We start from the raw sequence: 72,089 nt of genomic DNA on the forward strand, positions 1-72,089 counted from the left end.
CTATGTACACATGTTTATTATGCCTGATTTCAAAACTTGCATATTTACCAGAGACATATGCACATCACTTTTCTTTGATCCTTAGGCAGTATAATCAAAGGGGAGAGGGCCCCCCCCCCCCCCCAAAAAAAAAAATTTCCCGGAGAATATTCTCATGCTGTTAATTATTAATGAAAAGGCCTTTTGCCGCATACACACCCCTTCCATTGTTGTGATAGGAACATCAAATTTCCCGTATTACAGTATCTATACCTTCGGAGACTTTTTTGGTTTGTTAATTATACCCCCCCCCCATCTCCCTTGCAGAGTTGTCGTTCGTTTCTCTCTCAGACGTCTCTGCGATGGGCTCACGTCAAGATTTTTGACATAAGGTAAAAAACATAATATTCCATGGGTTATTTCAAATTAAACAAATAGTTCTAGATATACTTAATAAATATCTACCTTAAACTAGAAACATTTGTGCAGAGATTTAATTATAATGAATTTAAACAAACGCACTATTTCTCGTGCTTATCACTGTGATATACACGAGCCAACGACAGAGGTGAATGTATGAGCCGATGGTAGAGAGTAACCCCCCCCCCCCCCAATCTCCATTTGGAAAACGACGCCACACACTTGAACTGGTCTAACTGCGCTAATTGATATGATGAGCAATGGAATAAAAATAAAATATGTCATAACATTATTACAATATATTTTACCAAATGAAAGAAGCATTTTTACTTTTAAATAACTCGTACATGTATATGTGCATTGAGTGCCCCCTCTCTCTCTCCCTCTGAAAAAAATATAAATGTAACTATGTACTAACTACCTATCAGTATACTAAGACTAATTAATACATCAATGTATAAGTCGAATATAAGCATTTTCAAATAGCTCAGTCAAAAAAAGAAAAAAAATATATACTAGTATATATATCTGTAGCCTTGCATCATATATAGACGTCGCTTTTAATCGCTCTATCTGATAATGCGTTCATCATAACGTTTGGATTATGTTATACAGAACATTTACACAGAAACCTGAATAAATACATGTACTAAATGATAAAAATGTTATTTATTAGAATTTCCGCTTTAAAATTCGTATGATTTTATTTTTTTTTTTCATACCAGGAAATTCAGTTTTATTTCATTCTATCTACACGTGTATTTCTACAAAAATGCAGTCAACAAAATTTAAATTACTTTCGTGTTTACAATACCGCGACTTTGACGTCGTTTTCTGAGCATTGTGACGTCAAAAGATAAGGGCCCTTTTCTCATGACGGCAGTCAAATATTTATTTTTAAACACACCTGGAATCTCCTTTGCAGTGATTCCAATGAAGTTTTGAACCTCTATCTGGAGGAGATGATTTTGTAATGTTACTTTCTGTTTAACACACAGCAAAGGTTCAGGAAGATTGTTTGATGATCCTCTGTACTCTTCACTGTTGATGTCTAATGGTATATAACTATTGCTGGTATCATTCCTTATGCTCCACTGAGCTTGAATTGGTTCTGGAACTGATTTTATCAAGGCCGTGAAAATGTATTTGTCACTCCCTCGTAATTTTGGTCCTTGTATTTCAATTTATCCAAAATCTTACACGTGATAAGAAGAAAACACTTGCTGTGGCCTTCAACTCGACATTTAGATATATCGACGACGTATTGTCAATTAACAATGGCTATTTTCATTCTTATGTTGATACGATATATCCTGGTGAACTTGAGATAAAAGATACCACAGAGTCTGACACATCTGTTTCATATTTGAATATTTTACTTGAAAAAGACGTTAATGGTAATCTAACAACCAAGCTTTATGATAAACGTGATGATTTTAACTTTTCAATCGTTAAGTTCCCTTACTTATGCAGGAATAAAGTGCAGGGAACTAATTTTGTTACAGCATCAATGCTGATTTGAATGCTTTCTTTGCTTGCTGATTTGAATGCTTCCTTTGCTTGCCGATTTATTGCTAGCAATCCTTATCCTGATGCTGTTTTATAATTAGGTCAATGCTACCGGAAGTAGCATCTTGCTACCGAAAGTAGATAAATGGATTTCAGCATTTACTTTTAAAGTAATAAAAATGCCTTATATAAATATTTGATCAGAATATCTCGCTATGTATTAATAATTTGAATACTTTAAAACAAATCTTTCTCTGTTTTCAAGTTTTTTACTGACATTCTGATGCTAGTAGGTCAATGCCGATTTTAAGTAGGTCAACGCTAGTTTTATCCTTTGCTTGCTGATGCTGATCCTGGCTATGCTGTTTTTTAAATGCTGATGCTAGCTGGATGCTGATGCTAATTTTACTTATGCTGATGCTGATTTATGTAACAAAATTAGTTCCCTGCACTGTATACCTTCATCACCTGCATACGGGGTTTATATCTCTCAGTTGATTCGATACGCAAGAGCATGCTCTACGTATGTACAATTTTTAAAACGAGGTAAATTATTGACAAAGAAGTTGAAGAAACAAGAATATTAGCAGTCTCGTTTAAGGTCATCATTTCGTACGTTCTATGGTCAATACAATGACCTTGTCAGCAAATACAATTTATCACTGAGTCAAATGCTGACTGACGTTTTTCATATTAATTGTTAGGCCATTATATACACACTGAATTGTCGACGGATTTTTCCGTTATTTCCCGATCATGACAAGGAGCGCACGGCGGGTGTGACCGGTAGGCAGGAGATGCTCACTCCTCCATGGCACCTGATCCCACCTCTGATTTTGTGGAGGTCCGTGTTTGCTCTGCTCCAATTTGTATATTGTTTAATGGACTTTTGAGCTTGAATAGTGTTCGATATCTTCATATGGAGAAATCGTGTGCAATTTATTCATGAGATTGCTTCCACGTGATTTATTTCTCATTTAATATTCATCAGTTACTGAATAAACTCGAAAATCCATTTTTTAAAAATTTTTATGTTAAAACCTGCAAGCCTGTTTCGTTTTGTTTTTTCTTCAAGGCTCTGTCATATTTATATGGGTAGAAATTTGTGTGAATAACAGTTGACGACTCCGGACACAGTTTCCCGAGATAGGTGGGTTACACTGATGCCAAAAATTGCCGTTTTCAAATTAAATAGGCGGTCGTAACTCCTCATGGAATGGTAAAACATGTATTTTATTAAAAAAAAAGGCTCTCTCCTGCACCTCTTAATCGGCGGAAGAACTCTGTCACAATACAACAATTTCGAGGATCCGTTTATTGATAAATGAAGCTTTGTTGCCCAAAAGAAAGAAAAATAGTATGATTAGCATCAACAACAAAATTGGTCTAGTAGTAGTTACCGTAAAAGTTTTTATTGGTTTTCTCTAGATACCCTATAGAGAGGTTAAAAGGTCACGAGAAGGCGCAGCTCTCTATATGGTATCTAGAGAAAACCAATAAAAAACTTATACGGTAAGTCACATGTACCATAGCACTCTCAGATTTCCTAGTATGGCAGAGAGATGATGTATAAGTTGCAAATAAATTTCCTAATATGGTTTGTCACCTGACATAATTATAATGGCACGCGCTATACACTGTACATATATATTACATTTTATTGCGCATTTTGCGCATTTGCAATCAAAAAGCGAAAATGGACAAACACAACGGAATGAGCATGGATCTCGATTTTCTTGAACTGTCGCAAAATTTTGAATGGGACAATTCTGTCGATAATCAAGCTCTCTCACAGTTAGGCCAGTTGATAGACGACGAAGTAAACGTGTTTGATGGTATTGGGGATTTATCTCTTACTCAAACGGATTTTAATTTGACCCAGGAGCTGGTTACACCCGAGAATGTTATACAGCAGTTGGACCATTCGGACGATCGATTTGGAAAGTTTTACGATAACGACAATGTACATGTACGTGGAACGTTATTAAAGATTTTAAATAAAATTTAATTGATTAAATTCTATGCAATTCAAGGTCCCGCCTATAGGTTATGAAGCCTCCGCCCATGGGTTATGGTGTAGATAACCCATAGTTAAAACAATAGAAAACATGGCTGCCTATGGTACATGTATCTCCCATTTATCACTATTACCGTGCAGACTATTTAACAAAATGTCTATTTTTTAACCCCACATTAATTTTCATTCATCTATTATTTCCAAGTCTACCTGATCATTAAAACTATGAAAGTACTTACTGTATTATACAATAAAAATTTCTGCTGAATTCTCTCAATCTATTAACCTTCCAAATACATTGTTTACAGTGATTAATTATCAAAGGTGAACGGCAAAGGGGAATAACTTGGCTCAGCAGAATACAAGTTAAGAGAGCACTGGTCAGGACCAGATCACTTGACTAAATGGTCCAGGTGTTTAAAATTCTGGTAAAAATACCTTTGCATATTAAAACTTCTTCTCTGTTTGCCTCGAATATGCCTAGAAGCATAGAAGATTAGCAGCTAGGTTAAGGACGCCCATGAAATATACGCCTTAATATATTCAGGGAAAATGAATACAATTTTAATATTTTTTTTAACAGTATTAGTTTTGATAAATGTGATTTGTGGTGTTTGCACTAGTATATATCGGGTCTCTGCTGAGTTCGGCCAAAGCGACATCGCTTACATCAGCTGTTTGTCACGTGACAGTTTTAAAATTAGAACATATAGGTACTACTACAAAGATCGTAAAAGTTCAACGATATACGGACATTTTTCCGCTATAAAATTTATTCTGTTTTCTTTGAGACAAATTCCTTAACACGAAAAGTGCTGGGAGCAACTTCCTCATGCTCGGGATTTGTTTAGAATTTAGCCGTCTTTCTATAAACTCCAGTCAAAAATGTAATTCGCATTGGAATAATGTTACATTACGGAATAAATCAACAATGCACAACCAGCTCCCAGCACTTTTCAGAATAGTAGGAATAATAGCTACACGTGTTTAAAAATTCAGAATTTATAGTGAAGCGGATATCGTTGAACTTCTGATATTCTCGAGGGGCTGGACCTGTCATTCTAGCAAGTTACTGTACAAATGTGCCCCCTACAGCTTTATATTGAAGTCTACACATTATCAATTTAGTTTGACAATAAAATGTGGATTAATATATTTCAGAATATTTCTCTCTTTTGGTCCGACTACGCGTGTTTCATATTTATTTTTATTTTTACAAGCTACGATAAAAGCTTGATCCACGCCTTAAGTACAGAGAAACTGCGTGTCAAACTAAGAAATGACGTCATTTCAGTAAGTACAGCGAGATCAAGCTGGCTTTCATTCTACATACGCTAAGTCCTATTATGGCAAGATAAGTTGCACATCCATTTATCTTTATAATATTCATGATAAACGAAAGTATTTAGTGTGTTTTAAAAAGAACATATAGTATTTATTCATCGAGATTCATTTGTATTGTTTTAACGTGACGTCATAATAGCTTTACCGAAACTCTGCATAGATATATGGGAGTCCTTAGCCTAGCTGCGTTTTCAAAGAAATGCATTTTCACTATATTATTAAATAAAGCCCCACCCTTACACCAGAACATTTGACCCAGGGGCCATGAACTCACAATTCTGGAAGAAGCATCCATGCTCATCATTACTGTACACTTGTTACTTTGCTTTATAACCAGTAGTAGAAAAAAATATTTTGAAAGAAATTATGCATTTTCACCATATAATCAATAGAGTCCCCCCTCCCCTATTCACCAGAACCCCTGACCCAGGGGCCATGAATTTCACAATTTTGGAAGAGGCATTCTTCCTTATCATAACCTGCATGGTTATGATAAGGAAGAATGCCTCTTCCAAAATTGTTCCTTTGTTTGAATAAGAACAAAGAGCAGAGATTAGATTTAAAAATAATTTATGCATTTTCCTTATAAAATTAATAGAGCCCCACCCTAACACCAGAACCCTCGACCCAGGGGCCATGAAATTCACAATTTTGGAAGAGGCAACCATGCTCAACATAACTCGTCACTATGTACTTAGTTTACTTAACATCCAAGAGCAGAGACGATTTTCAAAGAATTAATGCATTTTCACAATATAGTCGATAGAGCCCTGCCCTAATACCAGAACCCCTGACCCAGGAGCCATAAAATTCACAATTTCGGAAGAGGCATTCTTGCTCATCATAACTATGTACTTAGTTACTTTATTTAATACGCAGGAGCAGAGAAGATTTTCAAAGAATTAATGCATTTTCACTATATAGTCAATAGAGCCCTGCCCTAATACCAGAACCCCTGACCCAGGAGCCATGAAATTCACGATTTTGGAAGAGGTACTCTTGCTCATCATAACTATGTTCTTAGTTACTTTATTGAATATCCAAGAGCAGAGAAGAATATTTTCAAAGAATAAATGCATGTTCACTGTATAATCAACAGTGCCCCGCCCTAACACCCCTTCGCCCATAGATGCTATATACCAAATTTGGTTGAAAGTGGTTAAGCGGTTTCAGAGAAGAAGCTAAAAATGTTCAAATGTTAACACACGACGCACGCCGACGGACGAGAACGGATAGCAATAGGCTGGGTCACTCAGGTGACCTAAAAATGATAAAAACACCAATTCTGTGCTCTTTCCTTCATTAAAAGAATATACCCTCGCTTCGAATTTTCAAATCAAAAAGGCGCTCGCAACTCTCACGTTGGTATCAACAATCTTGTCATTTCCGGTAGAAAATATTAAGAAGAATCAACCCATCAGCGGAAGAACTTTATCCGAAATAGTTAGGATATAAAAATTCGCATATTTTGTATTTTTTCTATATAAACCTATATAAATTTGGTCGCCATTATAGCATATATTTCATCCGCCTGAATGATGCTTTTTGTTTGTTTGTTTTTTTTTGTTTTCCCCATTTTTTTAAAGAACCTGCTATATTTCTTAGCACGGTTTTAAGACAAAATAATAAGAAAGTCATATGTAAAGAGGATAAAATTACGAGAAAAATGCATTTCAATTTAAATGAATAATATTTTTAAAGATTTGATAACGTTTCAACTAGTAATATGTGTTTTTATTTTATTTTCAACTTTTTTAAAGATTTGAAAACGTCTTAACTAGTAATATGTGTTTTTATTTTATTATCAACTTTGACTCTTTATGCAGTGGCACTGTGGGATCAATGTATGAAAAACTACCACTGTATGTAGAAAACTGTGAAAACCCAAGAAACGCATAAAATATTATGTTAATTTATTTACATGAAAAACTCCATCAAATTCAATTACTAGCTCAGCTACAAATTTTGGATCAGAGCAAACACGGACCTCCAAAACATCTGGACCGGGTTGCTCAAAACACTGGTTAACTTTGACCACTTGTTAACTTACCCCATGGTTAAATTCTATATCCACTGGCCAACTAACCACTGGTCAAATATTTGTTGCTCAAAATAAATTTAGCCCTTGGTTAGCTAACCACTGGTTAAGTCATTTAACCAGTGGTTAGTATCCCACAATGCATTACATTTGTCCGTCTGTCACCACAAAAAAAAACATGGCTTCCAACACTGTAAACAAAAAAAGAAGTGAGAATTTTTCAGCTGATGAGACTTTATTTTTAGTAGAGCAAGTGGGGAAACATATCGGGGTTATAAAATCAAAACATACTAACCAAGTAACAAATGTTAAAAAGGCTGCTGCATGGCGCGAGATCACAGAAGCTGTAAACTCAAGGGGTGGGGTTTTGAGAACAGTCGAACAAGTCAAAGTATCGGAAAGCTTGTTCTAAAGCTAAGGGGGAAATCGTCAGCCAGAAAACACATCGCCTGAAGACCGGTGGTGGTCCACCTCCACCCCCAGTTGATGCCATATCACAAAAAATTCTGGACGTGTTCCAAGACTCCCCAAATTTCGTTGGCATTGAAGGAGGGATCGAAGTCGGAGGCCTTGTCTTTGAAGGTACTTTTCCTTTTTCTGAAATAGAATTCAAATAAAACAATAGCAGGTCGACACAATGTTTACATTCTACAATGAGGAAATTCGAAATACCGAAGCCCATCTGCGCACACAGAAACTTCTATAGAATTCATTCTTTTTCATTGAGACAATTTAGTTTAAGTTAAGAGTATATATTTTACCTCGTGTTCTCGGGTTACTAGTGCATTCCTGTCAAACCATTCATTACATATTGAAACATCTCTCGCAGACGGTCCGAGTCAGACGCGGTTCTTCACAAACTGCAAGGTGAAGGCCAAATTAAAGAGAAGCGTTTCGCCCATGTGGTGTTTCGCTCCAGCCAAAATTGTTATAAATGAAACAAGGGCTTGATTCAAAACATTTTTTTAATCAGATAATTTTATAGCGTAGCACGCAATGCCAAGCTTCTTATATTTTTTGGTTAAATACTTTTTTCTCGAAAGAAATTATTTTTTAGAAACTTTGTATATTAAACATATTTCTACAGGGAAAAAATGAATTTTCTTTTGTACAGAGGTGCCATTGCCAGCAACAACTCATGAGGATTTTGACTGTTCAAGTAACTATTATTAATTTTGTAATGCATATTACAATGTATATGTAAATAAATATTGAAATTTATCAAACTTTTATATACTAAAATTAATCTTTTAAATCATTATTTCATTTTTATAATAATAATATTAATCATCATCAAAATAAACTTATTATAATACTCTGGATATCTATTTACATCATATATATATATATATATATATATATATATATATATATATATATATATATATATATATATATATGTTTCTTTTTTATTATTATTATTTTTTAGAACCCCAAACTGCCTTTGGATTAGAAAACACCTGTGTTGGTAATTATTTTCTAAACCAATAACTTTTCACTGAATACAGTTTTACTACTCAATGGTTTATACAATTACATGTAATTTTATATTATAATTCTGTATGACTTTTAAGCAGAAATGATCTTGATAATTATTTAAAAAAAAAAGCATCGTTCATGAATGTTAACAAAAAGAATACAAAATTTATTCCTTTTTTTTATATCAGTTTGATAAATTACATGTATGATGCATGAATAAATAAATTACACATAATATATAATGTTGGTCTATAGATCTACAAGTACATGTATATTAAGAATGAATTTAATAGTAATTTAATAGATCCTGTTGGAGATGAAGCCTTATTAACTGCAGCAAACAACATAGAAAGTATGCATTTTAAGATAATGACCATTAATATGAATTATAATATTAATAAGAATCATGGATTTTGAATGAAAAATATTCTGTACCATATGATAATTAAAATTTTAACATTTACACCTCTGAATCTTTAACAGATGAAGCAACACAGACAATTGTTGAACTCCCTGATAATTTGAAAGGTAAACTTTCATTTAATTAATAAAATACAGAGTAGAAATAATTAATTAGCCAAGTTAGCTAACCCAGATTTATACTTAAACATTAATACATGTGCTAGTCTTTAAATGTTTAAAAATTATGTACTTGTGTATATAGGTTATCCATTTATACATACATGTACTGTATCAAAGAAATTCTTTGCTATATTATTTTGTAAGTTTAAAACACTTAATGTTTACTAGGAACATCTGTCACATATGACCTGATGATAACAGAGTCTGAGGCCAAGATTAAGAAAAAAGACGAGAAGGGTAATTTTAATTTGATTGAATTTTCAATAATAAATAATCCTTGCAATTTTCACAGAGAGAAAGAGAGAGAGAGAGAAGGGGGGATTGCATTCATTATTTAAAATTCTAAGATTAAAAAAATAATTTAAAAAAAGATATTTATACCCTGGAACATTGAAATTATTTTAAAATTTTGTGCAGATAAAGGAAGAAAGAGGAAGAATGAAGAAAGTGTTAGTGTTGCTGCACTGCAAAAATTGGTTCTGAAAGAAGATTTGCGAAGGATTCGAGAAGAAACAGAGCTTATCAAACTACAGAAGGAAAAGGTTGCATTGGAGATTCGGAAACTTAAATTAGAAACGTCAACTATGCAAACTGAAAATGAAATGTAAATTAAAAGTAGTTATTGACAATGAATTGTCTGATATTGTTATTTATGGGCTGGGCAGCTACTTCATCTAAGACATCAGCCTCATCTGTTTGGTCCTGAGTGTCATCACAGCCAGCTTCATTGATTGTCTCTCTCCTGTCCTGAGCAATATTGTGTAAAACAGCACATGCCACAATTATTTTTGCTGCACGTTCAGGTTTACACTAAATTGAAAAAAAATTCAAAATTATACTGAATAATTTTAAGAGTTATCAAAAATTTCTATAAATAAATAATATGACTCAACACTGCATGCTTCTTCTTACAATGAATCGCAAAAATGTACAATAATGAATTACAAATTTAATTTGAAAAGCTTGTATATGATTATGTAAATTATTTTAAAATTACCTTGATTTCTCCATGCAAAGCCAAAAAACGCCTTTTAAGCCATCCAAAACTTCGCTCAACAACTGTTCTAGTTTGTGCATGAGAATTATTATCTCATCTGAGCCCTTGCATTGGAAAGAGAATGTGTAATCACTTAAAATTTACATTAAATACCTTCTAGTATCATTACTCTTATAGCAAATATAGTCATTGTATTATTGATAAATATTTGTACATGAATTAGACACCCCCCCCCCCAACTTTTCTTAATATGTGTTACACCAAAGCTTTTAAAGTAAAAACAATTGAAAGTATAATAACAATCAATGATTACAGAAGTATTTTTAAATGCTAAAAGAAATAGACTTATAATTTAGGTTAGTTTTACATGGGTTCAGACTTTTGGTAGGCTAATTTTTCCTTTTCATGTCTTAGGTTTTCATGATTGAACATCTTCCATATATTCTTACTTAATATTTTAAGATTCATTTATTTGATAAATTTACTATAAAATAATGTTGAGAATTTTCTCTATCGTGTGTTTATTTCTTTTTATTTTATTTATTTATTAATTTTTAAATAAATTATGTACCCTGTGCGGAACTCTCTAGTATGGGAAGGTATTTAAATATCTCATAATTTTGTAAACATGGTCATGATGGGTGGAAACATTTAACAGTGTAAAATGTGTATTAAGAGTTTGAAGAAGTGTTCTTACTCTGATGCTGGACGTAAAAAAAGAGTCACAAGATATCTGCTACAAGCATAGCCATTGTCTCCAAGTAAAACACCGTCAATATCCAAGCCCCGGTGATGTGCTTCAAGGTAGGCCCCGATATCAGATTCTCGGAAGATGAAAGAATGGTGTTTGGAGCCGGGCCATTTTGCAACAATGTTAGTAAATAATCGCAATATTCATCGGATCCCCCACTCAAACATCTTAGTATGAAAACCACTGAATACAGTCGTGTATAAACATTAACTGATTAAGATTGAAACATTCTGTTCCATGCTCACTCTGGTTGGGCAGTAAGTAGTGTTTGCGATTAAGTTTTACATTCAAAGGACTCATTGTTTTCATTAAAGAATACTTGCCTTCTTGATTGCATATAGCCTGGGTGTTGATAGAGGTACCCCTTACGGTTGACATAAGCAGGTTCATGATCAGATGGAGCAATAATTATCACATGTGTGCATTCCACGGCACCAACCACAGCAGGAAATCTAGCAATTGAATAAAATCCTCTCTTAATAATCACCTTCTCATTCTGGGATGGCTACTTAATGAACTGTGAAGATATGTTCACTAGCGCCTGTGATACATCTCTGACACTTCTTGATACACTTGATTTATGAAAGCAAGTGTATCTCCTATGGTTTTCATATTATCCCCTGTAGCGTAATAGCGCATTTCTACTTGACTGATGGCTGAAAGGGAGTATGACCTCATAGTTAGGCGACATAACTCTGGTTCAATCAAGTCTGTTATATACTGAACTGATTCATGTGAAAATCTGTACCTTTGTTTATACTCAGATGCGTCAAAATCATGATAAAAATGTCTGTAAACCCTTTGTTTCTTTTGTTGTCTGCCAAAATTGGCATCAAATAGTAACCGAGCAGCCATGTTTATCTACTGGATAAGAGACTTAACCCACCTCTGTGGACTGGCTAACTTTGGCCAATATTTAACCACTGGATAGCAAACTTAACCAGTGGATAAATTTTGAGCAACAGAATTTAACCAATGGTTAAAAGTTAACCGCTGGATAAGAGATTTAACCAGCGGATAAGTTTAACCAGTGTTTTGAGCAACCCAGTCCAGAGGTGGGATCAGGTGCCACGGAGGAGTGAGCATACAACAAAATCAAATGAAAGTGGGAAATCCTGTAAGAAAAAATATCCTCTGAGTGGAAGTCTTCTCAATTAAATAAGCCGAACGTATGACATCCTGATGGCAGAGGTAAAGAAATTGTGCAGGTGTTATGGGAATTCGATTGTCTTGTTTGTGTCAAACACAGAAATATTTTGGGTCTGCAACGGAAGAGGAACAGATGAACCTGTTAACACCCATTACCCACTCTTAAGATAAAACGACGAGCAAATCCTAAGTACCTGCAGTTCATATATCCATTCACTTAAGGGGCCAACTTGGGTTTTCATTGCGCAATACTTCGCGCATCATCGTTAAATGAAGCGTATTTACTTTCTTTAATCAACTATATTCACTAACAATAAAATTTAATAACAAACTTAAGATGGAACAAGTTTAAAAATCTTATTACAATTTCATATAAATTATTTTTAAAAAGATTTTAACAGAAGAGGTAGATTGACGTCGTAGTAGTGTGTTTGTGACGTTATGTTTAACTTTTCTTTTTTAAGAGGGGTCTTATGAAATATATATATTATAAATATAAGTCCTTGAAATTTTAAACAAAGAAATTTGAGAGAATCTCATAATTTTTTCCGTATTTGTGTCAATTCTTTGAATTTGTCATACTTTATAGTTCTTCATAAAAATAGGAAAATTTCGTGAAAAAATGACTTGTTGAGATATTCCCAATGGAAATAAGACGGTAGAATTTTGTACTTGTTACTTATAATGTACAAAAGTAGTTTTCTCATCACGTATTATTTGAGCAAAAAGATATTTGTATAATTTTCTTTGAAGTGAAAAATTGACACTCACAAATAATCCTGTAGTGAGACGGTCTCTAAAAAATATCCCCTAAACTTGGCATGTTCTCTTAAGGCATGTTCTCTGAAGTCAATGTTAGTTATTTACTACAGAAACAAAGCCATAGAAGTTTTACGACCTATAGAAAGAAACATATCAAAAACAATACAATAGGATAATCAGTAATTTATTAAGAAGATATCAAAATCCAAATGTAAAATAATGTTTTTGCTTCTGTAACAGCATTTATTCAGCGCTTTCACTGCATTTCTACCGAACTACTTTCACAGAAGACGTTTAAAGAAATTTGTAAAAAGCACCATTGTTCATCATAATAAACACTGTTTATCTGCTCAACACTAAGGAGCAGACAGAATTATTTAATAAATTTATGGATTTTTACTATATTATTAAGAGCCCTACACTTACATTAGAACATCTGACCCAGGGGCCATGAAATTCACAACTCCGGAAGAAGCACTCCTGCTCATCATAAATATACACTTACTTTCTTTGCGTTATAACCAGCAGCAGAAAATTTTGAAGAAATTATGCTTTTCACTATATACATGATTACATGCAATCAAGAGAATCCCTGATTCTGGGGCAAACAAATTTGTTAGAGGCATCCTTGATTATCATTAACATGCACTGTGTTTGTTAAATAGAGAAAAAAGTTTTTTAAAAAATAATTCATTTTCATAATGTAATCATTAGAGTCACGCCCTAACACGAGAACCTCCGAGCCTGACGACGAACGAAGACAAAAACAGATAGCTTGAGTGACTCTGGTGACCTTAAAATTTAATACAATCTTTAAAATGTACATGTATTTATAAATTCAAAGTCATAAAAGCGAAACAGTTCCTCCTCTGAAGGAAATCCCACATCAGATGTTGGTCTGGGTAATCTTAGGATATTGATGCATGTACTTGTAGTGGTAATAAAACCTGATTTCGATTGCCCTTCAACAAAATCTACAGACGGTTGTTGTGTGAAGCCAAGCACAGGTTCTTCTGCTGTACCGGTAGTAAACTGCTGTAAGGACACACGTCCTCTTCTGCTGTACCCGTAGTAAACTGCTGTAAGGACACAAGTCCTCTTCTGCCATCATGTTTGAAAATGCAGATTTTGTTAAAACAGGGTAAAAGACCAAATTGCTTACACAAAAAGTATAATTTTTTTTTTGTTTACATCTTTCATTCAGGACTCAAGAAAACAAAATTGACATCAAGATTTACAAATTCTTTCATGTCCCTAGAAGTAGATTGCTTTACGTATTCTCCCATGTCCCAATAAACACGATATTGCACATCAAATTTCATTTTTTTCCCGTGATTGTATGTAGTGCAAACTGTGCCTTAGTGATTCTCATTCTTGAATTCACGTTTATAGGAGAGTTCGTTGACAAAGGTGACTTGAAGTTCACAAAAGTAAATTTCATGACTTTTGTAGACATAAAGGTAATGGGTGAATTAAAAAAAATGACCAAACGCATATTTATCAACCCACACTAAAAATACAGGCAATGAAAATAGATTTCTATGTCTCAGCATATGTCTTTAGATAGTGTCTAAATACCTGCCAAATATCTCGTTGATATCTCGATTAACAAAAAAGTTATGCCCAAAAATGATGCTAAAATTGTCAGGAGTGCAACACCTTTTTGTGACATTTTGAAATTTCAATATTTTTTGGAGATCTGTGAAATAAAAAATAATGCTTCATGTTGAAAATAAAGACTTTCCTGATAATATTCAAAGTATTGAGCTTTAAATGTGGACTGTCATAACTTTTTGTTAAATCAGATTGTGGTCATGGCTGATGTTTAAAAAAATGTTATACCATGTCAGGAGTGCAACAGAAAAAATGTAGTGTTGCCAAAAAAACATCAATTGTAAAATTCTGATAGAAAATTAAAACAAAAAAGAATTTTGGAAGTGTAAAATAATAACTGATATACATTTTAAAACTTAAAAATGTTATATAAATCACAAGCAGCATTAATGAGAATCAAGTACATGTATATGTGCATACCCAAGAATGTCAGGAGTGCAACATTTGATGTTTTGCTCCCAAGCATGAAAAAACTATTACCATTATATGATTTTCTGATTTTTATTTTGGAAAATAAAGACACAAAGAACATTTTTACCAAATAGATTCATCAATTACAGGATCTGTCTGTGCTTCAGATCCATATTTTTATGGTCAGGAGTGCAACACATTTTTTTTTAAAAATTCAAGTTGTGTGACGAAAAGACTTCTATTCATGCTTAGAAGTATTCATTAATTAATAATGATCTTTTTGTATAATTCAATGCTAAATTATTGACAGTTTTATTATTAAAATCCTTCCTTTTTTTCAATTTTATCAATTCAGACGTGTTTTTATCTTTTTTGTGATTTTTTAATGAACGGTTAAAAATAAACACACTAAAACATTGTTATAAAATTCGAGTAATTCCTCCTCAACTTCACTGAAACAACAGAACAAGTTCTTATGTAATTTTCACTTCACAATTCTACTTTAAAGACCCCAATGCTTCTGGTCAGGAGTGCAACAAATATATTAGAATTATAAATCATCCAATAAGACTAAAAATAAACAAAAAATTATGAGTAGAACTTTTCTGGTGGGTTACTGTGTTTGTCTTCTAAAGGAAAATATGCTTTAAAATATATTTTATCTTCTAAATATACATTTAAGCTAGTTTTTTGGCGTAAAATAGGGTATAATTCCAGATAAAATGCTAATTTTAAATATTTTCATCTGTTTTAATTATGAAGTATTGGACTATAAGTATTCCGGATTTTCGTAATGTTTGCTTGTAAGAGTTATCGTTCCTGCGGGACGGTATATAAACTTCCGGTTAGGCTACGAAGCGACGAAAAACATGGGAAAATATTATTGTTGTGTCATAAACTGTCACAATTTTAGTGGCAGGGTTGGTTCATTTGGAAGGCATGTAACTTTACATAAACTTCCGAAAGAAGTATACACAAGACGTGCGTGGATTCGCTTGATCAGTAGAAAAAACTGGAAGCCAAGTAGTTATACTCGTGTGTGCTCCATAAGATACCAACCTACCGGAGATTATGATTGAGTCTATACAACATTCTAATGAGTTGATGATGTTTTACACATGAATGACTGACAGTGACACTTTTTTCGCAGTATTTTATTCGCTAATGGAACAAGGAGCAGACAAGCTGTCAACAGAGGTTTTGGGCACAATGAATAACAATAAGTTAGGTCGTAAAAGAAAACTGAGAAGGGTAGATGAATTTTTGTTAGTGATGATGAGACTTAGATTAGGATTACTGTTGAACGATCTGGAATTCCGTTTTAAACTGTCCTCAAGTGCTGTGTCAAAAATTTTCAATTCCTGGATACTTTTTATGTATGAGTGCATGCAATCTCTTGTTTTTTTTGCAGGAGCTTGAAGTTTTGAAGCTACATGTTCCTAAATGTTTCACAAATTTTTCAGACACACGTGTAGTTTTAGACTGCACTGAGATTTTCATCCAAAGTCCATCTTCTTTAGAAAACAAGTCCCTGACTTTTTCTAATTACAAATCACACGACACATTCAAAGCATTGGTTGGAGTAAGTATGACAGGGGTTGTAGTTTTTATTTCAAAACTCTGGCAAGGATCAGCTTCTGATGTTGAAATTACTAGAAATTGTGGTTTGATACATCTTCTTATGAGAGGAGATGCAGTCATGGTTGACAAAGGTTTTATTCATATAGCTAATGATTTGAAATGTAAAGGTGTAAAACTTTATTGTCCGCCTTTTAAATCAGAACTCCAGTTTAGTAGGAGTGAAATAGAAACTACTCGTAGAATAGCTTCTGCAAGAATTCATGTAGAACGCAAGATGGAACAGATAAAGAATTTTAGAATTTTATAGGGTATTATGCCTTTAGCAATAAATGACTTTGCTGACCAAATATTCTTTGTGTGTACTGCTCTTACCACCTTCTACCACCCCTGGTGTCTGAATAAATTACTGGTACATGTACTTACTCTTTGAACATGATATGTTTTATAAAAAACTGAAATGAATTGTTTTAATTTAATTTTATTTCATAATCTTACTTTAATATGAACAGTATCACATGTGTATATTTTATATATACATGTACCCATTCACCCGGTGTATAATACATGTTTATTCGTACATGTACCAGTATGTTGTACATTTGTATAAAAATATCGTTTTTAATTTTGGATTGATCAACTAAAAGCTGAACACTACTCATGAAAGGCATAGTTTGCTATATTTTTTCACTTACTCATCACTATCCCTACAATTAACCCCTTGCATAAGTCGACATCTTTAAACAGTTTAGATTTCTTCGCTGTGCATGTCTCACCTGTGTGGACACACACTTTGCATTGCCATGTTATTCTGTCAGGATGGAATTATCAAACTTTATGCACTTATTTAAGGCAGGGGAAAAGTAACATCAAATATACAGGTTTTATAACAGTGTGCTTGTATTTATTTATGAGTAGTGTTCAGCTTTAACAATTTTATACATTTAAAGTATGGTGTATCTAAGTAACTAATATTTACAGAAATACAGTGAATAATGTAAAACAGATCTTTAAACAATTTATACAAAGAAGACAAGTGTACTAAAACTGTAAACTCTTTCATCACCAGTTATTGAAGTTACACTCATACTTTGTCATTAAGGATGAAAACATGGTTCACCAATGTCAATATTGTCAAATGACACATGATATTAAAGGAAATAAAACATTAGATATATGCATAGACTATGATTTATCATTTTACACAAAATGATGCAATTCAAAGGCTCATAAAACTTCGTCTTAGTTTTTCAATTTTGGAAAGAGCTCTTCAATATAGAATTTATTTAGCTTTATGAGTAATGATTCCCAAAAAGAGTTGTCAAATTGGATGGGAATGACTATAAAGTCTTTGATCGTATAAATAACAAAATCACATCTCTCCATTTGACATACACCCATTTGACCCTGCACCTGGGTATAATATTTATGACTTTTCTTTAACTGAATTGTATTGGTATTGTCAATATAACAACAAAATGTTTTATCCTTGCACGCTTCTAAAATAGTACACTGTCTCCATTTAAAAGGACACTTTACTTCCAAAAGATATTTGTGTGTTTCAAACTTCACTAAGCCATCAGGGCTTGCACCTAAGTAAGAGCAATGTGTATACAAAACCAGTCCCATATCTTCAACAATGACTTTCTGTTTTTTCTTCAATTTCATGTAAGCTATGTACCTTTTTTTAGCAATGAGTTCTTGCTTAATCCCCCAATGCACAGCACTATTTTCTAAAGGTTTACCATGACCCAAGAGTCTACATGTGATATTTTCCGATTTTGTGGAGTCTTTTTTTGTTTTAATTTCATGAAAATTTGAAGCTGTTATACGAGCTGCTCGAGCTGAAACCCACAAAGGATTGTTATGTTGCCCTTTAGTTCGAACTTCAATTTCATCAACTATTTCTTGACTGCATGTGGATATAAAAGTCAAAAAGTCAGATTGAGACATATTTTCATCTTGAACAGTTTTTTGTAACGCAATATATTTGTCAGAAAGGTGAAAAATATGGTCACTAGTCTCTACTTCTTCAAAATGACCAATATTGAGGTCACTTTGTACATCAATATTGTTATTAGCACATGGGGGAAGAATGTAAAAAATAGCAGCACGTGAGTTATTTCCAAGTTTTGCACACAATGAGTTTCTAAATTTTATGCTATCTACTTTATAATTCACAGTTTTTTTATTCTTTACATTTTCTCCAGATAATTTGATCTTCTTGAAACTCATGTCTTGCACAGGTTTAGTATCTTTCTTTCTTTTGCTGGGTCGATTCCACTCACAAGGCTTTGAAGTGCATGGAACATCATCGTCTGTCACAGGGCGTCCTTCCAGGGCAAACAACAGTCCAGCAACATGGGTACATCCTTCACCAAGGCTGCAAATACATAACATAATCATATACATGGATTCATATCAGCTATGAGAGTTTATAACATTTATTAATTTGATTAAATAATGCTATTCACTGAGATATCAAAAATTAAATTGAAGTGTTCATTGTTAGAATTATTGTTTTATGAATGCATGCATAATTAAATAATGAGGCCAAATAAAAAATATGTGTGGTTCCGGTTACCCAACCGTCCCTATTTTATACCCCGACCCTAAACTTTCTTTTTGGCAATTTTCATATTTTTTTCCAGAATTTTCCCCAATTTCCATCAATGGCTCCGGTTTAAGTTTTAGTTTCAGCAATGACGGCCCCCTTGCACAACATAGTACAAGTGTTTATTAGTGTTAAATCCAAAGCAAGCTAGCATGTAGGTGTCCCCTACCAATATTGACTAGTATATTATCACACCACATCTAAATGTCATTTGCAAAGTAGTGATAAGTATTATTTAGAAAAATTAAGAAAATCATTTTGTTAAAAAAAAAAATCCCTACCTACCTACCCTAATTTTTTTGGAGGTGTAACCGGAACCACACATATTTTTTTGTTTGGCCTGAGAGAAATAATCCATTTATTTCATAATTTTAATTTGGCATATTTATATCATTTAAGAAAGTGATTTTCATTTAGTTAATACTGGTAATTCATACCCTGCTGGGCACGTGCAACTTGCTCTCTGGACGTGAAAAGGGGGTTTCTTTGTCATTAGGATCCACTGCTCATACACACCCTGCTTCATTGAAGGATAGCATTTTGATCGTATATAGCAATACCCACTGTCAGGACTTATCTCATTCATCATAATCTTATGTATGTAGCCCTCTTTGAAAAAATTTAATCCTCTAATATATTGTCTATAGCACTGCATTTTCTTTGCATCGACAGTCCTGTGGCTACTGTGGATCAAATAATTCTCCACATCTTGAATTTTAATGTTGGGAAACATATCCGATTTACCTGCCCAACCTGAATCCAGGTCCTTTATATCTGGTACAGGTAGATCTGAAGTTTGACACGATTGATGTGGGGGTATTTGACTGGGCGTCGTGCACGAACGATCTTTTATAGCCTTCACTACACGTTGGGCGAGTTCCAGCTTGTTGCCACTCACTTTTATGTGATTTACTCGAAGAAATGTTTGTATTTGAGATTTCTGATAATTAAGTACGTCTTCTACCGTGGTATTGAATGATAACGGCAAGTCTGTGCCTTCATTACGAAGTGGTTCCATCGCATCGTTTGGAATATGGCGCTATGCAACTCTTTACCGGATGTTTACATACCGTCCCGCAGGAACGATAACTCGTACAAGCAAACATTACGAAAGGAGGGAATTGCACAATTTCATTACCACTTGATGTTGCCAACACTTTATGAATTTTTGTGTTCTATGGTTTTAATTTTAAACTTTACTGCAGTCAGGAGTGCAACAAAACTGCTTCATAATTATCGATGCTTTTTAACTATCTTTATACTATTTGATGTTCAAAACACTATGTCTATCAACAAATTACAGAAATTTTACAGTCAATTCAGGGAATAGTTTTCATCATTTCACATATATTTTATATACAATTTATATATATTACACTTCGCAAATAATCATGTTTTAAGGTCTTCAGAATATGAAAAACCTGCTGTAAACGATGAAAAATATCAACACGAGAAATTGATTTACAAAGTAAGAATGGGTTATTGTGTATTATAATTTTTTAAACAATGTTAAATATTTAAATAAAATACATGTCAGATGTCAGGAGTGCAACACAATATAACATAGGGTAACTTCAAAATCTAGTATTCTTCGTAAGAGAACTCGTATATAACAATTCTTTTTTTGGCTTAGATTTAAAGAATTGACTTGAACGGACAAAAAGGTGAATTTTGGGGAATTTTATTGCTTCATATTTTTTCATATTAAAACTTTTCAAACCAGAATTGAAAAAATAATGTAAAATAACAATCAAAAAGCCAATTTTTTGTCACATGTACAAGAGAGGATACTCATTCAAGGGCTAGATTTAATCATTTATGCCCCTTTTACCATTTTGAAGCATAAAAAACTATAATTTCTTGTGATTATGTATTTTAGAAAGTCTTTTAAGGTGTAATATTTTCTTTTTTCAAAAGAAATTTTACTAATGAAAATTCTGAAACTTTTTAATCCAATTGTCTATTCTATTGCCACTTCAGGATTTTAAACTAGAATGCATGTGCAATATGATGATATAAGTGAAAAATTTGTTATAAGTAGTTGAATTTTGCCAAAAAAATTCAGTTTGGTGGTCATTTTTTTTTAATTCACCCTAATTTAAAATAATGAAACTATCTATGAAGAAGTTAAACCATCAAATTACTTTCAACTTTTAGTGAGCATATATAGATGCGTCATCCATGCAAGAATGGTCCAAATAGTTACTGTACTTGGGAATGAACGTACTCTTACTTGGGGTAAGATACAAGCTGATCTGCACTTTGTCAAGATGAGCTAAAAAATAACATTTCTAATATAGTGTGACAAGATATCTCTGTAGTTTTATATTTAGTTTTCATAAAGTGTGGGAATTCAAGGTTTGTCAAGAATCTGGAATCCTATAGCTGCCAACCCAACATGTCTTAAACTTACTAGAAGCAGACATTTTTAATGAAGCATTTGCTCAATTGCTTTTATATCACTAGGTTTGTTTGGGCGCCATTATTAGCACATGTTATTTCATTTTAGTAATAAGTAAATCAATCATTCTGTTCTATTCTATTCCAAACAGTTTATAAATATCGTCACCACAACGAATATATGTTCAAGCCCAGCAATTCAACCAATGAACTGACAGTTAATAAGCTGCTGTCTACATTGACAGTGATATTCTCGGAGGAAGGATCGAATAAACCTCTGAACGAAGAAAAATGCGTACGAGACCTTTTTGAAATATGTTAGGGAAGTCTATGGTATGCAACGAATTAATTCAGTTGTTACTAAGATAATTTTCAATGAAGACATTTAATATACAAGCTTAGGGTAAAGTTAAATTGACCTACTGTTCTTTTTATCCTTTAGCTGACAGACGTGGCGATGTCAGCGTGGGAAAGATTATGAAATTTTATTTGGGTCGACAGCAACCTCCCAGTAGGCTTTGCCATGAATCCCAGTATAGACTTTTAGGAAAACATTTATCCCACTGCATCAACTTATATCAACAGATTAAAACTTCTTCTGGAAACAACATCGAAAATCAAAGTCGCAACAATATAGCCTTTTTTGTATTGAAATATAGTGTAATTGTTGTGTAACAGTTTATTACTTCAAAACTCATTTAACAGTTCATCAGTCAATATTTCCAGTGTCATCTATGTGTACAAAGACGACAGTCCACGTGTTAATATTATTCTTTTTCTAGAGCGAGCACAACAAATACGCACGTTTGCATCCCTGATTCGGGTTTGTATTTTTTTCAGATCTTAACGTCTCTAAGACGAAGTCCAAAGAGATAATAAAGTTACTTTTAAAACTCACGAAGAACGTAGTAATGGTTGTTTAAAGGGATGTTTTATTTTTATTTTTAACACACGTGTGTTTGTAAAATGTCGGACCCGGACGATAGAGACGAATTCTTGTCACTTGGAATATTGCAGAGAAAATGCAGAAGAAATCTGCGTAGAGCAAATAATGTTGAAGCATTAATAAAAAGAAAAAGACCTACAGTTAGTTAATCCTGTAAATCTCAACATTTGTGCAGTTTTTCCATTTACAGCATTAAATGGACTAGCAATAATGTCAAATTTAAAAACAAAATAGATAGGATATGCCCTTGCGCATTTAGATGAAAATTCAACAGAAAAGCAAAAACAAACTGTTAAAAAAATTAAAGAAAACAACAATAAATTGCAAGACATTGTGATCAATCCAAACAAAGACCTAGATAATTTTTTTGTGTGGGCAGTTTTACAGTCAATATGAAAGAGAAAAAAATATACACAATTTTTTTAAAGTTACCTTGAAATTCCATTATGTAAAGCAAAATAAAAAAGTAAATAAGTGTAAGGCTATAAACCCTAGCTATATATGAGAGTAAAACATTGTGTGAATACAAGAATAATAGAGTTTTCTTCTTTTTCTTAATAGATTCAATATTAATGCAGACATTATTTTAATCAGATTGGGGACCTTGCAAAAAAGCGACACTTCCCGAAAAGAAGTACAACTATCCATGGAGGGTCGCTCTGCCCTCCTGATCCTTCGGGGAGAAAGGGCAGAGCACTCGAACATAACTATGGGAGCAATATACAATATTGTAGCCCTCAAGACCACGAACGAATTTAGCGGCCACAGGGCCTACTGCTCAACTCCCTCAACAACCTTTAAGGTAAAATAAACAATTTTAAATAAATAATTGTTATTCTGTTAAGAATGAGTTTTGTTATTGTTGAGGCATTAATTTAAGCCCGTTTTTTTTTTTTTTTTTTTTTTTTTTCGTTTAAAGAAGTAATTGTTTTTTAATAAAAACAAAAAAAAATCATTTGTCATCGTCTTAAATTCTAAAATGATAATTCTAATTCTAATATAATTCTATAACAATAATTACCAAGCTTTAATAATTCACTACCATTCTGATTCAAATTAAAGAAATTACAATTATGTAGAAATCATATCCATTAATAGCAATGGGATATATACCTCCTATCAAAGTTAACCAACCTTAAAAATATTATGATTATTTTTTTTTGGAAACCTAAAAGATATATTTAATAAAATCAAAGAAATTTCAATGAATTAATGTTCCCACATAAAAATTATTTGTAGATGATCGAAGAAGAGATGAAAGAAGAGAATTTTGAAAGACTAGTTGAGTCTATTTCATTTGACAGGTATATAACATACATTTAGTCTTACACGGTAGATGAGGACATTGTCAATTATTTTATATTAACAATCTCACCAGAAATAGATCAATCCTATTTTGGAAATGAATTGAAATTGCGTATTATTTTTTTAAAAACTTATCTTCTTCATGAAAGTCCTTTATAACAGATTTATAACGTCCGTAAACAAGTATGAGCAGAACAGAAATCTGACGACTTTACGATTTACTCAGTCAGCTTCAAGAGAACTCACTTGTACGTGATTTGACAATAACCTCTGAACATTATAAACGCCATCTCTGTATAGTGTGTTCTTTCCTCCCAGAAGCAGCTTAAAGATCTAGAGCATTTTTGTACTCATCCATTCAAATTCTGGTAAATCGGAAGAGAATGACGGGAGTGGAGTAGCATTAGCACCTGCTGAAAAAAACATTGCAATGAGTAAAATCAAACGTTGAAATGTAATGAATAAGTACGTATGTGTTGAAATTGTTTAAATTCATTTCCATCATTTTCAGAATGGTACAGACTTCAGAACCATATTCTTCTACAATGTTCTGATTTTTCGCCTGTTCGAAATAAACTTTTTTTTTTATAATGTGCAAACTATGCATGATTTTTTTTTTTACAAATGTTAGTCCTAGTACAATTTTACAACACTTGCAAGAAACTGATTTTTATAGCAAGATTTGTATATATACAGATTTTAAATAGAAAACTTTTGTTGTAATTATAATTTAAATGTTTACATATTTTTAAAATTAAAGTCCTTCGGATGGGACGTAAAACGGTGCCCCGTGTCAAGGATAACAACCCCCATGACACGTAAAAGATCGTTTCTCTGGTTTTCGATGAAGAGTAGGCTCGCTGTGGGCCGCCAGAGAATCCCAAAATATCTATCAAACCTGAACATAACTTTTCTTCTCAGAAATATGGCTGAAATATTGCCGACTCGGAGTTAAACAATATCAATCAATCAGAACCCACTGAAATTTTAAAATACTACCAGAAAATTTTCATTCAAGACAGAGAGCTTGATGTAAAACATGAATCTTTTATAATCGAAGGATACACAGCCAGTGTCTTTATAAGCCGGCTGACGATATTGGATGTATTTGCAGAACTGAGTTAAGCTGAGATTTTACGCGTCCCGCTGGAAGTAAATTTCCACGGCGAACAAGCAGAGGATTATGGAGGCAAAGGTGAGAGTTCTTGGCGATAATTGTTAAATCGTTGTGTACAAACAAAATCAAGGACGGGCGGTAAAAAATCTAAGAGCCCTCGAGTCTTCGATTAGAGGAAATTGATTTTAAAATAACCTCGCTAAAAATGATTGAACTTTTATGAAACTATGATTATCTATTTCATTCCTTTCATTCTTTTATAACAATTTAAACACTTCACGTTACAAAACTGCATGACATCTAACTGTAGTATGTAATCAACTGAATCCCATTTTCTGATGTTAGATCATTAATGCTTCTAGGTTTTCCAAAGATGACCAGCTGAGCCTCGAAATTTTGTTGGAGACCTGGCAGGAAAGTAATCCTGAGGACAACTTCTTTCTTGGGACTTTATCAAAATTTTCCAACCAATTTGCTTCCGATAAAATAGTAAAGAAGTTTCCATTGTATGTATTATATTTTACAAACAAATATGATGCCACTACCCCTTGAGACATTTAGAGAACTTCCTATTTGTTCTCCAGACCGCCTGGCAGAGACATTTGCATCAAGGGTGCCACATAGACGACCTCAAACTATGCTCTCCCGCTCTTTTTTATTTGTGTGCAAACTAATGTTAGGCATTCCGCATGTAGTTCCTTTTGTTATTTCAACGAAAACTAAAAAAATCATTTTAGGAGGGCTTGAACAGAATTAAGGAATGAAATCCAAGATGGATTCGTATGAATTTTATGACAGACTATGACGAAAGGGAAACTGATGCAGTTGAGAAAGTATTTAAAGGTTAAGAAATGTACTTTTATTATTCCAAGTATATTTTATCATATTGTAAACCAAAAAATGTCTCCAATGTAATCCTCTGACATTCTGTTGAATTAATAATGTTTTAACAGAATGTTCTATATATCTCTGTTCTTTTGAGAAACCCGTACTAACTCAAGGATGATAGAGCATATCAAGTGACTACAAGGAATGTAGACTGTATTCCTCTGGTAGGTTTATTGAAATTGTTAACATTTTGTCAATTGTATATACTTAACCAATATTTCTGATTGACAAAGAAAATGTAAATCAAAATAATGATGCAAATATAAATGAAGAAGATTAAAGTTGTAAAGAGATCAGGGAGAAACTAAATAAAGTGACCAATCGCAGCATGATACGCCCGTCAATTATCATAAACAGTTTAGAGTGCAAAAAAAGTCATGTCAACCTAGATACAAGGATTTCCATGATTTTTCCATTCCTTATAATATTTGTTTATACAAAACCAAACCTTAAGTATCTGAATGATTTCGAAAAAAAATCAGAGAAATTATTAGGGAATCTGCAAACAAATCAAAAGAATTCAGACAGGAATTAAGAGAACACCAGGAATTAGGGAAAAACTATCTTCTAATTTGGTATTTGCGACCGTTAATGCTCATTTAACGGTCGCAAACCGAGTTTTACTGGCGACGCGTAAGCGTTTTGATTGGCTAATGCACTGATGTTTGAAGCAGTAAAACGAGCATTAAGGTCAAGATCTAGAAAATGAGTTTAGACTATCTTTTTGATGCGAGATCTATAATGACGTCACAATGAATTTAAACTTACTTTTTCCCGTATTTTACGGCTGTAATAGAATTTTGTAGAAAATGAAGCATTTAATGGAATTCAATTTGAAATCATGTCAAAAGTAACCCCGATACCTACATTCAATTTAATATCATTTTAAAGTAGAGGTCAAGAAGATACGAAAAATCATATTGTGAGAGACTGTGGGCAATACTGATACATTTCCTTTTTCTGAGATGGAAAAAAAACTGAAATTTATACCTGACTTTCTTCATATTTCATTGAAAATGACTGCTTAAAAAATGTCTTTTCGTTGAGTTTACCTAAAAATTATGTCCCGAATCATCTTAATTTACCAAGCTGTATTTGTAAAGGATCATTAAAAGAACTCGTTTCTAAAATATGAGAATCTGTAGGCACCTTTCATTTACTAGATCTTGACCTTAACGAGAGTGAAAGCTTTTCATTGTGACGTCATAATAGAGCGACGCAAAAACACAAAGCTCCTGACGTATTTCATATAACGAAACTCAACAAAATAAGACGTAAACAACAAACAGAATCCATAGATTGCATTAGAATGGGAATAACTATCTTCTAACCGTTCACGGTAACTCAGTCGGTAGAGCGCTCGGTCTCTGATTGGGAGGTCGTGAGTTCGAACGACTTAGAATTGACGCATCACAGAATCAAACCCATGCCTCCCGATCACAAAGCGAGCGCCCTGCTACAAGGCCAACTTGACCGGTCAACAATGGAGAAAAAAGGGTTAAGATGCGGGAATATGAATATAAGAAGGAAGTTTCAAATTTCTATTAATGATATTTAGTCTTAGTATTTTGTTGTCCGAATTTCAACCCCAAACTTCAGGGACAATATAGAACAGTTGCATAGAGCGGGACACGTTGAATCGTTTAACTTAGTACGAATTTTATTGGGTATTCTGAATAGTAAACCTTTGGACTAGTGGGCCTTTGGACTAGAGAACCTTCGGACAAGTGGGAACTCGGATTAGAACACCTTCGGACAAGTGGACCGTCGGACTAGAGAACCTTTGGACTAGTGGACAGTGACCCTATAGTCATCACTTTGAATGAACAAAAACTCACCAAGATTACTTAATTGCAATCTTTTATACTTGAGAATACATTTAAAATATTGAAAACACAACAGAACCATACTTGATCAAAGTGAGGAACCTATCTTGTTTTTGTACAAACTGTGTGAAAGGAATATTTGAAACTTGCCTGAATTCTGATTATGTATCTGCCTATCAGTCAAAGAAGACTACTTTGGTGGAGACGAAACAAGATGCAAATGCAGGAAAGGAAATTGAAGAGGTGACGAAGGAGAATAAAGAGACAATGAAGGAATATACAGAGGTAATGGTGACAAAAAAAAAGACAAAAGAAAAGCAGTGATGCCAAAAAGGCGATTAAATGGTGATAAGGATGATAAAGAAAACATAGACACAGAACTGGGCAACTCATAAGAACCAAGAAGATCCAAAAACAAGGCTTAAAGGGAGAAAGTCTAGAAGGGTTGTCGAAAAAAAAAAGAAAAACTTCCTGTGGTAAGATTGATAAGAGATCTAAGGTCAACTTACTTTTGCTGAAGTGGGGGATAGAATCATTTATGTCCTATGACTTATATTGAACCAATTTAATCATTATTTTTTGAAACTTAATTATCATACACAGAATTGTATGCAGGACTGTTAACATTATGCACAGATCTTAAATGTTTCTTGTGATCTTTCAAAAGGGTGCCATATTTCTTGCATTACTCAACAGAGCATCTTTTTGGTGTTCTATATTTCATCCATGATGATGATAATGCATGTTTTTCTTCCACCTTGTTTTCACATTCTGGAAGATGATTGTGCCTTGTCTTTGGATCCCATGATTATTCTGCAGATGCTGTTGGAGATTCTTCAAATCTTTGCTGAAATATCTTCAGAGCTATATCATTCACCTATTTTTGACGGTGTCTACAGATATAACCATTGCTTAAAAGATATGTTTCCTACTTCAGACAATGGCCCAGAAAAAAAATACTATGTACAAAAAAATACTATGTACAGGGTAATTTATCTTTTCTTAAATATACTAAAAAATAATTAACTTAAAGCTTGCCATAATTCACATGCTGAAATACATAAATACATACTCGTTGAAGACTATAGCATCGGTCTGTACAGTAATGACGGTGAACAACCTCGTAATCTGTGTTAACATTAGCGCCTCGTTCTAAGAGCAGACCTGTTTACTCTTATGATTTCGCCGCATTTTGTACGGATTTGAGTCCAAAATACGTCTCACGCTTTGCTTTTATGAAAAAACGGAAATCGGGAAATCCGTTCGCAGTTAGTTTTCGCTATGATCTTTCTCAGTTTGACGCTTTTTAATCGCTGAAAAAGGAGAAAGATTTCAAGCACTTCGGTGATATCGGGTTGCCAAAACGCGGTGATCTAAAAATGATAGAAATCTCTCAAAAGAAAGCAAAGTATGATGTTTTTCCTTGTTATTAAACCATCTTTTGGTATTCACAAGTAATATACACTGTATGTAAAATCGATGGATAGTGAAATCTTACGGGCAAATGCCAAATCTCACTGACAAATCTAATAGAAAATACTGAGAGACAACAATATGGGTAAACAGGTCCTGTAAGAATTAAAAACAGGTCATCTTAAATATATTAAAAATTATACGAATACACTAAATGATCGGAAATAATTGAAAGGAAAAAACATTTCATTTACACTACTGAATTAATCTCCCCCCTTAGATTCCAAAAAATCCCCCCCCCTGCCCTTCCCGTCACTCCCTGGCATTTTCCTGTCGCTCACTGACATTCTCCTATGATCCCCTGTCGTTGTCCCTGACTATCCTATCCTGTTCACTCCCTGTCGTTGTCGTTGTCCCTGCTCACCTTGACATCCCCCTGTCGTCACCTGTAGTAGATTTAAAATGTTCAAGACATCGTCCTTGGGCAAAGGGAGTGGTCTCAAAGTCACTTCAAAAAGTGGCAAAATAAATATATACATGTGTTAGTGTCTAGTTTTTTTATTATGCCAAAAATATGACGAAGTTACTTTCGAAGTTACTTGAACTCAAATTAGAGGCGGGTTTGGTCTTCTGATAGGGGCAACGGAGAGTTTTAATTCCCACATGATCCTCTTGGATCCCTTTTTGTCAAAAGAATTGGGTTTTTCTTTTGCCTTGAGTTTGAGATATCTGCAACCTGTAAAAATGCTTCTTGTAATTTGAACATTTTGAATTAGCAAACCTTTTTTTAATATTCATGTGAAGCAGAATTTGTCCAAAATCTTATACGTGAAAAGAAGAAAACACTTGCTGTGGCCTTCAAATCGACATTTAAATATATCGACGACGTATTGTCAATTAACAATGGTTATTTCCATTCTTATGTCGATACGATATATCCTGGTGAACTTGAGATAAAAGATACCACAGAATCTGACACATCTGTTTCATATTTGGATATTTTACTTGAAAAAGACGTTAATGGTAATCTAACAACCAAGCTTTATGATAAACGTGATGACTTTAAATTTTCAATCGTCAACTTCCCTTACTTATGCAGCAATATACCTTCATCACCTGCATACGGGGTTTATATCTCTCAGTTGATTCGATACGCAAGAGCATGCTCTACGTATGTACAATTTCTAAAACGAGGTAAATTATTGACAAACAAGTTGATGAAACAAGAATATCAGCAGTCTCGTTAAAAGACATCATTTCGTAAGTTCTGTGGTCGATACAATGACCTTGTCAGCAAATACAATTCATCATTGCGTCAAATGCTGACTGACGTTTTTCATACAAATTGTTAGGCCATTATTTACACACTGAATTGTCGACGGATTTTTCCGTTATTTCCCGATCATGACAAGGAGCACACGGCGGATGTGACTGGTAGGCAGGGGATGCTCACTCCTCCATGACACCTGATCCCACCTCTGATGTTTTCGAGGTCCGTTTTTGCTCTGCACCTATTTTGTAATGTGTAATGGAAATTTGAGCTTGAATACAGTTTGTAATCTCCATATATTTCATTGTGAAAGCCTAAGATGCTGCATGAGACTGAAAGCCATATTTACATGTTGCAGGGATGTCACAAGTGACGCATAGTCAAGAAGCCCTAAAAGTCATATGAATTCTAGACAATGATAATTCCAATTGAACACCTCTCCACAGGCAGATGCCCCGCAGACCATTGCACCAGCTGGCAGTCTAACTATCCTGTAAAGGACACTGGAAAGAACACCATGAGGAACAAAGGGGAATTTATCACTGCAACGTGGAAAATTGTCGCTATGCGAGTAGGAGTGAGCATCCCCTGCCCACCGGTCACAACCGCCAAAAACTCTCACCTGGGTCCCCAAAACCTTTCGCCTCTTCTCCGTGGAAATTTACTACCAGCAGGAACGTCTTTGGACCAGACAAAAAGTGTTTCTGTTCATGATAAACCTTTCCTTTTTGCGCATCTTTTTCCCGAGTTTTCCTGCAGCACAATGATAAGGACTAAACAGGCGCGATCGTTCGTTGCTGGTATTGGAAGAGGAAATAAAAGTTTCCGACGTTTTTCCAGGCAGAAGTCTCAATGCTAAGTTTTTCCATTTGTCATCTGATAGAATCTCTATCTGTTTTTCTATGACATGTATAGAAATAATTAACGAACAGTAATCAAGCTTCAAAGTCCATCAATAAACTCTTCCCGCTGACTCACGTTAAACAATAAACAATAAATCAATCAACTCTTCCCAATTCCATCTACCAAAAATTCTATTTCTTGAGTGAGAATCAAACATATACTTGTCATGGTTACATTCTATTACCATAAATGTTTTATCAATGGCAGTTATGACACAAGCATCAGTGTCTATAAGTGATTTCTGTACTGCCAGATCTAGTGATAGACGAGTCTTTTTTCCAATTTGCTTAATGCTTCCTGATATTTCAATCGGACATTAACAAATTTCATTTGTCCCATGAATCCAATTTTAAATCTCAATTCCTTTTATTTAGACATTATCCAGATATACTTGATTCCATTTATCTATATCTATGAGCTACTGCTGAAAAAATGTTACTACACATTGTTTTCCACTTTTTCTTCCAAATCTTATTTCCCTGGTGAGAACAACCTTGAACTAAAACTCAATTTTGCTATTTGACAGAATTTACCCTCTCATCTGTATCTACTTTACGGAGCTTAAATAATGGTATTCATACTTCAACTTTTGTTCATTTAATTTTTTTTGTCCGTTTCTCTTTAACATGTTTATTTCACGTGCATTTTCTTCATTTTCTATTCGATTTGGACGTTTGAAATAGGCTTTGCTCTTTGGATTCTATTTGATTTGGACATTTTATAGAAATGTTGCTCTCTTCTGTACATTTTATAGATATGTTGCTCTGTTCTGTGGCCTGATTTCTCCTCTGCTGCATTCTACGTCGCTGCTCAGATGCATGTTGGTCATCATTTTTAAACTTCATGGTCTATTTTACAGGTTAACTTGAACATTTAAACAAAAAAAGATGGCGGGCCTAAATTTAACAGGAAATGATTGTTTTATAATCGAAAAATTCCGTCACAACTTAAAAAACATAGGTAATCAAAGATTACGAAGACCACCTCGACGAATGTTGTCTACAAATATTAGGCAAATTTCAGATTTTTTTCCTTTTAGTTAGTGTGCATCCCAAGACAAATATCCATGCAAATTAAGTTGAAGTACGACTTACCTTAACAAAAAGTACTATAGTTAATTATAGTTTACTATAGTTGACTACAGTAAATCAAAGTTTTCACTATAGCAAATCAAAGTATAATTACGATGAATTTCAGATCGATATATTTAATTTTTTTAATTCATACAAGTAATTTCTTGATATAATTAATAAGACGTATTTCTTGTATATTTTCATATTTTATCAAAACATTACATCATTGGTATATAATTAAAGAAATATTAAGGCTCTAAATCCTCAGTAAAGTTCTAGACTCAAGTTCCAGAGTAAATCAAAGTATTTACTATAGTTAACTAAAGTTAACTGTAGTAAATTTTTGTTTGGGTATAGTTAATTAGAATTTGACCTGCTCCAAAAACTTTATGCATGAAATTAAGCAGTATTAGATAAAATTTAAACAGTCAATGCAAACGTCTCCTGTCTTCTTCTTCCATATATTCCAGGTCATAATTCAGCGTCCTGGCATCTCAAAGTCTCTCTCTTGAGATTAACAGTAGTATAGTGTGAGGGATCAAAATTTGCACACCGATGACGTCATGGAACGGGCTCCAGTCCGATAAGTCATCGCACATAATGAGGGTAAAGGGGCGGATCACACCACAGGTCGTTTTTGTTTTTATGAAGTATTAACCGATGTAATAAAATATAAATTTAAGAATAAATAATTGATACAATGTACGTATATATGTGATTGGTTTGAATATAATGTTACTTCATTTAATAATACAATTATAAATCAAGGAACACGTAAAAATGTCTTCGAATAGGATACGTTATAAACATCACACGGAGAGTATTTGATGCGGTGTATAGTATGTCATACTGAGCGACATTAGAGATATGAATACGTGTGTATAAAAAAAAAAACATGAACAGCTGTTAAAAGATGAAATCAAATAAGATATAAACAAGAGTTTTTAACAATCTTGTAATTACTCAGCTACGTTAAGGAAGGATATATGGAAAAGTGTGGAATTCAACAAGTATAAACTGTGTGACATTAAATTTTCGTTTATTTTGTAGTTATCTAAACAAACCTGGAACCAGATATTTATATTAGAATGCTGGGTGTTTCTTAATGCACAAGCATATATTTTGCTATCTCGGGGACACCCAGTCACGTGTTTCGTCTACAAATAGGTGACCAAATCTGACTTTCTTTAACCTGCCCAGTGCAAGGGCTTAACCTACCCATTTTTTTTTTAAAATGTGTCATCGTGTAGAGTAGACCTAACTGTATTCAGAAAGTGCCGAGAGCTTAATTATCATCGCCATTTTAACGAAGATTTCAAGCTCCCAGCACTTTTTATGTACAATAGGTATGCATTAGACAGATATCAAAAAACCAGCTAACCTTATCACGTGTATGCCCTTGCACTGGAGCCGTTTACTAAGTATACACATGTTTACAGCACTAAAACGCTTACATGCACCAGATTCAAGGGTAGATCAATCTAATATATTGATACATAAAGTTTTCCTTGGCGCCGGTTTTCGAAACATAAATAATATATTACCATGGAACCCCCCCCCCCCCATATTTTTGAATAAATCTTCTGCACACATTCTTAGACTTTCTTTTTTTATACGTACTCATATAACTGGTTACCGAGACAAATCATTCATATAAATAAATATTTTCTTCAATATTCAAGCAAGATACCCCTCTACACCCAGTCCCGTTATCATTTTTTCTGCTCAACAGCGGCTTTCCAAATAAAACTTTTTTTCTAGGCATGGAAAAGTACACCATGCTCACATAAAACATTTCCCTCGTAATCAGCTTTCTTTACCCCTTCTTTTTTCTCTCTCCATTTTCCGCTCTTTCATCAGGGACGGCAATGTGCTAAGCTTTGCTTATTTTCTCTCTATTTTTGACCAAATTTATAACACAGGAGGAATTTTTTTTTCCAGTGTATTCAAAAAATATTTAAGAACAAATTGCACGCAAAATATCCATACTGCGCTAGTAAAATATATTCCAAAAAATGCAATATTATTACAAACAAGCTTTTTGGAAAATCAGATTTTACTAGGGAGATTTTACTTTTTAAAATAATTACTCTGACATGGGAATCTGATGCATTGCATTCATACAGATAATTATATATTTATATCAATACGCTTACAAAATAGCTAACGTACCGTAAAAAGTTATTATTTTACCAAAAAAAAAATCGTTTGAAACACACACACGACAAAAATATATTTTTTAAATCTCACATAAGTGCGAGATTACATATGCCATCATGCCACGGAGAAGAATGTCACCTTGAGGTTTTCTTTGTTTGTATGTTCTTTAACGTCCCTCTCGAAAATTTTTCACTCATATGGAGACCCCATCACTTGCCGGTGGAGAGCTGCAAATTTTAACCTATACTCGGCACTTACGGCCATTGAGCAGTGAGGGATCTTTTTCGTGTCAGCACCTACTGCGACACGGGACCTCGGTTTATACGGTCTCATCCGAAGGACCGGTCTCCACCTCCCACAGTGATATTCGAATCCGCGACGTAAGGATCAACTCCTTACGCTGCGACTCTAGAGCAGACGCTCTAACCACTGCGCCACGCGGGCGACCACCTTGAGGTAAAAAATAATTTTAAATTTTGCCAGAGTAATTATAGCTAGAAATAGCAAAGACTCCCAGAGTATTGATTTTTTGAATTCCTATAGCCCCCCCCCCCAAAAAAAAAACAATAGTTCATCTCCAACAGCATCTATTGATCTTGGAAAATTCAGTAATCTTTACACGGCATCAAAGCGGTATGATTTCTACAACAGAGTCATGTTTAAATACTCCAAAATGCATGTGCCTTACATAATCTTTAAACGACAACTCCCAAGACTACAGAATTATGTAACAAAAATAGCTCCTGGAAAAATGCAAACAAAAACGGTGAGAAGGAACAGTTCATTAACCATTTTGGTCTACAAAAACGGTGACAATGCACAGTTCATTAACCATTTTAGTCTACAAAAATGGTGCATGCTATCTGAAAAGGAAAGAAAATGCATAACTTGGTTGACTGTAGTTCTTGCAAGTCACAGTGGTGAAAAACTTGAAAATTTCAAAACCAGAACAATTCATCAAAGTTTTGGATCCTATAATGGAGAAAGAATTTAATACTTCCATGAAAACAACAGTTTCAAAACACTACAATTTAACAGAAGTCAAACAAACAAAAGTAAATAAAGAAAAAATGCACACAATTATATTGGAAAATTCAAATGATTTGAACAACTTTTTGGCAAATCATTCAGTCAACTGAACAGAGAGCGCCTTGACACTTACTTTGAAACTCCAAACAATGCCGAAGTTAGAACTGAAAAGCAAACAAACAAAATCAAAGAGGTTTACCCCCCACCCCCCCGAAAAGTCACAATGGTATAACAAAGAACTATCAACTGAAAAAAAAAGATTCATTGTATTTTTGGCAACATCTTGAACCTGGTACTACAGTAATTTGGAGAAGTCTCGCCCTAAAATTTGGACTTAGAAATTAGAATGGAAATATTCCCAAAAATGCAGGTCAAGTCATGAAAACTCTTGCAGAACAAAATTGAAAAGACACAATAAAATTCAATACTAGTGTCAGGGTCAGTGGCAGAGACTATTTCCAGAGAGTCAGAAGAGCCAATATGAGACTTTGTTCCCAAGTTACAATTCCTACATCACGCCCTGTCCGACATCTTCAGGATGGCATTAAGAAAAAGTTAAAACCAATGCTTTGTATATTGGGGGAAAAATTATTCCCAAGATTTTTAACAGAAACAAGCAAAGTTCAACAGGATAGCTAGAGGAAACCCCCAAAGCTCTGTATAGACGAAAAATTCCACTTAAACAGATACAGAACAGCATGATTCAGGACCAAATAGAGTTAATGAAACTTAGGACACAGAATATGACCAGATGACAGACAAAGAAGTCGAGCACATACAATCTTCAAAGTATAACATGAAAGATCAAGGTACAAAAGAAGATCTCATCAAAATAGAGAGAACGCGTCACCTTAAGATATGGCATGACCACTCAGACATTCTCAATCACAGTTATATATCATTCATGGTGTCTACTCTGTACGATCCCTACATATTTCTAACAAACCAAGAATACTGCCAAAAGTTTCCAGATCGATTGATGTTCAGGCTACAGTAAAAAAGCCATATCTTTACATTTTGGGTCAATCCAAAAGCACAGACCATGACCAATTATCTTATACATTGTCAAGAATAGAAGATTTAAAAGGTGTTTCAAGAACCACTGAACAAATTTTAACTAAAGTTGGTACAGAGCATCCTTGGGTGAAGGGGAGTTTAAATTGTTAAAATGACACGACCAACCCCCTTATAAGGGGAGATAATCAAGAAAAAACAAGAATAGGGTGAGGTCATTAAAAAAATCTTCTCGAAGAACCACAGGGCCAGAAAAGCTGAAACTTATGTGGAAGCATCCTTGGGTACTGTAGATTCTTAATTGCTCAAATCATGGCCCCTCGGGATAGGGCGGGGCCACAATAGGGAATCAAAGTTTCACATTGAAATATATAGGCAAATTTTTTAAAAAAATCATCTTAAGAACCACTGGGCCAGAAAAGCTGAAACTTAAGTGGAAGCATCCTTGGGCAGTGTAGATTCTAAATTGTTCAAATCATGGTCCTCAGGGGTAGGGCGGGGCCACAATAGAGAATCAAAGTTGAAATACATGTATATAGGCAAAATCTTTGAAAATCTTCTAAATTGTTCAAATCAAGGCCCCCGGGGGTAGGGCGGGCCGCAATAAGTATTGCAAAAAGGGGGGGGGGTCTAGTAAAGAACAGGAGGGCTAACGTAACTCAGGTGAGCGTTGTGGCCCATGGGCCTCTTGTTTAGAGTTTCGGGCGTTATAGGATTTGATCACGTGACCGACTTCATGTCATATCCCAATGAAACTCTAAAAATGATATCTTATTTCTTAAATGACTAAACATGAGTTTGCTCTTCATGATAAAAAGATTTTTTAAATTTTTTCCCTACAAATCTGTATGTTTAACTAGCATTGGGACCCCACCCTACCATGGAGGGTCATGATTTAAACAAACTTAAATCTGCACTTCCTTAGGATGCATCCAATCAATATGACTAAAATGACTGTAATGAATTTTAATTTTCAGTACTTCAGGATGCTTTCATATTTATATGACTGATAATGGTTATGTTGTTCTTTCTTAAAAACATTTTACAGATTTTTTTTTTCTTAGATATACCTATGTAAAACCTTGATTTCCCATTCATGATTTACACTTTAGAATATGCAATTCCTGAAGAAGCTTTCATAGTTTTAAGCTTTTCTGGCCTGTGCTTCTTCATAAGATTTTCTAATGACCCTGCTCTATTTTTGCCTTTTCTTGATTATCTCCCCCTGGTAGAGGCTTACCCTTCCTTTACTCACAAAATGGTTTGTATCAACTTTTGTTAAAATTGATCAAGTGAAAATATTGGCAATGTGAAAAGGTAACAGACAGATGAACAGATGATGGACAACAAGTGATCAGAAAAGATCACTGGAGCTTTCCATTAAGGTGAGCTAAAAGTGGTGAATATTTTAGCCAACAAACAATAAAACCAAGACACTAATATCACCTAAATCCATAGTTCATGATACATGTACATTGTAAAAGCTATCATGGAGAACTTTTCATTTATATTCTGCAGATTCTCAGAATAATGTGCCTATGTTTTCCAGTAATTAATCATGTTTATCCACTGCTGAATAGATAGTGAAGCATCAAAAGGAAGGAGAAAATCCTGTAAAAGGGAACTGTTCAGTGAAATAAGGGTTAAGAATTTTAGGTATTTTACTAGAAAACTAATACAAAGAGGTACCCACTATGGGGGAAAGCATTGTCAATTTGTCTCCACAGCAAATGACGGATGATTAAATCAAACAAGAGGCACAGGGACCACATCGCTCACCTGAGCAACTGGCTAGGTAAAAGCAAAATTAAGTATTGAAAAGTTTAAATATAAAAGTGGGTTCAGGGGAGGGGGGTATTTCAACGAACTTAAATCTATATTTCCTACAGATGCTTTTAAATTAATGATACATAATGGCTTTGCTGTTTATGAAAACTTTTATTTATATAGCCTTTATATTCCTTTGTATAACTATGATCCACTTTAATGTCTCCTCTATCTCATGGAGACTACATTACATTTTTGATGCTTTTAAATTGATGATCAATCGTGGCTTTTTTGTTCTTGTAAAGAATTTTAAGGATTTTTCCAATGTATTCCTACGTAAAACCTTGATCACCCATTGTGGCCCCACTCTATTCCCAGGGGTTATGATTTGAGCAAACTCAAATCTACACTACTCGAGGATGCTTCCATATTAATATGAACAATCACTTCTTTGCTGTTCTCGAGAAGAAGAATTTTAAAGATTTTTTTTTATGTAATCCTTCTTAAAACTTTAATCACCCATTATGGCCCCACCCTTGCCCCAGGGGTCATGATTTGAACAAACTTGAATCTACACTACCCGAGGATGCTTCCATATAACTATCACCAATCATGGTATTGCTGTTCTTGAGAAGATTTTTCCTATGAACTCCTTGTTAGGTATCGGCATTCCTAACTCTTTATATGTTTATATGTTTAATTTGCTGAATGAATTGACCGTGAGAATCTGGCCACACAGACAGTTTAACAGGATGCATTTGATTATGCAGCTGTACATGAGCCCGAATGTTAATACTGTATATCACTGTAGCTCTAAATTAGAGTTGTAGTTTCGACCGTCACTATAGACACATGCTTTAATAAAACGTGGAACTTCCTATTTATTATATTCAGTGGAAGAATATTACATTTGGCGACGAGGATAACTTTTTTTTTACGTTTGCTATCAACTCTAAGTTTATAAGTGACTTTCACCATGCCTACTTACGGAATATTAACCTCGTATGATGAAAGTGAAGACTGGATCCAATATATCGAGAGACTAAAAAGTTACTTTAATGCCAATGATATCACGGATGCAGGCAAACAACGGGATATACTACTTACTGTTATGGGGAAAAAATATATACAAACTGGTAAGAGACTTATTAGCGCCAACCAAACCTAGTGAAAAAGGGTATTTGGACATAGCGAAAATGATCAAGGATCATAAACACCCAGACCCATCGGAAATCATTTCCCGTTATAAGTTCAATAGTCGTGGGAGGAGACAGGACGAGTCGGTCAGAGAATTTGTAGCTCAACTCGGGAGCTTGTCCGAACACTGTAAGTTCGGGGATACACTGGAGACAATGCTGCGGGACAGACTGGTGGTAGGGATAAACGCCGACAGGATCCAGAGGCGGCTGTTAAGTGAAACCAAGCTTAATTTCAAGGAAGCCCTGGAGATCGCAACAGATATGGAAAAGGCTGTACGGAACGCCAAGGATATCCAAGCTAGTGCCGCTGCGTCAGCCATCAACAAAGTCGCAAAACCTACACGGAAATTCCCAGTTCAAGAGAACAAGAAGTGCTATCGTTGCGGTGAGAGTCATTCACCATCGCAATGTCGATTTAAAGATTCTAAGTGTCGCAAATGCAAGAAAAAGGGTCAAATTGCGAGAAAGTGTAGGTCACACGGTGATTCTGGCAGGAAATTTGGACCAAAACCAAAAAACATTTTTTTTTTGATCAGTATGCCGAATCAAGTAACTATGATTCCGACAGTGATTTTGCATATGACATGTTTCATATGGAAAACCGCATGAGTGTCAAGCCGTACAGAGTTACTGTGAAAATTAATGGATGCACGACAAATATGGAAATAGATACCGGAGCTTCAGTGTCAATCATTAGTGAGGAGACTTACAAGGCTATTGGTGCGCCAGATTTGCAGGAATCAAAGGCGAAACTGAAAACGTTCACTGGAGATGAGATTCCAGTTTTGGGGACCTGCAGAGTCATGGTAGAGTACAAGTGAAAATCCGTAAACATACCAATCACCGTAGTTAGAAACCGGGGACCAAGTCTTGTGGGGCGGGACTGGTTGGGAGAGATTCAACTGGATTGGAGCGAGATATTCTCTATATCGGAATTCAACAAGAGCGAGGAGCTCAAGAAAATGTTTGAGAAATTTGAGGATGTTTTCCGAGATGAAATAGGAGCAGTTAAGGGAATGAAGGCTAAAATCTATGTTGAACAAGCGGCGCAACCTAGATACTGCAAAGTCAGGCCAGTACCGTATGCTATTAAGGAAAAAGTTGAGCAGGAACTGGACCGTTTACATAAAAGTGACATTATAGAGCCAGTGAAATTTTCGGAATGGGCGGCTCCCATAGTTCCGGTAGTGAAGGGAGAGGGATCCATACGAATCTGTGGAGATTACAAAGTGACTGTTAGTGCAGTGTCAAAACTGGATAATTATCCGATTCCAAAAACGAAGGATTTATTTGCAACCTTAGGAGAGGGCGAGGAATTCACCAAGCTTGACATGAACCAAGCGTATAATCAGCTTCTTCTGGAAGATGAATCCAAGAAATATGTAACTGTGAACACCCATAAAGGATTATATCAGTATAATTTCCTTCCATATGGAGTGTCATCAAGTCCAGGGATTTTCCAGCGGATACTGGAAAATCTGCTTCAAGGAATTCCGAATTTGTTGATACGTGTCGATGATATACTAGTCACGGGCCGTACAGCTAAGGAACATTTGGAAAATCTGGAAAATGTTCTGAAACGAATTCAGGATGCAGGAGTTCGACTCAAGCGACGTAAGTGCGTATTCATGGCACCTGAAGTTGTGTATCTTGGGTACAAGATATACAAACAAGGAATCTACCTCGTAGCGGAAAAGGTGACCGCAATTAAGAATGCACCGAATCCGACTAAAGTTACCGAGCTGAAAGCGTACGTCGGAATGCTCAACTACTACAATCGGTTTTTACCCGATTTAGCCACAACGTTGAATCCTTTACACAAACTTTTTCAGAAAAATCAAAAGTGGATGTGGGGTAAGGAGCAAGAGGATGCATTTCAAAAATCTAAGGACTTACTGCAGTCTGACAAAGTGTTAGTGCATTATGATCCATGCAAGAAATTGTTAGTTGCATGTGATGCATCGCCGTACGGGATTGGAGCAGTCCTATCTCATCAAATGGAGGAGGGAAGTGAGCGTCCCATTTCCTATGCATCACGTACCTTGACAGCGGCCGAGAGGAATTATTCTCAACTGGAGAAGGAAAGTTTGTCAATCATATTTGGCATAAAGAAATTCTATCAGTATTTATTTGGGCGACCGGTGACCATTGTAACAGATCACAAACCACTCATTGGGTTGTTTAGTGAGGATTAGCAAATACGATCAATGGCTGCTTCAAGAATTCAACGCTGGGCTCTAACCTTAGCAGGTTATGAATACCGTATTGTGTACAAAGAGGGATGAAACCATGGAAATGCTGATGGACTGAGCCTACCTGGGACGAAACCATGGAAATGCTGATGGACTGAGCCGACTTCCAATAAAAACAAAAGAAACAGAAACGCCTATGCCGTTGGACACAAGTATGATCCTATATCACATCAACGAGTTACCCGTAACCTGTAATGACATCAGATTGTGGACACGAAGAGAGTGTGTACTGTCAAAGGTACTACATTTCATTCTTAATGGCTGGCCGGATAAATGTACGGAGGAGGAGTGTAGACCTTATTTTGAACGTCGGACGGAATTGAGTAGCAACGACGGATGTATATTATGGGTTAATAGAGTGGTAGTTCCAAGTCCGGGCAGAAAATGCATGATAGATGAATTACATGAGGGACATCCTGGAATTACCAGAATGAAGAGTTTGGCCAGGAGCTACGTGTGGTGGCCCAACATGGACAGTGAACTAGAACTCTGTTAAGGAATGTGAGGACTGTCAAGTCAACATGAAAAACCCCGCTCTAGCACCTTACATCCTTGGGAATATCCAAGTAAGCCTTGGTCAAGGTTACATAGAGATTTTGTGGGACCATTTATGGATAATATGTTTCTCATCGTAATGGATGCTTACTCAAAGTGACTCGAGGTCATCGTAATGAAAAACATCACTACCCGCACAACCTTAGAAAAATTGTAGGGCATATTTGCTACTCATAGATTACCCGAAGTGATGGTTTCCGATAATGGACCAACATTCACAGGTAAGGAATTTGAGCAGTTTACCGCCAGAAATGGAATTCGGCATATTAAAACTTCACCTTATCACCCCTCAAGCAATGGATGTGCAGAACGGGCAGTTCAGACCTTTAAGACAGCAATCAAAAAGATAAGAGGAGGAACCATCCAAGAGAGAGTGTATAAATTTCTGCTGAATTATAAAATAACACCACAGTCAACCACAGGACTAACGCCACCTGAAATGCTTATGACAAGGAAATGACGATCAAGATCAAATTTAGTAATGCCAGACATCACGAGAAAAGTTCAAGAAAAACAAATCAGGCAGAAAAACTATCATGATGTGCATGGTAAACAAAGAAAATTCGAGATCAATGAAAAAGTTTTTGTAAAAAACTTCCGCAAAGGCGATCCCTGGCTACAAGGCAGCGTACTTGAAATAACAGGATCGTTATCATACAGAGTCAAACTTAACAATGACTGCATTGTTCGGAGACATGTAGATCACCTCAGAAAACGAGAAAACTAGGACAGCTCGGAGATTGAGATATTCTTGCCGAAAATCAAATCACACCCAGAAGCCACACCTGAAATTGAACCAAGTGACATCCGAGAACGCGCACCGAACGTAACTCCAAACACGGAAATTCAAGAGCGCCGTTATCCAATTAGATCCAGGAATAAAACGCATATCTGAAAGATTTTCAGTGCTAATTGTTTTGCGAGTTGTAAAGAGGCATAATAATCCTCTAAAATTAAAATCTATTGTACAGTTGTGACAATTTAATATTTTGGACATTATAATTGGAAAAAAGAAAACAAAGAACAATATCAAAAACATTTCGGTTAAAAAGTTCTGAGTAATGATAATAATTGGTCTTGATAGTTGTTTATCTAATAGGGGAGGTGTTACATGTAGGTATCCGCATTCCTAACTGTTTATGATATGTTTATATGTTTAATTTGCTGAATGAGCTGACCGTGAGAATCTGGCCACAAAGACAGGATGCATTTGATTATGCAGCTGTACATGAGCCCGCATATTAATACTGTATATCACTGTAGCACTAGGGAAATTAATGAGTTGTAGTTTCGACCGTCACTGTAGACACATGCTTTAATGAATATATATAAAACGTGGAACTTCTTATTTATTATATTCAGTGGAAGAATATTACACTCCTATGTTAAACTTTGATACCCCACTGTGGCCCCATCCTGCCCCCGGGGGTCATCATTTGAACAAATTTGGATGTACACTACCAGAGGATGCTTCCACACGAGTTTCATCTTTCCTGGCCCTGTGGTTCTTGAGAAGAAGATTTTTAAATATTTTTCCTATATATTCCTATGTTAAACTTTGATTTCCCATTGTGGACCCAGCCTACCCCTGGGGGTCATGATTTGAATAAACTTGAATCTACACTATCCAAGGATGCTACCATATAAATATGAACAATCATGTCTCTGCTGTTCTTGAGAAGAAGATTTTTAAAGATTTTTTCTATGTATTCCTATGTTAATCTTTGATCCCCCAATGTGGCCCCACCCTACGCCCAGGGGTCATGATTTGAACAAACTTGAATCTACACTATTAGATGTGCTGCTTTTTTTTTTGTGAGCAGAAATTAAAATTCGCAGCCATTTGAGAAAAAAATATTAATGTAACCTCTGAAAAAACTAGAAGGACATGAATGAACTGTAGGACATGAATGCCCAGCTCAGGGTTCATTGGTATTCGCAGGTAGGTTAAGGCTTCCCGTAGAATATCACAGTGCACTCTGTGCCTTCACATCTTTGAACTACCAAAATATGACGTCATAATGGAAAATGACGTCAAGTCACTGCAAACTTGAGGTGTTATGACGGGGAGAGTGTCATAAACTTTACACTTTATTTCAAACTGTATGTAAAATGCTAGATAGCTATTGCAAAATTCACAGGTCGTTAAAAGATTTTTAAGTCTTATATGTCCGAATATTTTAAAAATACACCGCTTACCTACCCTTGATTGAAATTCAGCATGTTCAAAATTCTTATGAAAAATATACTTTTGAAATGTACTCTGTTTTATACCCGTGGTTGGAGGTAGAATTTATTTTGTGAGTCTGGCGCAGGTGATTAATGAGGATTAATCTGAGAATTTTTGTGGAAATCTGTAAGAAGAGGTTGTTCTCTAACTGAATCTTGCTTGGGAAAAATGTGTGTTGGCTTTGTTTTAATACAGATTACGATATTGTGTGGAAAATACCCTAAAATTTGTAGGTAAGTTGAATTTCTCAGGAAATATTTTGTATCTAAGTAATACTATGACTTTTCCCAAGCACATTTCGGATACACAAGGATACGATGAGTTTATATAACAAAATGTTAATAATCATTGTGTTAATCACCTGCGCCGAAGCGATTTATTTGAAACACTTCAAAAAATTATAAATTACCGTCACGTGATCAACAAAGTCATGGGATACCATAACAAATATGTTAATATGTAGCCGAGGAAACCCTCTATATGAATTGGAAGTACTTAAGTTCAATACTTATAAATTAAAACCAAAACCGACCTCGCAAGGACATATTATGTTTTGAGCGCGTTTAAAAGATTCGGGAAGCCTTAACATAGCTGCGTTGTAACATGAAAATTTGTATTAATGCATGTAGTATTGCCACATTAGTATATTAAGTTTAATGAAAAAATCTTGAATAATTTCTTTAAAACAGAATATTATACATAATAAAGTCAAAGGAAATTGAGAATTCGAAGGAAAATGGGTAATAAATTCTCATCAAATTATGTATCAGTGCGTACACCATGTACACTTATATAAATATTTTGAAATATTTTGAATATTTTCAAAGAATTAATACATTTTCACTATATTATTTATATAGCCCCGCACTAGCGCTAGAACCCCTTACCCTGGGGCAATGAAATTTACAATTTTTAAGAGACATCCTTCCTCATCATAACTATGTATATAGTTAGTTTGTTCAAAGAAACATGCGTTTTTACTTTATAATCAATACTGCTCCGCCCTAACACCAGAACTCCTGACCCAGGGGCCATGAAATTCAAAAGTTTGAAAGAGGCATCCTTGCTGATCGTAACTATACATTAAGTTTTTTTCTTTAATACCCAGGAGCAGAGAAGAAGATTTTTCAAGATATCATGCATTTTCACTATAAAATCTATATAGCCGTCCTAGCGACCCTGACCTTGGGGCCATGAATTTCACAATTTTGGTAGAGGTCTCAATGTTTATTACAATCATGCCAACAGTGTGACTGCATGATGTCCAGGAGTCAAGACGTTTTTTATGTATGAATTTTAGTGTATTTGGCCCCGGCCCTCAGGCCCCCGGGAGGGGGGGGGGGCATGGACAATGAAATTCACAATTTTTGTTCCCATTCACTTATAGATGCTTTATGCCATAAATTGGTTGAGCGGTTGCAGAGAAAAAGCTGAAAATGTTCAAATGTTAACACACAACGAACGACGACGGACGAAAACAGATAGCAATAGGTCACCTGAGTTTACTAAGGTGACCTAAAAATGGATATCAACTCTTTTCTGAGTGACTCAGGTGGCATATAAAATTTACAGATGACAACACTATATAAATTTTCAAATCCCTCCCTTTTTTTAAATGAAAAATTCTATTTTCTTGCAGAGTAGACCAAAACATTTTATTTTTTTTTAATCATAGCCAAAGTATGCATGTCCTTATTTTGTCTATTTTCTTATGCTTGTTCATATTTAAAAAAAAAAAATTAAAGATAATTTTAGGGGAAAATGAATTTTTTCATAGATCTTCAGAGAGGAGAATGTACACAATAAATAAACAAACCTGTGATGGACAATAATTTATTCAATAATTCATCAATTCATTCATTTTTATGTACATCTTCATGATTATAAGAAACGTACACACATATATAAATATATTTTTATATGTGAAAGAAACCCGTCGAAGTATTTAAATAATGAAAAACTTTTTGATGAAATGCTTTGAAACTCATGATAATAAGGATATATTAGTAGTGTAGACAATATGACATGGTCAAAATAGCACGAACTCACGCGCATGCACGTGCGTTTTGCTCTCATTGGCTGAAACAAAAAGTCTCAATATCTTTCTTGTTTTATAATTATAAATACCCTTTTCCATATCTAAATCTGGATATGCCAAAGACACTAGTATCAGCCAGAGGGCCAAACGCTTGAGGGCTGAAACAGAGTGTGACATGAAAAAGGATGTATGCTTTAATATATTTATTATTACATACATACAGTACATATCTATTTTAGCAAACCCAACTAAATAATCAATAACTATTTTTTCATAACAGCAATTTAAAACTAGTAGGTATTCTTTTCGTTACATAAACCATGTCTGCCCTTCATGAGCAAGTCGTTATTCTTGTTGGCTCTCTCTATATTGGATAATTCACTGCACCCCAATTAAAGCATTATAATCTTCATGTCAAAATGTTCTTGAGTTATGCTTTATTCAAGTTTTTATTAACTTCATTTTGAAAGAAGGAACAGATCAAGGTCAAGTATTCTGGTGCAGTGCATCATTCCCTGTCAAGTCATATAATTCAATTATGTTTTTAGGTCACCGGAGTCACTCAGGGATGCTCACTCCTCCATGGCACCTGATCCCACCTCTGATGTTTGGAGGTCCGTGTTTGCTCTGCTCCTATTTTGTATTTTTTGTATTGTATAATGGACTTTGAGCTTGAATACTGTTCTTTATCTCCATATATTTCATTCTATTAATTAATCCTGTCTGCTCCTTAGTGTTAAGCAGATAAACGAAGTGATTACTTATGATGAGCAAACTTCTGGTCCCAGGGTGAGAGGTTCTGGTGTTTCTCGGTTGGGGGGGGGGGGGGCTCTATTGATATACCGAATATTATTATAGTAAATCTGTAGTAAAAATGCATTATTTCTTTAAAACTCTTCTCTGCACCTGGGCATATCAGAGGCAAAAAGAGTAAAAGTTTTAATAAAGAAGTGTATTTTTACCAGATTTTTGAACATCTGGACCATTTGGTCAAGTGTTCTGATCCCGGCCAAGGCTCAATTAATTTGTATTCTACCGAGTGGAGTTATTCCCCTTTGCCATTTACATTTGATAATTTAACACTGTAAATAATATACATGAAAGGTTAATAGAATAGGAGAATTATGCAAGAATTTTTATTGTATAATACAAAAAGTACTTCCATAGTTTTAATGATCAGGAAGACTTGTAAGTAATAGATAAATAGAAATGAGACAAAAATAACTTGTCTTATTAAATGTTTATCAAAGACCAAGAGAGGCCAATGTAAGAGATTTCAACAAGGAAATAAAATAGTACAGAAGCACTGATAGTTTGTTAATATACTGTATGGTGAGAGTGATTAATGGGGAAGAGATCAGAACCTAATTTGTGAATGAATACTAGACTAATTATTTTGTTGATCCTGATCCTGATCACCCTATTTTCTTGCTTTTGGGCAACAAAGGTTCACCTTTCAGTTCATTTTAACTCTATGGATTCTCTAAATTGTTGTATTATACTCAGGTGACCGTTAAGGCCCTTGGAGTTCTTGTTCTTTATTACATACCAAATCAAATTTATGAAAACATTTGTATTTTTTAAAGGGCTTAATAGTGCACATTCGGGATTTCGAACTACTTTAGAACAGAAAATGTGTTTACCATATTGCCTCATACAGGAAACACTGAATGCAGGTTAAATGTAATGATATTTCTTAAGGATGACGTTTTAAAGTTGCATATGACTGGAAGTTGCTTAATACAGAGGTTTTCTCTGGCCCATCTGATTGTAGATACCATAAAGTATTCTTGGAATAGTTCGAATACATGTATGTTAAAACGGAGGATCCTTCCCCTATCATTGGAAAAAGTGAAATTTGCTTGGGATTAAGTAAAATGTTTTCCCTCATAAGTAGTTTGCAAGTTTACACAAAAATGAAAGTTTATTCTATTGATAATCCTACAAATGATTGGTATATAATACAGAGTTTTCTTTTTAAAAGGCAAGCATTGACAAGATTCTTGGAAAAAAATCTGTAAGGAATAACAAAGCTTAAAAAATAAATACTCATGTACAAGCATCCTCCTTTTAAAATTCAGACTTGGCCAAATCAGGATGCCACTTTTGGACAGTATTAAGAATCAATTAGTACATTTACTTAATAGACATTTTTATAGAGAAAAAAGACGTTGTAGATATGATTAAAAGTCTACACATACTGATGAAACCATAAATGCAAGGATTTAGACCACAGTAAGGGTTTCAATTTATTGTTCGTTAGGAAGTAAAGGTGAGCGTTGTGGCACAGAGGCCCTTTTAGTTTTCAGCTAATGTATTTTTCATTGTTGGTGTAAATTTCATTCATTCATTATTAGGATTTTTACTGGTTTCATAATTTTTTTTTTAAATACATATAAACCTATGCAATGAAAAATATTTTGCGACTGTCAAGAAACTAAAGATGTTCATATACTCCATTGGCAGTGCTATGTTAAACAAGCAGATACTTTTCTTTAAAAACAATATCTGTGATGGATATTTATGTTCCCCAAATGAAGTTGGGGAACATATTGTTTTTACTCTGTTTCTTCTTATTATTAGGTCTTTCCACCTTTCTGTGGAAAGACCTCTTGAAATGCTTATGTTTATTATTATTTTATTTCTCACCCGGACTTTTGAAACCGCAAGACTTATCAAAAAAAATTTATAGTTCATGATACTGGGTATTAAAAGTTATTTTGAAAAACGACCCCCCATGTTTGAACTTTGACCTCTTACACAGTTATTGCCCCTTCCACCATAAATCTTTTTATCTCTACTCCTTCGAAACCGTAGAGGTACGGAACTTTCACCAATGTCTTCGACTAATTGAAGGGACTCTTCAATCTTTTCATTGCAAAAGTATTCGTTGACCCCTTCAATGAGTTATTGCTCCTGAAAATTTTTGAAGTTTAGAAATAATCCAAAAAATTCAAAACGATAAGGCGTAGAGACATGCAACCAACTGCATTAGATTCTTTGACCTTGAAATTTTTAAGAAGGTCAAAGGTCAAAGTCATTCCATATATGAGATATATATTTCCTTCTATAGCTCTTTTGTCCTTAAAGATTTATTATCTATCGTTGCATAATTAATATGTACTCTTAAAACTATTGATAATATTTCATTCTTGTCCCCTAAAACTGGATCCTTTAAAATTTATTGCCCCTTGTGCGAAAAATCTTGTTATCGCTACTCCTCTGAAACCGTAGACCTTAGAGACAAAAAACCTTCACTATGTCTAAAGGGTCTTTAGACCAACTTCAATCTATTCAGTGCGAAAGGATACGATGACCCCTTATATGAGTTATTGCACTTTAAAATCTTTGCACTTAATATTAAGCCTTATAACTTTAAAAGTATAAGTCAAAGAAGCATGGAACCAATTGCAATGTGATCATTGACCTTTGACCTTTAATATGTGTTAAAGGTCAAGGTCATTTCAACATTTTTAAAATATTCATTTTAGAAAGACCTCTAATTGTTCGAGAACAATTAGTCTCCTAGTTATTTTTCTTCTTCTTCCTGGGTACTTTTTTGTACGCTAGTGATCTGGTATACTACTCATCTGATTAAGGTGAAACCAATAGGAAAGTTCTGTAGATTTGCGGAACGAAGGTCATTTAGCGCGCACGTGCATGTATGTGCGTGCGCCTTAAATGCATAAAATGACCGATATAATTGATATAGCTGTAACTTTTTTTAAATTTTTTGATGAAATCCTTTGGAACTCATAATATAAGAATATATTAGTAGTGTAGACAACATGGTCAAAATAGCAAGAACTCACGCGCATGCACGTGCGCTTTGCTCTGATAGGCTGAAACAATGAAATATATGGAGATAACGAACAGTATTCAAGCTCAAAAGTCCATTAAACAATACAAAATAGGAGCAGAGCAAACACGGACCTCTAAACATGGACCTCTAAACATCGGAGGTGGGATCAGGTGCCATGGAGGAGTGAGCATCCCCTGCCGACCGGTCACACCCGCCGTGTGCTCCTTGTCATGATCGGGAAATAACGGAAAAATCCGCCGACAATTCAGTGTGTAAATAATGGCCTAACAATTAGTATGAAAAACGTCAGTCAGCATTTGACTCAATGATAAATTGTATTTGCTGACAAGGTCATTGTATCGACCAAAGAACTTACGAAATGATGACTTTAAACGAGACAGCTGATATTCTTGTTTCATCAACTTATTTGTCAGTAATTTACCTCGTTTTAGAAATTGTACATACGTAGAGCATGCTCTTGCGTATCGAATCAACTGAATTTAAAACAAGTAATGAAAAGATTTTACAGTAGAACATTTAAATCAAGTAATGAAAAGATTTTACAGTAGAAAATTTAAATCAAGTAACGAAAAGATTTTACATAGAACTTTTAAAACAATGACAAGTTTTTTTTACAGTTGTGATGATGACTAATGGCAGTCATAGTTGGATTTTATTTTTTGTGGATGAGAGATGTGAAAAAGATGAAGCTTGTGAACATGCCCCTCTGCCCCCAGCACGGCCCAACGAGTTTTTATGTAGGAGGTCCAGCCATCCCTGACCTGAGTACAGTCCTCTGTTGAGGAACGGTCTATCACTCAGGAAGGAGTACCATTGGAAGAAATACTTGTATCCTTAAGAATTCCCTTCATGCAGATATTTTACCTAGAGGAGGGCCGTATTCTGTAAAAGGATTGATTGATTGTATGTTGTTTAGCGTCCCATTCGAGAATTTTCGTCTTAGGTTTGTCGCGGCGCGGCGAACCAAAATCGAGCCCGGGCCTCCCGATCACGAAGCGAGCGCCCTATCACTAAGCTACCCTAATCGGAAGCCAGGAACACAGAAGCCGCTAACATGGTTGACATGCCTTGTTTGCAATACTGTTTTATTTTTCAGAAATATCAGTATGACTTCTGTATAGTTCTCGAGGAGGTAGAAACTAGGCAATATGTTACGCACACAGGGTCAGAGTTCTCAAGAACTCTGACTCCGCTTTCAACTTGAAGTCAGGGAGGGCGCTAACAGTCTCAACAGAGGGCAACGTCCCCAGGCAGAGGGGGGAAATCTTTAAAGTTTCTTCGGATGCCATTTTTGCAACGAACTTCAACCACCAGCTGAAGCAAGGGACTATAGTGAGTACCTGTACACTAAACTGTTTCTCTTCTTTTCACTGAGCCTCCTCTTTTTAAATGTTTTTACTGACAGACCCTACAAAACACACATCCAGTTATACAACTTTATTATAAATCTTTAGCAAAAAGAAGTACCAAAGCAAATATAGACATCGTGATGGAATATCTTTTGAACCCTAATCAGAATTAAGTAGAATCAATTTTCAGAAAACGTCATACTAATTTTAAAAACTGTATCAATATGAACAAGAGCCACGTGGGCCAAAACGCTCACCTGAGTAACTTTGGCCATGCTGTTCTTCACCAGATTTCCCCTCTTGTAATAGATTTTTCGAGATTTTTTTAAATACATTTCAACGTATAACTTCGATCCCTCGTTGTCGCCCCACCCTACCCCCAGGGTTTATGAATTGAACAAATTTGAATCTACACTACCTGTAGATATATCCATATAAATATAACCAATCATGGTTTTGCTGTTCTGAAAAAAAATATTTGTAAATTTCATGATCCCTGCTCCCCTGAGGCCTGAGGGGCGGGGCTAAAACCACCAAAATTAATGCAATCTCTAAAAAAAATCTTCGATCATTGAGCAGTGCAATCCACATCGGATTTACACCACTTCTAGAATATGCTGTAGCACAGTAAATCTGAAGTTTCTCCTTTACAGCAGTGTATATTTTTAGACTTGCTGCAATATTAATCTCAAACATTCAGGATTGTTTTATTATCAAGTTTAAAACTAAAGAGATAATTGTTGTTGATCCTCTTGGAGAAAATGGCATCACTCTCAGGATTTTTTTTTCATCCTGGATGTAAGTTATTTTTAAAATATATCATGTTAATAACTACTATCAAAATATCCAGGGAAAATGTGTTATATTCAATTTGTAGAACCAAAGACATGAGTATTGTATATGTTTCTGGTAGAACCATAGGAATTTTTCCCAGCTTCTTTGCCCATCTCCTTTCGATGATGAATGTTGTAGTGTTATATAAAATAATGTGAAATTTGTTCATTATGCTACTCCTACAATTAAATTACATTAAGACAAAAGTTGGCACAACTGTTAAAAAAATTAGAACAATACTTTGTAAAAGAATGACTTAAATGAAGTGATTTAAGTTTAGATGTTCCTTTTGTCTTTCTTTTATATAAGCAAAACACTAGAGCCATAGTCTCATCAGATAGCTCTGATTTTTCAGGACTTTTTTGGAAATTGAATGCTAACCCCTAATTGAATCTTCAGAGTGTTTCAACTTTGAAACATTCTAAACTAGATACCATTGAGATGGTGGCCATCTCAAAGGGCCTCGCTTTCAGCAACGAACATGAAAATGTAAGGTAGCTGAAAAGGGATTAATTTGAAAAAGAACATTTGTGTACTATTAAGGGATGTGTTGTTTGAGTCTAAAGGGCTTCTATGTCATCCTTGTTATAATAATAAATGGCACAAAAATCACGAGTGCTCCATACCTCTATGAAAAAACGGCACAAAAATCACGGATGTTGCATATCCTCTATGAAAATTGTTGCATATCCCCCATCAAAATATATGATGGAAAATCACAGATGTTCCATACTTTAAGTCAATTGGTAAAGTTTAAGGCTGACTGGACTTAAAGGAAAGAAATTAAGTACCGAACAAAGATTTTAAACAGAGACTATTTTTGACCTTGATTCTTGACCTAGAAACTTCGTTCAAGGTCACTGCACATCCATTGACCACTGGCACTCTGCAAGTAAAGTATGAGCCGTATTGGACCAAGGGGAGAGAAGATATGCTCCGGACAAGGATTTTTCATATAACTCTGCTATGACCTTAACCTTAGACCTAGAAAAATGGTTCAAGGTCACTGCACACCCTTTACCCAAGGGCACTCTTTGGGTGAAGCATGAGCCAGATTGGGCCAAGGAGAGAGAAAATATGCTCCGCACAAGAATTTAAATAGACAGTTTATTTTTTACCTTGACTCTTGACCTAGAAACTTCGTTCAAGGTCAATGCACATTCATTGACAAGTGGCACTCTGTGAGTGAAGTATGAGCCACATTGGACCAAGAGAAGATATGCACCGGACAAGGGTTTTTCGTATAATTTTGCCATGACCTTAACCTTAGACCTACAAACATGGTTCAAAGTCCTTGCACACACCCTTTACCCAAAGACACTCTGTGGTAGAATTATGACCCAGACTGGGCCAAGGAGAGAGAAGATATGCTTCGGACAAGAGATCTCGGACGGACGAACAGACTGATCACTACAGGGCGCCCGCAGGGCGGGGCCCTTACAAATCTGTGGTGCTTACTGTTTGATTGTCAGAACCTTATGTCTAATCTTACAGTGGCGCCACTTATATTTTACTGGCAGAACTAAAGAGCAATTGTTAAAAAATCTGCGACCAAGAATTTTGTCTAAGTAGTTTTAAAATGAGATATGGACATAATGAACAGTATTCAAACCCAAAAGTAAAAAAACAATACAAATCGGGAGCAGAGCAACAAGGACCTCCAAAATATCAGAGGTGGGATCAGATGCCACGACATTTTGATATATCTATCATGTATTGTCAATTAATAATGGTTATGTCCGTTCTTATGTCGATACGATATATCACAGTGAGCTAAAGATAAAAGATACCACAGAGTCTGACATATCTATTATATATCTATCATGTATTGTCAATTAATAATGGTTATGTCCGTTCTTATGTCGATACGATATATCACAGTGAACTAAAGATAAAAGATACCACTGAGTCTGACATATCTATCGGATTTTTTTTTAGAAAAAGACGTTAATGGTAATCTAACAACAAAGCTTTTATGATAAACGTGATGACTTCAACTTTTCAATCGTCAACTTCCCTTACTTATGCAGCAATAAACCATTGTCACCTGCATACCGGGTTTATATCTCTCTCAGTTGATTCGATACGCCAGAACATGCTCTACGTATCAAACAATTTCTAAAATGAGGTAGTCGCCCGCGTGGCGCAGTGGTTAGAGCCTCTTCTCTAGAGTCGCGAAGTAAGGACTTGATCCTTACGTCGCGGGTTCGAAACCCACTGTTGGACGTGGAGACCGGTCCTTCGGATGAGACCGTATAAACCGAGGTCCCTTGTCGCAGTAGGTGCTGGCACGAAAAAGATCCCTCTCTGCTCAATGGCCCTGAGTGCCAAGCATATGACAAAATTTGCAGCTCTCCACCGGCAAGTGGTGGCGTTTCCATATGAGTGAAAAATTCCCGAGAGGGACGTTAAACAACATACAAACAAAAAAACTAAAATCAGGTAAGTTATACACAAACAAGTTGATGAAACAAGGGTTTCAGCAGTTTCGTTTAAAGGCATCATTTCATAAATTCTATGGTCGATACAATGACCTTGTCAGTAAATACAATCTTTCATTAAGTCAAATGCTGACTGACTTTTATCATTGCTAATTGTTAGGCCATTATTTACACACTGAATTGTCGACGGATTTTTCTGTTATTTACTGATCATGACAAGGAGAACACGGCTGGTGTGACCGGTCGGCAGGAGGTGATAAAAAAATGGGTAGCAACTGTTCCTTCGCCATGGGCTCGGTACTTAGAAGTGAAAGTTGCGGGTCCTTCAGAGGAGACCTTAAAAACCGAGGTCCCGTGTCATGGCAGGCGTTGGCACGATAAAAATCTCTCACTGCTCAATGGCCCTGAGTGCCGAGTATAAGTCAAAATTTGAAGCCCTTCACCCGTATATATTGACGTCTCTATACGAGTGAAAAATTCTCGAATGGGACGTAAAACAACATACAATCAATCAATCAACAATTATTGGGGTACTCTAGGGGGCACTTCATACGTGGCTGAATCCTAATTCGAAATTCCTATGTCTCATATAAAAAAGTAAGACTCAGAAATATCTAAGAATAGGCTCATTGTTGTGTTGAAAATAATCATATAAATTTCTTCCTGCTTACAGTGTGCTATAGCAAAACTTTCTTGCGATCTCCTCGGGTTATGCATCTGCATGTTTTTTTTTCAGACGTGTTTGCACGAAACCAGGAGGAATACGTATTTAAATCGTTCCTTCAGAAAAATAAAAAAATATTTTGTCATTAGAGTCCACTGATTTTGTTTGCCTGCTATATTGTCAACCTAATATTATTAAACTATTATATAAAATTAAGTCATTTTGGACCAAGGTCATTGCAAATAATTTACCCAGGTGCACTTTATACGTGCAAGCTGAACAAGATGGGGCCAAAGGAGGAGGGTTATTGTGTCTGCCCATTGAAAAGAATTTATCCTGACCCTGACCTATGATACAAAAAAATGTTCAAAGTCATAGCACACCCAGTTTCCACTAGAACTCCTTTGATGAGGTTTTAGTCAGACTGGGAGAGAAATATGCTCCGGACAGATGAAATTGTGTGGAGAGACTGATCACTATAGGGTAAACTGATCACTGCAGAGAGGGGCCCTAAAAGGCATATAACTATCTATAATCACAGTATCAATTTATATAGTTTTAATTTTTCACAAATCCATTTGCTATTCACAGATAAAAGCATTGCATTCATATCGACACTCTTTTAATGTCTAAAATATTTGCAATAAACACTTATTTACTGCAATGACTTAATCGATTTCCTTCAGTCTCCATCTTCGCTAGCCAAGGGTTTCTGATACGCTACTCTCCTCATGAGCCCTTGGCATACGGTGTTAAAATAAGTTGGGATTATTTTCTCAAGTTGTGATTGGAGTTGATCGACATTGTTCGACCAATCAGCAATTGTTTTTTGTAAATGACGATATTTGCGTTCGGGATATATCTTGACTCTTTAATATCGGGAATGAAAAAGGCAAGTAAACAACGGTCCGTAAGATAACATGTCATTCTATGAATAGCTATATGGTGTCATCCAATATCTTAAGCTACGTGCAAAATATGTGATTAAGAATCTATACTGAAGATGTAGATTTTGCATTTTAACATGTTTAAATAACAAATTTATATAACTAAATACCTTCTTGTTATTTATTCTTTAAAAACATTATTTTTTTAAATACGCTTTTTATTTCTGTCGATGACGCAATCTGTGCGTACCTGGTAAAAATGGTGATCACGTGACGAAAACAATCATGTCTTTTGTCAGCTCCGTATGCCAAGGGTTTATGAGGAGAGTAGCGTATCAGAAACCCTTGGCTAGCGAAGATGTTCAGTCCCATTTTCTCTGTTTTACAAATAAATAATTTTGATTAATTTTTCTGCTCTTTTTTTTTAGATACCCGAAGAAGAGTATTGCTGTCTTTGTTTTATAAGATGCAAGGAGAACTCAGGTGTCGCATTCCTCCAAGAATTTGATTTCAACATTGCATAGAAAATGTAATTGGCAGAGGTGTGTCCAACACTGATGTGATTCGCAATTCCTGCAGCTCCCGAGTTTACAGGAAACTGAAATTGAATGACATAGTGAGCTTAAAAAATGAAGATTACCAGGAAAAATTGCTGATTGACCACAACAGAAAACAGGCTCTTTGAAGACCCAAATCATTTTATTTGGATATGGCATCTACACCTAGAAGCCACAAATACTGCGTTTTCTGCAAGCAGTATTAGAATATAGGGAATTCCCTGTCAAACATCCCTAAAACTGCATCTACTGAAGTCTTCTTCCAAACTGGCGTGTTTGTGTTTCCAAAGAGTAAGTGTTGAATGCGTCATTTTCACTACGTCATTTTCACGAAGCGTATTTCAATTATGAGGCATTAAGATATCACCCACTAAAAGAAAGCAGGGCAATTATTCGAAGGGAGATATCTACAAACTTCTTAACAATAAAGAAAAATAATAAAAGTAGTTTCAACTAGTTAAATTTCTACAATTTCCATTTTCTCTCAAATGTTGAGTATGTTACACCAACAGGCTTCAATAAAGATAAATTCCACGAGTAACAGAAAGCCTAAAGTCATTGAAAAAATCTGAAGCGAGATTCATTAGAACATCTGTTGCAACATTCCTATGTAAGTTACGAACAGGACTATCCAACGAAATTATCTCTGTCTTAGCTGATATTCAAAAACCGCAAATCCATCGTATTGTGAACAGTGTACGGACAGCTTTCATGACAGATTTTTGTTCCAGGATACCTTTGCTTTCATTATATTTCTGATGAAGATTTTTGTAGAAACCGCACAATTCAGGTAGCCTCCTCCTTGTTCTCCACAGGTCCAGTTGATGCTATAATTGTTCTTGATGGAACATATATATACATTCAGAAGAGTTCCGATTATGATTTTCAGAGAGGTTCAAACAGCATGCACAAGAACCCTCTTCTATTGAAACCCATGGTAATCATAGGAACAGATGGCTATTTTATAATTGATGTAATCGGACCCTACTTTGCTGATAATGCAAACAACGATGATTCTATTTAAAAGGATTTTTGAAAGGCAATCGCCAAGCTAAAACCTGGTTTAAAGAAAATGATATTTTAGTTGTGGATTCTGGACTTCGAGATGCTGTTGATTTTCTAGAAGAGGCGGGAAATCAGGTACAGATGCAGAGAACAACAACATTCTATTGAGGGAGAAAACAAATCGCGTTTGTGTCAAAAGTGCGTTGGGTCGTTGAAAGTGTGAACAGGAGAATAAAAACAGTGGAGGATGCTAAACAAAGTTATACTAAACATCCTGATACCTAGTGTAGGAGATTTTGTGCGAATTATTTGTGCTCTTTGCAATCGTTCAACCTAAAGTAGCTTAATCAGTACTGATCATTGTTCAGCATTTTCTGCATAATTCAAACCAAAACTGAAAACATTGTACACTGTAATATTGATGAGAATTTTTCTGTACATGTACACATTTTAATCTAAATTTCATATCAGTAAAGGATTTGTCTTTCATAAACTAAAACTCGGACGTAAAACAACATACAATCAATCAATCAATAAAAATAAATTTATGAATTTATTTAAGTTTTTTTTAACACTAAATGCTTCCCAGAAGAGGAGTGCGTAAGATATAAAAGCAACTCGTTATGAATATGAGATTCCGGATAGTAATTTAAAAGTAAAATAAGTTCAAGGTTGTCAAAAAATACATAAATGCTTCAGTTTAAATTCACTTTTTGTTCTTCATTATTCTGCATGCTTAACACAGCACTAATATTACATTTTGTATTTTAGAGTATGCAACAGCATCTTCTGCAAAAAAAAAATCGTCAGCCTCTTCACGTGACATAGAACCGAGTATCCGCACCGCGCCTTGAGCACGTGCAAATGCTGCTTTCTTTTTCAATTGGCAGTCGAAGGTAACGCATCTAAAATGGTAAGGATTGTATTAGCAAATAGTCAACAAGTTTGTCAAATATTTGCACCATTTAATGAAGTACAATGTACGGCAGTAGCGCTCATTGCTTTGCTAACATTTATGAACTTCTTCAAAAGTCCCCAGTTAGACTTCACGTCGGATTTCACAAGTTTTTCAATTAGATCAGATGTTGCACGATGGCACTAAGCTTTATTCAAGAATTACAATCATAACAATATTTAGGTCACAATCAAATGCCAAAAAAGTTGGATTACCAAAATTACGACTTTACTTTAAATATTTTCTTGACTATTATTCAGGAATCTTAGGCACAGGGACTCATTCCCAAAATGACGAATTTGGTCAAATGAATTTGTATGATGCATAATCTCAAGCAATGCTTAAATCTTCAAATTTCTTGTTGACTCTGAGTGATCTAACTATTGCTTTGCATGCAGATGTAAGTAACAATCGGTTCTTGGTATTTGATTCTCATCAGAGGGATCAATTTGATTTGAATTACAAGATGAGGTAATGGTGCAGCGGTGTTGATGATTTTTTAATCTTTTGAAGAATTGCACCATTACATTTGTGCTATTTATTCATCATTAAATTTTGAACTCACTCCAGTCACAAGAGTAGAAATAAGCAACCAAATGTTGAACTCAATTAACGTGATCAACAGCATAGATGTGTTGGTAATCATAATGATCATACATATGTCTCATAATCTAACTGTAAAAAGCGAGTTCACCAAAAGAGAAAACACTATGTTGAAAATAGAACTGCCTCTGAAATCATTGAATCTGATGTAAATAGAACAATTGATTATACGGCTTATGAAATAAACATGTTAGATGTTTCTGAGCAATGTAATGTGTCAACAGACAATAGCTTTGAATATGTAGACTATTTAGAACTGCCTTTTCATGTGCATAAGGGAGTCCCCTGGTAAGTGTTGTTCATGTTGTTTTAGAATTCTATTTAAAGAACAAACTTTTTTAATGTCCGAGGTCAATGATTCATATAAAAGTATAGGTTTCTCCAAAGTATATCACTATATTTGAATGTACGCAGTGATATATGTAGCACATGTAAAACTTCACTGAAACAAAATAAAGTACCAAGCAATAGTCTTAAAGCAAATAATTTAGACACAGGTGTAGTCCCCAGCGAGCTAGAAGGCTTGACTCACTCTTCTTGAAAAGAAAATGCTTAGTAAAATAAATGTATTTCTGACATTCACTTGACTACCTGTAGTACGCTAAAATAGTTTTGGTTGTAATCTTCCTGTGAACATTGAAAATATAATTGAACAATTTCCAAAGAATTTAGAACAATGTCCTCTTATAGAACTTTTGAGAATAGTAATGGATCTGTATATGTCAGAATAAGAAGCAAAAACTATGCAGAAGCAATGGATTGGTTAATCAGAAATAATTGTCACTGCAATGATCTGAGCTTCATTGTAAGTAATGTTGTTAATGATATAAACAAGCTGAATGAAACTTTGAGTACATTCAATAAGGAAGATGAATTAGAAGATTCCAGTAGATAATACTTGTAATACTTCATATATTCATGTTCAGAGAAGTAAATCTCAACCTGTAAATATATTGTTAACAGAACATGGAGAAGAATTAGAATTTCCCTGGCTTTTTGTAAATGGGAAAATGGTTTTTGACATTCCTTAGTGTGTATGCATCAAGTATTCCTTTTACAATTTCTTAATTACTAGTATATATATTAAAAATGTCAATTTTTAAACATTATTCTGATCTTCCAGTTTGAAGGGTAGTAAGCCAATAAACAGTACAAGAGAATGAATTCTTAGAAAGTCAATGTCATTAATAGTATAAACCACCCACAGCTACAATAAATCAATTGCACTTTCGTGCAAAACCCTTTTATATTTCACCAGAATTTCCTCTGTAATAATTTATATACAGTACCATTAGGAACCATTGGACGCATTGGTTTTGGCGTGGAACACATTGTTGTCATTAAGAGGGGTCCTTTGGACCCATAATAAGCATTTTTTTCAAAATAAATCACTGTAATGCAGAAATAATGAAATGTGAAGCACTAAACAGTCAGAAAAAAAATACTTTTGCCGATACAAAAGACAATGATAAGACATACATTCATTAGAGTATGGATTTGTGGAGTTTCAAGCCATTGAAGGTACAAATTTCAAACTGGTAGAGAAACTTGCTGCATTGAGATCAAACTTAGAAGACTTGCCAGGTTTTACATGTACGTAAGAAATATTGCTGCAGAGGGTGGAAGCCAGTGAACAGACTAGGGAACATCTATTTACCAGAGGAGGACTTAATCAGGGTCCCCGAAGATTTGAGGATCGAGGAACCAATTCTGTCGGCCCTGAAGATAAAAGCCAACAACCCCTGGTCATTTTCCTGTTAAATATGAAAATGTTCAGTACTTTGTTTGCAACTGGAGAGAAATCTAACTACAACTGGTTCGACGGTGGACAAGACTAAAAGAAAGATTTAGATGGGAGAAAGAAAAAAGCCATTGAATTATACGTGATGCACTTTTACCTTGAAGTAAAGAATTCTGCCGTCTGGAGAGACCGCGTGGTGTACAGAATTAATGAATGCCTTAGGCGCTCAAAAAAGGATAAGGAACAATCCTTATCCTTTTGGATGTTCATATTATTTTACATTTAAGATGGTAATTATTAACTTGCATTTCAAGGATATTGTGAAGCCACTGGCCAGACTATTATTGATGCTTCAAAGTTTTTATTTATTTTTTTTTTTTTTTGGTTTACGATTTTCCGTGTCAAAAAAATGCATTGGGTGGTCGAAAAATAAAAATAAAAATAATTTAGGATTCAACAATTTAATTTAAAATACCAGAAATGTTGATTTTTATAAAAATAATACACATCAATAGTATTTTTAAGTTTTATTGTCTAATTCAAATAACTCTTTTTATTTAATTTCAATTCATTTCTAACTTTAGACTGAATGTCATTTTCATTTAGTTCTGATTTTTTGTCAATCAGTGCTTGGTTCATGAAATTCAACTTCTTTATATGTTCTTCAGTTATAAACCTCGGTATCCCCACAAACTAAAAATAAGGGTCCAAATTTTAGTTAAATTTAGATTGAAAAATACAATTTAATTGTTTAACAATATTTAAAGTAATTAACGTTGAAATACAGGTTATCATAATTTAATCATGCAGCTATCAAATTTGTTCAACCTGCGGCACAAAATCCTAATAATTTCTTAATCAAGTCCTTCTTTAAATTTTTGCTATGTACCTGCACAGAAGGCAATGCTCATTACTTACTTAGTAATTCAAAGGGCTTCGATTTTAATTGAGCATCAAATTTGCAAAGATTTGTATATTAAATTTACTTCTATAAATTAACAAATGTTTTATACATATTTGAATTTATCCAGTGAAATACCAGTCAGTGTTACTTCGATCTACTAAGATGTACATATCTCACAACACCCAAATTGGCCTAATCTATATGTGTATCCGTGTCTGGGTTGGGCATTAGCTGCAGAACTTTAGAATTATGGTTTTATAATTTAGTCTTTGGCCATAACGCTACAGATTCCGTAATGCAAATATTGTGCATTTTACGGCGCAGGATTTTCTGCGCACTTTGGGGATGTATTTCGCCACTTTCCAGCATTGGTCAATCAACGACCTTTCATTCCCCAATTCAAAACATATTCTATAACCAACCTGTATATTTTATCCACCTCCTAACCCTCTAAAATCGTCTCTACAGTCCAATAAACTCGCTTGTTGTGAATTTGTTGTCGGATGCACTCTCCAATATTACAGTTTTAATTTAGCCAATTGAGACATTGCAATTGGAGAAAGGAATCATGCATCCAAGATTTTATTCACTTTTCCATGCAGAAAAGGTTCTTTAAGTGTGTGTCATTGCTTTCAGTGAGGGATTACCTTGTTACATGACAGAACCGCCATTTTTGCTTTGCACATGTGTTTATTTACGGTCACCTAAATGTTCATATAGGTCTCATATATGAATAATCGCTTATTTGACTAAGATGCATTCTAAAATTTAAAACCCACCAGCTCAGCTGAGAAAAATCCGGAAAATATGACGGAACAAAGACATTATTTTTATTTTCATGATTGGTGAAAATTAGGATCGGCGAAATCGTAAACCAAAAGAAAAAAAACTTTGGCCTAACTCTAGCAGATGCTCGGGATGCTAAATCATCGACAAAAGATGTTCTTAATTTGAGGCAAGATATAAAATGAGCTTATTCTTAATTGTGATGTAAATTTAAATTGATAAGTTAGATAGAACTTTATAAATTACTAATGTCTTTACAGCAAAGGTTTAAGATCTATGCAGATTTTGGAGACGAAGCAATTTCTTGGATACTCGCTGAAAGGAAATGGGAAAATTAATAAGAAGAAAGCATCAGAGATAGTTGGTGACATAATCAAACAAATGTATCTTCGGTACAAGGATGATAATGAAGAACTTTCTAGTTCTACCCTTATTGCTTGTTGCCGAAACTGGCTTACACTTAATGAGTCGGGTAAACTAAAATTTGTTTGTTTGTTTTGTCTTTATCCAATTAATTTGGGTAAACTTAATTTTTTGTATTTTCTTATTTTAATCTTGAGTGTTTTGTTATTTATTGTTGATTATCTTTTTCAGTTCAGTTGACTAACAGATACCGTATTAACATCACAAATCAGAAAGTGAAGGTACAAGTTTTGTGACTCATGATTTTTAAGGAAGGTTTTATTTTATATGATGACAAATTAATAAATAAAATTTATCATTTTTAGAATTTTGTGTCCATGAGGTCTCCACCCTCTCCAAGTTCTTTCAATGTGCATTGGACCAGGTCAGACTCTGAAGTGTTTAGTCTACAAGAGGTATTTCATTTTTCATTCAGATGGGATTACATGATTTCAACTCTCTGATCAAGACAAGGTCATATCAATTTGAAACAAAAATAACACATTTTTATATTATTAAAAAAAGTTAATTATTATACTCCAGGTTTTCAGGAAAGTTACGTGATGTAAGCTTGGAGGGTGTTTTCAATAGTTTCTGATTTTGGAGTCTCAAATGTCCTCAACATCATTGATCTAGTACTGAGTTTACCACCAACAAGTGTGATCAATGAGATTGCCTTAAGTCAAATGAAACTATTGAAAACAGAGAGAAGACATCGTCTAAGCAACCAACATTTGAATGTCTTTATCCTCAGACAGCAACTAACAGATGGGTGGTATAAAATCAAAATAAAAAAAATTATTTGTTTTCACATAACTTTTAATTTTAGTTTATGAAAAAATCCAGTGTATTCTCCTTTTTATAGTTGCCAGGAAATAGAAGACCTTCCTACAGGAGAGCATCATTTAAGAAAAGGGAGCTGAGACTGTAACCGAGACTGAGAACACTGGACGAAATATTATTAATATTGAACAAGATGCTTGGACACGTGAGAATGAGGCTGTAAATGAGAGTGAGAACACTGAACTAAATATTATTGATATTGGACAAGATGCTGAGACACGTGAGAGTGAGCCTGTAAATGAGACTGAGAACACTGAACTAAATATTATTGATATTGGACATGATGCTGAGACACGTGAGAGTGAGGCTGTAAATGAGAGTGAATCAGAGAGCGAGTCTGACATAGAACAGAATGAAAGTGAGAATGAGAACAGAATAAGAGAAATCGTTAGAGAAATAGAAAGTGAATTTTGAAATTAATTCTTGATTACATTTGCATATATTGAATTTATTTATATTTAAAACACTGAACTGTTATCTACATTCACATCATTGAACAACAGTTAGGTACTGAAAACCTGCATTGTAATTATATTAAAATTTAGTCGGACTGATAGAATGTGCTTCGGACTGGTAAAATACACCATTTCATCAGTCCGAATGACTGATAGAAACATTTGGTTTACGGAAACTCTTACCTTTATGTTAAAAGAGATCCTCTGGGCCGCTTCAATCAGCGAAAAAAATCCGCGAAAACAGTTTCGCGAGAAAATAATCAATTCTCAAAGGAAGCATTTTTCCATAACATATTTTTATTTCCTTTCTTTTGAATGCATTCTTTTTTTTAAAACTGTAACTAATCCCAAATATAATATTTGTGAATTATTTAGATGAAGATAGTTCTTGGTACTGTTAATTAAAAATTTGCAGTTATGTGGATATGAGGGCGTGTATTTGCGTTAAATTAATCATTTTACCTTTTAATTATCTACGGCGGAGATGTGCGGTTCGTACAGTACCTCCTCCCAACTCACACAGCTTGTTTTTTGTAAGAATACACTCTATAGAGTGTCTCTTTTTTTTCCTTTTGTATCATTTCTGCCACGTCCTTAAGGTGGTGATGGATTTCAACTCTTACGATACTGTGCGATAATTTCCTGGCCAAATCCCAGGAGAGCTTTGAACAACTGAAATTAGGAAATGGCAACTTAGTGATTTTAGACACCTATCGTCTATGATGAAACGGAAGAAGGGGTAGGCAGCCCGAAAACAGTTGGCAATTGTCTGAAAAAAGATCAAGCGAGGAAGAAAGCATCGAAAAAAAACGGGGAGGTTCCAACTCTTTGACAAGAACATTTTCTTAAATACGCTATATTGATTATACTGCAAAAAGAAGGAAAAGGGGGCCAGCTGGATTTGAGAAAAGTTTCTCCCCAACCTCACCAGTATCGGGACAACAGATGTTTTCAACATCACTGATTGGCTCACCCCACAGATCAATGCCATCAAGAACCACTCAAGGCCGCATGTTTTTAAGATAACGGCAAACGAGTCCGGGAAAGCTAATCTTGTGTGGAAGAGTGGTCAACTGATAAGGTGATTCAACACTTACAAAGGGTACTCTGAAATCTGACCTATCATGGCATCATTGGCCTGGTCTGGTTTCACAGTTGTACTACTGCATATGTCATTGATATCTAAAAGAGTTATAGCCATATGTTTCCCTCTTCCACTATTTTTCAGAGAAAACAACAACAACAACAAAATTGATACAATCTGAAATCCATTATCATGACTATCGGTTTTGCCTAGAGTGTAAAAAGTTTGAATTGTGTATTGAAATATTTTAGAAATGAAATGAAACTGCCGATTACATTCTGAAGACAGAGGTCGACGGAGTCCGGGTGTAATCGAGCCATTTTTTCAGGAGATTGAAGAAAATCTAGAGAAGGTGGAGATGAATGATCGCTCTAGCTTCACGAAGGCAGAAGATAAATCTTGATGGAACTTCTTTTTTCATGTCAATTGTCAAATCATAATTAAAAACAAATATTTTACTTTTTTCATATGTTGAAAACTTGTAATATCAGATACTAATCCCTGGTGGCCCATGCTAAACCTGATCAAAGGAAAAACATTATGTTAAAATGCAATGTACATTATATGATACGATGCAAATTATCCGAAACAGTATGACGCACTTGGTGTATTTCATAAGTCAACCTATTGTTCGTCATTTCCTATCCATTTGTACCAATAATCTTATTAATGATAATTTTTTTTGTTTTTACATAAATTTGTAACATTTACCTTATCAATATGTTAAGTTTCATGATAAAAAGATAATGAAAGACAACATTAGAAAACCATTTCATACGATACATCATAATAAAACAGAAGTGGTACAAGGGGGCGAAAACCTCTGCATGTACCCCATGCAACAAGAAAATACCAGGGACACGTGGAAAGACAGAACTATGGATAGAATCGACTTCAAAGCAACAGATTTTGTCCTCCGGTTTCATGTTAACACCCTCTGGACAAAAAAGATCAGAGAGGAACTGGAATCTTAGGAACAGTATTTCTGATTCTGTATTTGGGACGGAAATGCTGCCGCTCCATGTACTACATGTACATGTATTCCCCTGAGACGAGTAACATTTAAAAAATATGTTCACCGCATGTTCGACAGTTGATGTTCTGTTACTAACGTACCATTGTCAGTTACTGCATGCACCTGTGATTGGTTTTCCTTCTTCACTTGGGTTTTCTTTTTTGCTGAAAAGGAGTTTGCTTTAGGAGAGTTCATTGTGGAGTATATAGGATAACTTATCAGTAGAGAAGAAGGTTTACATTTACTTCTTTTATCAATTTAAAAAAAAATCTGCTTAGATGCACAAACTGATTACACCAGGATCGCAGCACTTTTCAGATACCTTAATACTTCTAGAATTTATTTTTAAAAGCTTACTATGATCTATTGAGTGTATGCCCTTGCACTAGATCGATTTATTAAAAACCCTTTCATTACCCTCCGATGTACTTGCATACAAATATACGGCAGTATCAATTAAATAGGAAATATACGGAAAATATATTTATAAAATCATAATGAAGACACTGAATCCAAGTTATTGGCCTATGAAATATCTGTAAATAATAATTTAATTATAGAATACATTTTTCGTTGAGAAATCATTACTTGATCCGCCTCTCACTGCATAACTGCGTCAAGTTTTACGACATGACGTCACATCAGCAAGTGCATTGCGATCAGTGACTTGTTTATACCTTGTTCTTTTGGATTTAACTAACGACAAAACAGCATGTTGTAGTAACTTTGGATGTAGTTTGATGGTTTCCTACAGTTTAAAATAGCAAATCATTTCATTTTGTGGTATTTTTGATTAAGAATTGTTGGTTTTGTATGATGTCACAGTTAATTTTTCCCGTACAAATTAGGCTCCGCCCCCTTTTTATAGCCTTAACTGTGCTGCGGATGCATAGTCGTCCCTTGTTTAGATTGTTTTAAGTATGTGCACAATATTTGATAACAGTCTAGTTTTAATTCAGTGGATTCTGAATTTGATAGAAAACTATATTGATTAACTTTTTATATATTCTGATATTAATTTAAAGTCTTAGAATTTAAAATTTTAACTTTCAAGTTTATTTTCATTGAAAGAAAAATGACACCAAGACTTGCATTTACGGTGATTAATTTATTTTGATACTTTGTAATCTTTGCCTTACAATTTTACAATTTTCTCCAAATTAACAGATGGATACTTTAGAGATTAATGCTGATCCCTCTGAACTTCGGAAGTTTGAGGCCCAGGAGGAAATGGCTTCTGTGTGGCCTGAGGAAGGACAGCCTTGCCCTGTTAAGAAGTTACCGAGTTCACTACTTCAGCTATCATAAGGAAAAGGGTGCTATGTATGATTGACCCAGTGTATTTTGTGGTCTGATGCTCTAGAAGTGCAATACCTTATATCGTTATTTGACAGGAACACGGAGTTACAATTCTGTATATGTAAGCGATATGATACAAATCCACGCTTTATGGATCCACAGGGATACCTAATGTCTGTTCCATCGATCCACAAGCAAGCCAGGGACTTGGCAGCAGCTGCCAGGAAAAGATCTGTGCAAGAACCTCTCTTCAATCTGCTCGAAAACACAAACCCTCGGGGTGAAAGGTTTTCTCTTGGTGGATATAAACATTAACTACATTAATTAATGTATCGTATTTGAAAACAAAAAATTATTGTAAATTTTGTTTTTTAAGGGGGTGGAATGTAGTGATTTAGATCTTTATTTCATAGCCCTCGACCGTTCACGGTTGCTCAGTCGGTAGACCGCTCGCTCCGTGATCGGAAAGTCGCGAGTTCGTATCTCGGCCCCGACTGACTTGAGTCGATAAAAAATGGGTAGCAACTGTTCCTTCGCCATGCGCTTGGCACTTTGAAGTGAAAATTGCGGGTCCTTCGGATGAGACCTTAAAAACCGAGGCCCCGTGTCAAGTCAGGCGTACGCACAGTAAAGGTCCCTCACTGCTCAATGGCGGTAAGTGCCGAGTAAAGGTCAAAATTTGAAGCCCTTCACCGGTAGAAGGTGACTTCTCTATATGACTGAAAAATTCTCGAATGGGACGTAAAACAACATACAATCAATCAGTCATAGCCCTCGTTTCGTAAATTATGTTTTAGAAGTATTTGCTGATATTTCAGTCTAATAATTCTATTTACCTTATGTTTTCAGTTGTTACATACGTAAAAAAAGCCTTTATTACTTGTCTTTATTATATTAGTCCATGTGTTGACATTCAACCAGTTTTACTTTTTAAACAGGAAGTGTCATCCATGTTGGCGGTCTTTCCGTAGTACTTTTGATAGCTGCATTCTGATTGGTTAAGTTAGCTTTAGAATCTTTGATGTTTATTGGCTTTTATTTTTGGGTCTAACTAGGGTATTTAAAGCTGTGTTCGAGCAGTTTACTTCACTTGGTTAGGGATAAGCCTCATGGCACACTATCTCTTAATTTTATGCCAACCTCAAGGTACACGACATTCTAGGTTTCATTTAGGATGTGCTGAGCGAGCACTTCATGATTAGTTAGGATGTTAGGGTTTTATAACTAGAGTTCTACTTCCAGATACACACGTATACATTTTAAATATTTTTTGTACAATGTCTGTAAAAACAAATTAACCACTGAGAAATATTCGTAATAATCTTAGCCAGGTAAAGAAAATTGTCTTTTCCTAAAGCTCCTCTCCAGGGGTAAATTTCAATAATTAAAAAAAAAATAGTGCAGACATCCGAGAAAAAAAAACTCATAATGATTCTTTATGATCTTTATTCCAGTACAGAACTGAGCTACTTAAATCAGAGACATTTATGTTTCTGTTAAATTGTGCTTTTAATTGAAATTTCTTTTCTTCGTTTTTTTTTCTTTGAATAAGTTCTGTTTTTAGCTCACCTGAGCTGAAAGCTCAAGTGAGCTTTTCTGATCACCCGTTGTCCGTCCGTCTGTAAACTTTTCACATTTTCAACTTCTTCTCAAGAACCACCGGGCCAATATTAACCAAACTTGGTACAAAGTATCCTTGGGGGAAGGGGAGTTTAAATTGTTAAAATAAAGGGCCAAGTCCTCTTACAAGGGGAGATAATCAAGAAAAGACAAAAATAGGGTGGGGTCATAAAAAAATCTTCTTCTCAAGAACCACTGGGCCAGAAAAGCTGAAACTTATGTGGAAGTATCCTGGGGTAGTGTAGATTCTAAATTGTTAAAATCATTACCCCCCGGGGTAGGGCGGGGCCACAATAGGAAATACAAGCTTTGCATTGAAATATGTAGGAAAAATCTTTAAAAATCTTCTTCTCAAGAACCACTGAGCCAGAAAAGCTGAAACTTATGTGGAAGCATCCTGGGGTAGTGTAGATTCTAAATTGTTAAAATCATGACCCCCGGGGGTAGGGCGGGGCCACAATAGGGAATCCAAATTTTACATTGAAATATATAGGAAAAATCTTTAAAAATCTTCTTCTCAAGAACCACTGAGCCAGAAAAGCTGAAACTTATGTGGAAGCATCCTGGGGTAGTGTAGATGCTAAATTGTTCAAATCATTACCCCCCAGGGGTAGGGCGAGGCCACAATAGGGAATCCAAGTCTTACATTGAAATATATAGGAGAAATCTTTAAAAATCTTCTTCTCAAGAACCACTGAGCCAGAAAAACTGAAACTTATGTGGAAGCATCCTGGGGTAGTGTAGATTCTAAATTGTTAAAATCATTACCCCCGGGGGTAGGGCGAGGCCACAATAGGGAATCCAAGTCTTACATTGAAATATATAGGAAAAATCTTTAAAAATCTTCTTCTCAAGAACCATTGAGCCAGAAAAGCTGAAACTTATGTGGAAGCATCCTGGGGTAATGTAGATTCTAAATTGTTCAAATCATGACCCCCGGGGGTAGGGCGGGGCCACAATAGGGAATCCAAGTTTTACATTGAAATATATAGGAGAAATCTTTAAAAATCTTCTTCTCAAGAACCACTGGGCCAGAAAAACTGAAACTTATGTGCAAGCATCCTGGGGTAGTGTAGATTCTAAATTGTTAAAATCATTACCCCCGGGGGTAGGGCGAGGCCACAATAGGGAATCCAAGTCTTACATTGAAATATATAGGAAAAATCTTTAAAAATCTTCTTCTCAAGAACCATTGAGCCAGAAAAGCTGAAACTTATGTGGAAGCATCCTGGGGTAATGTAGATTCTAAATTGTTCAAATCATGACCCCCGGGGGTAGGGCGGGGCCACAATAGGGAATCCAAGTTTTACATTGAAATATATAGGAGAAATCTTTAAAAATCTTCTTCTCAAGAACCACTGGGCCAGAAAAACTGAAACTTATGTGCAAGCATCCTGGGGTAGTGTAGATTCTAAATTGTTAAAATCATTACCCCCGGGGGTAGGGCGAGGCCACAATAGGGAATCCAAGTCTTACATTGAAATATGTAGGTGAAATCTTTAAAAATCTTCTTCTCAAGAACCACTGGGCCAGAAAAGCTGAAACTTATGTGGAAGCATCCTGGGGTAGTGTAGATTCTAAATTGTTCAAATCATGACCCCCCGGGGTAGGGCGGGGCCACAATAGGGAATCCAATTTTTACATTGAAATATATAGGAAAAATCTTTAAAAATCTTCTTTTCAAGAACCACTGAGCCAGAAAAGCTGAAACTTATGTGGAAACATCCTCAAGTAGTGTACACTCTAAATTGTTCAAATCATGACCCCGGGGATGGGGGGGGGGGGGGGCACAATAGGGAATCCCAAGTTTTACATTGAAATATATAGGAAAAATCTTTAAAAATCTTCTCAAGAACCACTGGACCAGAAAAACTGAAACTTATGTGGAAGCATCCTTAGGTAGTGTAGATTCTAAATTGTTCAAATCATGGCCCCTGGGGGTAGGGCGGGGCCACAATAGGTCAATAGGTATTACAAGGGGGGAAGTCTGGTAATGAACAGCATGGCCAAAGTTACTCAGGTGAGCGATGTGGCCCATGGGCCTCTTGTTATTCTACATACAGTAATTATCGATTGCCTATAAAATACACATGAAAATAAAGTGTGTGCCATTGTATTTAGACATTTAATGTGAGTTGTTATTTAAATGTTTTTACCGTTTTCTTCCGTCAATAAATCTTGGATCCACGCCTT

General features: G+C 35.0%; 1 protein-coding gene across 1 annotated transcript; it reads right to left on the minus strand.

Moving 5' to 3' along the window:
* Positions 1 to 9,977: 9,977 nt before the first annotated feature.
* LOC133179847 (uncharacterized) lies at positions 9,978 to 20,262 on the minus strand. The gene is made up of 4 exons (XM_061314548.1): positions 19,682 to 20,262; positions 18,312 to 19,013; positions 11,436 to 11,568; positions 9,978 to 10,178 (listed from the first exon to the last, which is right to left on the minus strand). The coding sequence occupies exons 1-4, from the start codon at positions 20,260 to 20,262 to the stop codon at positions 9,978 to 9,980; spliced, it is 1,617 nt and encodes a 538-aa protein (XP_061170532.1).
* Between the last annotated feature and the right edge of the window lie 51,827 nt (positions 20,263 to 72,089).

The sequence above is a fragment of the Saccostrea echinata genome, unplaced genomic scaffold, assembly GCF_033153115.1.
Source record: "Saccostrea echinata isolate AGI-Se365-2 ecotype Australia unplaced genomic scaffold, CSIRO_AGI_Sech_v1 ptg000005l, whole genome shotgun sequence".
NCBI lineage: Eukaryota > Metazoa > Mollusca > Bivalvia > Ostreida > Ostreidae > Saccostrea > Saccostrea echinata.

Bases quoted from the DNA above. Each gene is read 5' to 3' on its own strand.
- LOC133179847 (XM_061314548.1), bottom strand. From the start codon at position 20,262: ATGGAACCACTTCGTAATGAAGGCACAGACTTGCCGTTATCATTCAAT. The intron at 19,014-19,681 runs GTATGAATTACC...ATGTATTTGCAG, and splicing joins AGTTGCACGTGCCCAGCAGG to CCTTGGTGAAGGATGTACCC. The intron at 10,179-11,435 runs GTATTCTTTAAT...TTTTCAATTTAG, and splicing joins ATATGCAATCAAGAAGGCAA to TGTAAACCTGAACGTGCAGC.